This window comes from Cucurbita pepo, chromosome 19 (genome assembly GCF_057944985.1).
Source record: "Cucurbita pepo subsp. pepo isolate OVF chromosome 19, ASM5794498v1, whole genome shotgun sequence".
Lineage (NCBI taxonomy): Eukaryota > Viridiplantae > Streptophyta > Magnoliopsida > Cucurbitales > Cucurbitaceae > Cucurbita > Cucurbita pepo.
The window spans coordinates 1,921,269-1,990,476 of NC_141816.1; the positions used below are offsets into that span (position 1 = coordinate 1,921,269).

The 69,208-nt window shown below is 37.9% G+C and overlaps 8 protein-coding genes across 15 annotated transcripts in view; 7 read left to right on the forward strand and 1 right to left on the reverse strand.

The window, feature by feature from the left end:
• LOC111782167 (uncharacterized) overlaps window positions 1-656 on the forward strand; it is a 12,753-nt gene extending 12,097 nt beyond the window's left edge. The window contains exons 19-20 of the mRNA XM_023662975.2: window positions 1-185; window positions 266-656. The exon at window positions 1-185 is cut by the window's left edge and continues 118 nt beyond it. Of these exons, the coding sequence (XP_023518743.2) occupies window positions 1-185; window positions 266-391 (311 nt within the window). The 3' untranslated portion in view covers window positions 392-656. The remainder of the gene's footprint in view (window positions 186-265) is intronic.
• A 3,734-nt stretch (window positions 657-4,390) lies between these two features.
• LOC111782169 (plant cysteine oxidase 2) lies at window positions 4,391-7,948 on the forward strand. The gene is made up of 5 exons (XM_023662980.2): window positions 4,391-5,644; window positions 6,443-6,567; window positions 7,166-7,322; window positions 7,410-7,613; window positions 7,707-7,948. Exons 1-5 carry the CDS (start codon window positions 5,413-5,415, stop codon window positions 7,829-7,831), a joined length of 843 nt encoding a protein of 280 aa, XP_023518748.2. The 5' UTR covers window positions 4,391-5,412; the 3' UTR covers window positions 7,832-7,948.
• A 3,142-nt stretch (window positions 7,949-11,090) lies between these two features.
• On the forward strand, window positions 11,091-17,670 carry LOC111782168 (Leucine-rich repeat protein kinase family protein). Of its 3 annotated transcripts, none has more exons than XM_023662977.2 (8): window positions 11,091-11,614; window positions 12,234-13,686; window positions 13,889-14,022; window positions 15,283-15,523; window positions 15,606-15,805; window positions 15,903-15,955; window positions 16,082-16,193; window positions 17,141-17,670. In XM_023662977.2, the coding sequence occupies exons 2-8, from the start codon at window positions 12,357-12,359 to the stop codon at window positions 17,399-17,401; spliced, it is 2,331 nt and encodes a 776-aa protein (XP_023518745.2). In that variant the 5' UTR covers window positions 11,091-11,614; window positions 12,234-12,356; the 3' UTR covers window positions 17,402-17,670. The 3 variants fall into 3 exon arrangements, with proteins under 3 accessions (XP_023518745.2, XP_023518744.2, XP_086976382.1); XM_023662976.2 differs by having other exon boundaries at window positions 11,091-11,504; XM_087120256.1 differs by lacking the exon at window positions 11,091-11,614 and adding an exon at window positions 11,666-12,014.
• Window positions 17,671-19,282: 1,612 nt separating this feature from the next.
• LOC111782170 (putative copper-transporting ATPase HMA5) lies at window positions 19,283-25,189 on the forward strand. Of its 2 annotated transcripts, XM_023662981.2 has the most exons (6): window positions 19,283-19,692; window positions 20,090-21,469; window positions 21,642-21,896; window positions 22,719-22,841; window positions 22,936-23,415; window positions 24,471-25,189. In XM_023662981.2, the coding sequence occupies exons 1-6, from the start codon at window positions 19,402-19,404 to the stop codon at window positions 24,885-24,887; spliced, it is 2,946 nt and encodes a 981-aa protein (XP_023518749.2). In that variant the 5' UTR covers window positions 19,283-19,401; the 3' UTR covers window positions 24,888-25,189. The 2 variants fall into 2 exon arrangements, with proteins under 2 accessions (XP_023518749.2, XP_023518750.2); XM_023662982.2 differs by lacking the exon at window positions 22,719-22,841.
• Window positions 25,190-26,821: 1,632 nt separating this feature from the next.
• Window positions 26,822-33,734, forward strand: LOC111782171 (uncharacterized). Of its 4 annotated transcripts, XM_023662987.2 has the most exons (11): window positions 26,822-27,130; window positions 27,881-28,082; window positions 28,325-28,488; window positions 28,571-28,716; window positions 29,401-29,463; window positions 29,541-29,633; window positions 31,182-31,343; window positions 31,643-31,734; window positions 32,555-32,718; window positions 32,828-33,125; window positions 33,272-33,734. In XM_023662987.2, coding segments are annotated over exons 1-11 (1,485 nt in total). In that variant the 5' UTR covers window positions 26,822-27,030; the 3' UTR covers window positions 33,273-33,734. The 4 variants fall into 4 exon arrangements, with proteins under 4 accessions (XP_023518755.2, XP_086976467.1, XP_023518753.2 ...); XM_087120341.1 differs by having other exon boundaries at window positions 32,828-33,734; XM_023662985.2 differs by having other exon boundaries at window positions 32,831-33,734.
• Window positions 33,735-34,721: 987 nt separating this feature from the next.
• On the forward strand, window positions 34,722-41,472 carry BPM4 (BTB-POZ and MATH domain 4). Of its 2 annotated transcripts, none has more exons than XM_023662047.2 (4): window positions 34,722-35,378; window positions 39,124-39,469; window positions 39,585-39,864; window positions 40,941-41,472. In XM_023662047.2, the coding sequence occupies exons 1-4, from the start codon at window positions 34,993-34,995 to the stop codon at window positions 41,213-41,215; spliced, it is 1,287 nt and encodes a 428-aa protein (XP_023517815.1). In that variant the 5' UTR covers window positions 34,722-34,992; the 3' UTR covers window positions 41,216-41,472. The 2 variants fall into 2 exon arrangements, with proteins under 2 accessions (XP_023517815.1, XP_023517816.1); XM_023662048.2 differs by lacking the exon at window positions 40,941-41,472 and adding an exon at window positions 40,095-40,302.
• Window positions 41,473-45,781: 4,309 nt separating this feature from the next.
• LOC111781509 (cationic amino acid transporter 2, vacuolar) lies at window positions 45,782-53,612 on the forward strand. Its single transcript, XM_023662149.2, has 14 exons — window positions 45,782-46,312; window positions 46,890-47,091; window positions 47,464-47,548; window positions 48,303-48,443; window positions 48,532-48,650; window positions 48,744-48,840; window positions 49,696-49,868; window positions 49,996-50,062; window positions 50,979-51,137; window positions 51,675-51,942; window positions 52,024-52,132; window positions 52,581-52,693; window positions 53,074-53,149; window positions 53,300-53,612. Exons 1-14 carry the CDS (start codon window positions 46,141-46,143, stop codon window positions 53,454-53,456), a joined length of 1,938 nt encoding a protein of 645 aa, XP_023517917.2. The 5' UTR covers window positions 45,782-46,140; the 3' UTR covers window positions 53,457-53,612.
• A 561-nt stretch (window positions 53,613-54,173) lies between these two features.
• Window positions 54,174-60,113, reverse strand: LOC147786595 (uncharacterized). Its single transcript, XM_087120212.1, has 5 exons — window positions 59,183-60,113; window positions 58,893-59,026; window positions 57,266-57,886; window positions 56,277-56,907; window positions 54,174-54,307 (listed from the first exon to the last, which is right to left on the reverse strand). The coding sequence occupies exons 1-5, from the start codon at window positions 60,111-60,113 to the stop codon at window positions 54,174-54,176; spliced, it is 2,451 nt and encodes an 816-aa protein (XP_086976338.1).
• Window positions 60,114-69,208: the final 9,095 nt, after the last annotated feature.

The following is a 69,208-nucleotide window of genomic DNA, read 5'->3' on the forward strand; positions in this document are numbered from 1 at the left end:
CAGGGAGTCCAACCTCAAAGCAGCAAAAAGAAGAGCCTAATGTAGCCACAGCTTGTAATCCTTCAACAGAGGAAATTCCCATATCATTAAAGCGTCAAAAAGTCTGCGAATCGGACGAAGAAAATCGGGTTCCAGTAAAAGCAACCGAGAGCTCGCTAGTAGAGTGGCTGAAGAACAATGACGGGGTACGTGAAACGAAGCAAACCTCTATGAACTTTACATTAACATGGTTTAAATGAAGAAGGCAATATGGTTGAAAATGCAGGTTACACTTGACAATATGATGCAGCACTTCAAAGGCTCTGAAGAAGAATCTCTGGTTGCTATGCTAAATGCTCTTGAAGGTGATTTTTTGATATATAGAAAGAACAATATCTACAAGCTCATGTAAGTAAGCCCCAAACCTTTGCTCTAAATGCTCTTAAGAATGGCTATCATTTTTGTTCTTGATTCATGCGCTTGATAACCCCTAGGGGTGTACGTCCAACCTGACAATCCCGACCAATTCAACCTGAATTATAAGGGTTGAGTTGGGTTGGATTGGGTTATTTTTTCTGAACCCGAATTGACTCGGTTCGATTTTGGATTCATAGGACAACTGAAATGGGCAGCTTTTGGTACTTGCAAATATATGTATAAATCTTGTCCTTAATATTTTTGTAATCTTTTAGTTTAACCTCGCTTTCTTTTTCGGGGTTCTTCTCAAGGTCTTAAAACGTGTTTGTTAGGGAGAGATTTCCACCATCTTATAAGGAATGCTTCGTTCGTGTCTCCAACCAATGTGGGATCTCACAATAATCGTCAATCGAGCATAGTTTAATAGATAAGACACTAATTATCATCTCAAAATGTTAATATTGAAAAATAGAATTGGAATCTAAGGTGTGTATTCTCGTTGATATTCATATCCTTTAAATAGAATACAAGTTGGCAACTAATACCTACCCATAAGAAAAATATAAACTAATTAAATATTGAAAATAAAATAAAATATACTAAAATTGAAATTGATTTTAAATAAATGGCCACAAATAACAACCATTTTTAAAAATTTAAAATTTAAAATCAAATTTTAGAAAACTTTTTAAACCTAAAATCCTCGATATTGAAAATTTAAGTCTATTTTCTATAATGACAATAATGCCCCTAATATTTTTTTAAGTTAGAGATGTCGGCATGCATGTCTTTAATAACATATGCGAAAATAAAAAATAATAAAAAAAAAACATCTCAAACGATGACATGCACTTATACATTTAGTTTAAAACAAGAAATAGAAATAATATTCTTTTTCTTTTTCTTCTTACGGTAAGTATTGATTGGTGATGTCCCACGTTGGTTGGTTGGTTGGGGAGGAGAACAAACTACCATTTACCAGGGTGTGGAAACCTTCCCCTAGTAAACATGTTTTAAAGCCTTGAGGGGAAGCCCGAAAGTGAAAGCCCAAAGATGACAATATTTGCTAACGGTGGATCTGAGCCGTTACAAATGGTATCAGAGCTAAACATTGGACAATGTGTCAACCTTCTCGCTATTCCCCGAAGGGGGTAGACATTGTTGGATGATGAAAGTCCCACATCGGCTAATTTAGGGAATGATCATGGGTTTATAAGTGAGGAATACTAACTCCATTGGCATGAGGCCTTTTGGGGGAAGCCCAAAGCAAATCCACGAGAGCTTATGCTCAAAGTGGACAATATCATACCATTGTGGAGAGTCGTGTTCGTCTATCATCCATGCCCTAAACTTAGTCGTGCCAATAGATTTGTAAATCTTCAAATATCGAATAAAGAACTCCATCAGAAAAGGAGTCGAGCCTCGATTAAGGGGAGGTGTTGCATGATAGAAGCCCAAATGAAAGATTAGTGGAGAGGAAATTTCCTTTTTCTTTTTAGTTTAAATTAATTGATTAATTAACTTAGTTTTTTTTAGGTACATTTCATCAAATTATTCAAACACATTAAATGTGTTTTTGACAACAAAACCATTTTTTTTTAATAAAATTATAATATCTTTTTGATGATCAAAAGAGAATGAAAGTACAACGAATGAACCCAAAAGGAAGGAAAATATGATTGTAGTTTTGTTTTGAAGCTGAAATTGAAAGCCAAAACCATCAAAATGCAAACAAAACTATCTTTTCATGCACAAAATTCTATGAACTTTATTCCGCTCTACTTCTGCTCGGTACGAATACGTAGCAGTCAGACCTGAAACAAGGAAGGAATTGATTCATCTGTGGGCGTTGTATGGGTTTTACTTACGGAATTTCTGCTATTAAGAAACTAGGGAGTGTTCATATGACCTGATAACCTAATCAATCCCACCGTCCAACCCAAATCATAAAAATTTGTGTTGGGTTGGGTTGAATTTTTTAACAATCGAGAATTTGGTTCGGTTTATGGGTTGACATTTTTTTTGGTCTGGTCAACCTGAACGATCTAAAAATAGGGTTACAATCCAATCTAACTCAATCCTACCCTAGTTTTAAAAATAATAAGAATATTTAAAGTTTATAGCCTATATAAATGTTTGATATTTGAATTTTATAAGATTTTAGTTATTAATATAACATCTAGACAGATAATTATGACTTTTTTAAATATATAACAATAAAAAGAACTCAATAACTCAACCCAACTTAACACAACACGAAAATAGAGAGTTGGGTTGGAAATTCTATTCAGATTGCTCGGGTCATCAACTTAACAAACCCGAAACTTCGAATTAGCCCAAAAGATTTTTTCAATTCAACCCAACCTGTATAGACTCCTACACGAAAATGTTCTCCTACTCAACCCAACTTAACACAACACGAAAATAGAGAGTTGGGTTGGAAATTCTATTCAGATTGCTCGGGTCATCAACTTAACAAACCCGAAACTTCAAATTAGCCCAAAAGATTTTTTCAATTCAACCCAACCTGTATAGACTCCTACACGAAAATGTTCTCCTAATGATTTCTGATTTAGTATGTAACAATTTAGTCCGTCATATATAATTTGTATGGATTTTGACTTATTTTATATTATAACATATTTGAAATTTTGAGTGATTTGTTTTGGGTAAAAAAAATTATTTAAATTCATCCTATTTTAATTTTGTATTAATAAATAAATATTAAAACCCTTATTAGTAAACTTTTTATTTTCTTTATTTTCTAGCCATATAAAATTTTAAATACAATGTACTTTTCCATAATGGTTTCAATTAAAAATAATCCCATAATGGGTTTAATTTAAATATATATTTTTTTAATTTTAGAGATATTAATAAAATTTAAAAATTATATGATGCAATTAAAAATAATCCCATAATGGGTTTAATTTAAATATATATATTTTTTTAATTTTAGGGATATTAATAAAATTTAAAAATTATATGATGCAATTATTCAACTCCTACTTTGTAGGATCGTTTGTACCATTTTTGGAAAAAAAAAAATGGAAAAAGTTGAGAATATTATTTTTAAATAAATAAAATAATAAAAGAAAAAAAAAAAAAACATTTCTGCAATATAAATTATTGATGTCTGAAATTAACCATTTTTTCCGACAGTGTTGTCTTTTCACATATTTTTGGAGACCATAAAGTTTAATTAATTAAAAAAGTATCGAAAATATATAAAAAAAAAATTATATATTTGTTTAAAACTAATTAGATTGATTAACAATTATTTAAATTTGGGTTAAAGAAAAATAATTAAATCCAATAATTCTAAAAATTCGACTAACTTAACTCAACTCAACCCAATCGGTACGTTTTGATTGAGTCATGAACTGATTTGAACTAAATTAGATCCAAACAAATTAACACAAATTTATTGTTATTTTTAAAATATACGTTTTTAAAATATATATTTATTTTACTTTTATTAATTCTATAAATATTTTTTTTTATATTTATTCTCGGGTCACTTTAAAATAATAATTTTTTTCTAATTTATTAAAATATTTATTGAAATTGAATTATAAATTTTAATTAAATATTTAAAAAATTAATAAAATATACTTTTCTTAAAAACAAAAATTTAAATAAATATTTCGAACCACTTAAACCATCTCCAATTGGGTTAATTTCAGTATTTTATAAGGATGGTTAGCTTAAAAAAACTTTACAACCTGTAAAAAAAAATGTCTCAACTCAGTTAAACCCTACTTAGGAACAAAAGTATTTTATCCCTATTTAAAATTTACCATTGATTTTTTTTTTTTATGCCATTTAGTGGGAATTTTTGTTTGAAGTATCAAATAATTGTAAATAATTTTTTTTTTTTTAATTCGCATAATTATTTTATTATAATTAGAATATTTATGACCGTAAATATCATTTTCCATTACTAGACCCAAAAAACAAAACCACTATGATAACGAATTTGTCAAATACCCCAATATTCCAAAAGGAAATTGCTTCAATTCCCTGCGTTTGAAGGTGTTCGTAGCTCATTTCTTGCTTCTTATTGGTCGTTAATGGCGTTTACTTCTTCTCTACCCTCAAAAGAGGGAAGAAAATTCCTTAGATCCTTTTGCAAAAATCCGCCATTGTTAGGGCTACAACAGTCAAATCCCACCGCTTGTTTCCCAATCCCCAAAACCAGGTTCCGCTTACCGCCAGTTTCCTCTTAATCTTAGGGGCGGCCACCCAACCCCTCCAAGCACATTTCTCTCCCTTTCTTCGCTTTTCTCTTTATTTTATCCACTTTTTTAGTCTCCCCCAGAATGAACAGTCATTCTACCGAAGCAATTCCCCTGTTCTTCATGGCCCCTGGTTTTCCCCCTTTTAATCCTCTGTTCTTGTTTCTATTTATTATTAATATCTTATCCCACTTCCTCTTACTGTTCTTACATCCTCATTTTCTTGCTTTTCTTACCCGGATTTTCTGTTTTTCTACTTGTTCGTCTCTGGTTTCTTTGTTTTGGACGAACCCATTTTCGTTTTTTGATTCTTCTGCCTTATACACGACGACCCAGATCGCGTTTCTGTATCGTTCGACATTTTTTGTATCTGGGTTTCTGATTTGGGATTGAATCGTTCTGTTTTTGTACTTGTTCGTCTCTGGTTTCTTGTTTTGGACGAACCCCATTTTCGTTTCTCTTAATTTTTTGATTCTTCTGCCTTATACACGACGACCCAGATCGTGTTTCTGCATCGTTCGGCGTTTTTCGTGTCTGGGTTTCTGATTTGTTCGTCTCTGGTTTCTTGTTTTGGACGAACCCATTTTCGTTTCTCTTAATTTTTTTTGATTCTTCTGCCTATTACACGACGACCCAGATCGTGTTTCTGCATCGTTCATCGTTTTTCGTATCTGGGTTTCTGATTTGGGATTGAATCGTTCTGTTTTGTGGCTAATTCTTTGTCGTTGGGGAAGGTTTTTGAGGGGAAACAGAGGAGGGTCTTTGCTGTTGTGTTCTAATGACGACGGAAACGAGAGCGGTGGATCGAGGGAGTATTAGAATTGGGCATGTGAATAAGGTTCAGTATGTGAAAAGGGATATTAAGAAGAGGAAATGTAGAAGGATGAAGCGGTCTGTTCCAGTGGTTCCTATGGCGCTTCAGGAACTCTTTGTTTCTTGCAGGGATGTGTTCAAAGGCCCTGGAACCGTTCCATTGCCTTGTGATGTTGATAAGCTCTGTCGCATTCTTGGTATGTTTCAGATTCAATATATTTCCATTTGATTCTTTTGTTGTTCTTGAATCTCTATGAACTTAGCTTAGTTGGGCCCAGTTGATTCTTTGATTTCCTTGTCTTTACATTCTTGTCTAAGTGTCATGGCGTGGAAAGTTCTCTAGTTTTAGCGTCGAAGCGGTTCTTATAAGGGTGTGGAAACCTCTCCTTAGCAGACGAGTTTTAAAACCGTGAGGTTGATGGCAATATATAACAGGCCAAAACAGCGGATATAGTCGGTTACAAATGGTATTAGAGCTAGACATTAGGCAATGTGCGAGCAAGGACACTGGGTCCCAATGAGGGTGGATTGTAAGGTCCCACGTTGGTTGGAGAGGAGAACGAAACATTTCTTATAAGGGTGTGGAAACCTCTCTCCAGCCATACGCATTTAGAATTGTGAGGCTAACAACGATACGTAATAGAAACGACTTCCCTTTAGTGATTTGTCATATCAAATCATGCTTTTTATGTTCATGTCAGCCCTATGCTCTTAGGATTATTTATATCTTGACTTAGACCCACCAAGAGAGGAAGATATAAACGACTTCTTCTGTGAGATTCTACATCGATCGGAGAGGAGAACGAAGCCTTTTTTTAAGGGTATAGAAACCTATCCTTAATAGACGTGTTTTAAAACCGTGAGGCTGACGACAATATGTAATGGGTCAAAGTGGACAATATCTGCTAGCGGTGGGCTTGTATAGTAGTGTTTTTTTACGTTGCGAACATGAACATCTTTGATAATTATAATTTCTTTGTTTTTGGATGCTGCAGATAATATGAAGGCAGAAGACGTTGGACTTAGTAGTAATTTGCAGTTTTTCAATCCCAATGTTCAAGTCAAAGGATCATCCCCTAGAGTAACATGCACTACCATATACAAGTGTGACAATTTCTCGGTAAGCTTAATGTAGTGCCTTCACTAGTTTCGGGCCGCTTTTCGTTTAAAGCACGTGTTGTTATATACGCCTAGCTCTCACGAACAACCGAACCCTTGTTAGGACCATTTCCGCTTTGTTTTCAACGAAGTTACCTTTAGCTCCACCTTAGTCTCGGAAAAGACTAGCCATTTGTTAGCAGCGCCACCACTCGGTCACGTAAGGGAATGTCAAACAACCGACCCTTTGTTAAGACCATTTCCACTTTGTTCTCAATAGTTAGTTCTCGCCTCTTGGGGGAGACAAGCTACCTTTAGCTCACCTTATTCTCGAAAATGACTAGCAATTTGTTAGCAGCGCCACCACTCGGTCACGTAAGGGAATGGTGAACAACCGAACCCTTTTTGAGACCGTTTCCACTTTGTTCTCATCCCTAGGGAGAGACAAGCTACCTTTAGCTTTACCTTATAGGGTTGGCCGAGGGGCTAATGTAGGGTTGTTCGTCATTCCTCTTGTCCGCTCACGTTAACAACCGATTCCTTACTTATTAGTCGAGATCATACTGTTTCGGGTTTGCTTTGTTCAAATTTCTGATGGCATTTCCCCCACTTTTATGCAGTTATGCATCTTCTTCCTCCCAGCAACTGGTGTAATCCCTTTACACAACCATCCAGGAATGACTGTTTTCAGTAAACTTCTGTTGGGGAAAATGCACATCAAATCATATGATTGGGTCGATCCAACGAACACCGACGATCCTGCCCAACCTCATCAAAGTGAGCGCCTCGAAACTTTCTTATTATAAACATGAATCTCTCGTGAAAATCAACCCGAAAGTGCTGATGGACTGTTTTGCTTTGCAGAAAGATTAGCAAAGCTGAAGACCGACTCCGTCTTCACCTCGCCCTGCAGGACCTCTGTTTTGTACCCAACAACAGGAGGCAACATCCACTCGTTCACTGCTGTAACGCCATGTGCGGTGCTCGATGTGATCGGACCTCCTTATTCCATGGAGGACGGTCGAGATTGTTCATATTATAAGGAACATCCCTATGCCTCGTTCCCAAGTAAGCATCCGCTTCAATAGCTTTGTTTTCAAATGGATTCACAAGCTTTGTTCTTATGTTGCATTGTTCTTATGGTAATGTTCTGACATGCAGATAGTGACGTGGCACTGACAGAAGAAGAGGGTGAAGGACATGGATGGTTAGAAGAGATTGAGGTACCAGAAAACTCCCACATGGATGGAATAGAATACTTAGGACCTCAGATTATTGACACTTAATTAAGCCTCCTTTTTGACTGTAGTGTGTCTCCAAAAGCTAAACTTGTATATAAAAATGGTTACAAAGTTGTGATATGTTTTTTTTATTGTGTTCATTTGAGATGTTCATTCTCTTGTGTTCCTTAATTTTCACAAAAGTTCTTACCTTCCATCCTATATTTTGTTGTGTTCTTTTTGGATTTGTTGAGCTTGTCTTATTGTTTATTGTGTTCCTTCAAAATCCATTGATTTGTGTTCTACCATCTTCCCTTAAAAGAGTCGAGCATAGTAGAAAATGGTCGAGTGTAGACTCAAGTTGAATTAGATGAGAAGTTGAGTTAGAGCCGTCATAAAATGTATTTTTCAATTCGTCCAAATGGAATGAAACGTAACAATTATCAAGTCTGAGTAAAGCGAACTGTTCCAATGTCTGAGTCATTTACAACACTAGGGCCATAATCGTAGGCTCGGCTTGTGTGGCAGGCGGTATCATTGGTTAGTATACTTGAACTACCAAATGATCCTAAGGGGGTTCGTGCACTCTCATATTTCCCGATCCCTATAGTTGGCCTCATCATGCTGGTAAAACCAACTGTTTCAATGTTTGAAACATTTAATGTCACTGGTTAGTGTACTTGAACTACCAAATGATTCTCATATTTCCCCATCCCTATAGTTGGCCTCATCCTGCCACCGCTCTTCAACGTGAGTAAAACCAACTGTTCCAATGTCTGAAACACTTACAACATTAGGGCCTAGGCTCGGCTTGTGTTGCAGACGGTATCACTGGTTAGTGTACCTGAACTACCAAATGATCCTAAGGGAGTTCATGCACTCTCATATTTCATCATCCCTATGGTTGGGCTCATCTTGCTACATCTCTTCAACACGAGTAAAATCAACTATTCCAATGTCTGAAACATTTACAATATTAGGGCCATAATCGTAGGCTCTACTTGTGTTGTAGACGGTGTCACTCGTTAGTGTACTTGAACTACCAAATGATTCTAAGAGGTTCATGCACTCTCATATTTCCACCCTATAGTTGACCTCATCGTGCCACAGCTCTTCAACGTGGTGACATAGTCTAGTATTCATACAAACATGACTAAGTCTATTGATTTTTAACATAGCATATAATCAACTGTAACAAGACATTAGACAAACATTTAATATTACGTATTATTTCTTTACGACAGTGACAAAGTGTTTGTTGATTGATGGACGATTGTAATTTGCATGAAAGTGAGCAAGCATAGTCTTTTAGGTCAATTTTGATTCATCTTAAATTGGTGGACGCTTGCAACGAGCCGAACGAAGTTACATACATGAAAGGCAAACTTGACTGTGTCACTTGGTTCGCATGTGAGCTTTGGGCTACTACTTAGTGTGTAGGAGGGCTTGAACTTTGAATTGGGTTATTAACCTATGGGTTTGGACCAAAGTCGAGGCTGGACTTGACTTGATTTCTTTTGGTCGTCATCTTCCTCGCTCGTCATCCTATGTTGTTGTCTCTCCTCCTTCAACGAATGTATAGATCGACAACAATAGAGCTCCAGTGATGGATTTGCGACGATGAAGCCCCTTCTGACGGCAAGCAACAATGTCAAACACCTTGAATCACACGACTATCGAGAAAAATAATAGGAAACTATTTGATTGGATCCAACCCAAAAATCGAGAGAGAAAAGATCCTTACTAACGACTACACCTTTCTTATGTCATCTATAGTAGTCGACAATCGAAACCCAACACCGACTAAAGCGAAACCACATGAAATGTTCTCCTAACTGATACCGATCATGGTGGACAATGCTCGAGCTAACAATGATCGACAATCTTAATATATTCTAATAAATTTAAATAACGTAATCATCCCGATATTATTTCAAATTTGAATTAATTATAATACTCCTAAAAAGGATTAAAAAATAATTAAGCCAAAGATTTTGATGCTTCATTAAAGTAAATTACCACTTTAGGTCTAAAGCTATGATATCAATACTTTTAGGTCTAAATTCAAAGCCAACTCTCCTCCACAAAACAAAGAGATTTGGACAACTTGGAAGTGGGTTGCATGGAGGGACATTTTGAGCTTTGGCACATGACCTAGCTCCATTAGTTGCCAAAAGTACCCCTAGGTATCAACCATGTGCCATGCTCAACAAAGGGGCATTTTTGTCTTTTCATACCTTCAACTAGGTCTAAAGGTCCCTCTCATTACACATGTAGGGCATAGGTCTTTTCTTTACTCGGGTCCTCCTAAAACAACATTAATATTCCAACGAGCTCTTCTATGACACTTTTTTTTTTTCGTAGATGTCATTAATATCTCTCTCGAGAATTTTGACATTTGAGCGTAAAAGTCAGGAAAAAATCAACCCTATGGATTAAATCTGTATCATAAACTTAATGTACCGTGTGAGGCTGATTATCAAGAACATTAAATACCGTTATCTATTTAAGAATACAAAAAGGTGAAGTCGTTCTTACAAACTTAAAAAAGATGCCTAAAACCACTAATATGAATGTTACAAAAGACGAAAACTCAGCATTTGACATCTTTACCTTAAAGTAAATTGTGAGGTCCCACATCAGCCGGAGATAGGAACGAGTGTCAGGGGTGGATTGTGAGATCCCACATTGGTTGGAGAGTGGAGCTAAGCATTCTTTATAAGGGTGTGAAAACCTCTCCCTAACATACACGTTTTTAAAACTTTGAGGGGTATCCCGAAAGGGAAAGTCAAAGAGGACAATCTCAGTTAGTAGTGTGCTAGCGAGACACTGGGCAGTGATTCGGCGAGGACTTTTGGTCCTGAAGGGCGATGGATTGTGAAACCCCACAACAATTGGAGAGATGAACGAATGCTAGCAAAGGCGCTAAGCCTTGAAAGGAGGTGAATTGTGAGATCCCACATCGACGGGAGAGAAGAACGAGTGCCAACGAGGACGTTGGGCCCTGAAGAGGATGGATTACGAGATCCCGTCCAATTGTTTAAAATGAATGAGATAAAAGCTGGTGGAATGTCTCATTTCATTAGGCATGTTCATCCAACTTTTCTTCCACTAATTATATATAAAAAAATTATAAAAATAAAAACTTTATACTATTTTGAAACAGCTTTGGTCGAACAATATATGTAATTTGATCTGTCACCGACATATTTAAATCTATAATTATGAGAAATTTGGGCATACTTTATTGTAAGAACATTGAAGCTTGGATTCGATTGTAAATATAGACGTTTTGTAAAAATGGGTAGCAACAGTGCAATGAAAATGGCAATGGGAGCAGAAGAAAGGCGGCAAAAGCAACAGATTTGGAAGCAAAGGGACCACCCACATTCCTCCATTCCAAAATCTGACAAAAACCACAGAATTCTAAAGTATCATCGCACCCATCAACGAAAGCGAGGCCTCACATTGCACTCTGTGCCAAAAATCATCGACCCACCTCCAGTTCTAATACCATTCCGATCCTATTTCTTCTGAATTTAATATCTCTCCAAGTTCGATTATGTCGCATACAGGGAATAAAGACGACGTACTCTTTCTTTTTCTCTGCAGGAATCTTTCGCCTCCTTTTGCTTTTTCATCCCAGTCAGAGCTCGCCTTTTGTCTTTATGACTATCTCATGGATGATTATCATAAAGTTCATTCGTTATCATCTTGATTAACCGGAAATTTGAAGTGGGTAAGATGAAATTTGTCGTGAAATTTCTTGAATGTGGAAGAACATCAGTGGTGTGTCTGTTTCTGTGATTTCACTGTCTGTTTTGTTGTTTTTGGCATCTGGGTTTTGAGGTATTTTGCTGAAACTATGTCACTGATTTGTCCTGGCATGTATTATGATAGAAACCGACTTATTTGAACGGGTTCTTCTGTAAATTGTGTCATAGGAGCTTCTTCTTGAGTGTTTTATGAATGTATGGCTCAAATTTCTTTTGTTTTGCCCAAATGGGTTATCTGCAAGACCTGTGGTGTTTTGGATTCAAATGAGCTTTCTGGGTTTTTTTTAATCATCGTCTCAGCCCAGCCCACCGCTTGCAGATATTGTCCTCTTTGGCTTTCCAACGCGTAAACACCCTTATAAAGAGTGTTTCGTTCTCCTCCCCAACCGACGTGGGATCAAATTTCTGCTGGGTTTGAACATTGTTGGTTATAGAACTGTGGCTTTGTTTGTTGAGGATCTTGGAGTTTTGTGGTGAATAACTTCATATAGTTGTTTGTTCTTCATTTTCTATGAAGTTCTTGAGTGTAGATGAACTTACAACTCCTGGCTGTGCTTGATCTTTCTTTTTTCAGTTCAAAAGATTGTTTGTTGTCACGAGGAGTCTCTGATATTCACATTTGGCTTGTCAAGTTAAGGAGTTCTTGTTTCTAATTGAATGTTAACTCTGCTTGTTATCATATTCTGCTTCAGGGTAGTTCTAAGCAACGTCGTTTCCGTTCGGAGCAGTGTCGATACGGTACAAGCTGCTCGAATTTACTGGCTTCTGAGATCTAGTTCACTGTCATTCATCACCTGGTTCTGTTCATAGGAACAATGGCTCAAGTAGTTCATAATTCTGTGCTTCTAGTTATCGTCGTCCTTTTAGTTAGAATCGGTTTTTCACAGCAATCGTCGCAGACTCGGACGCTTCTAAGAATACAGCAACTCCTGAACTTCCCAGCTGTGTTAAGTACCTGGAATAACAACACAGATTTTTGCAACTTGGAACCAGATTCTTCTGTGACTGTTGTATGCTATGGAGGAAACATGACCCAGTTGCATATAATCGGCAAGAAAGGAGCTGTTCTATTACCTCGTAACTTTTCGATGAACGCGTTCGTTAATACCCTTGTTAAGCTTCCAGATTTGAAAGTCCTTACATTAGTTTCTCTTGGTTTATGGGGTTCAATTCCTGGTAGAATAGCTCATTTATCATCTCTGGAAATACTAAACATGAGCTCGAACTTCCTATATGGTGGCATCCCTCAAGAGATATCGTTGCTATCAGGCCTTCGGACGCTTATACTCGATGGTAACATGCTTGCAGGCCAGCTTCCTGAATGGTTCCGTGCGCTTCCGCTGCTTACTGTTTTGAGCTTGAAACACAATGTTCTAAATGGATCTTTGCCCAATTCACTGAGTGAGCTGGAAAATCTTAGAGTTCTTTCACTTTCACATAACCATTTTTATGGGGAGTTGCCTGATCTTAGCACTTTGACGAACCTTCAAGTGCTCGAATTGGAAGATAATGGCTTTGGACCTCAATTCCCTCAGCTTGGAAATAAGCTAGTTACCCTTAAACTGAGTAGAAACAAGTTCAGGTCGAGTATCCCTGCTGAAGTTAACTCGTTTTACCAGCTTCAATATCTCGACGTCTCTTTGAATTCGTTGGTTGGGCCGTTGCCACCGGTATTGTTTTCGCTACAGTCTCTTTCGTATCTCAATATATCAAGGAACAAGCTCACAGGAATGGTTTTTGATAATATTTCTTGCAATGATGAACTTAAATTTGTGGATTTATCGTCAAATCTTTTGACTGGAAGCTTGCCAAAGTGTCTGCTATCAGATAATAAGAACAGGGTTGTCTTGTATGCTAGGAATTGTCTCGTCACTGAAGAACAACAGCAGCATCCTGTTTCATTTTGTCTAAACGAAGCGTTAGCTGTGGGCATTGTAGCTGAGGGAAAGAAGAAAGACCGATCTCGTAAGGCTGTTCTTGCCCTGAGTATCGTTGGCGGTGTCGTTGGAGTGATTGTGTTACTTGGCATTGGTTTCTTTGTAGTAAGAAGGAAAAATGAGAAGAATACGACGAAAAAACCTCGAACGACTTTAATAATAGAGAATCCTTCTGCTGAATACACATCAAAGCTGTTCTCTGATGCAAGTAAGATCATTTTTTCTTATCTACCTTTAGTTTAGCTGCGTTCGGATTTCAAGAACAGGGTGTACTAGTTCTTGAGAGCGACGTTCTCTCTACCTGCACGTGCCTCCACACGTTCGTGTGTGGAAAGAAACTATCTGATTTGAGTTTTTTAATGCTTACAAAAGTTTGACTCCAAATTTGCTCTTTCTTGCCTCACTTTCAGGGTATATATCTCAGACAATGAAGTTTGCTCCACTTGGCCTTTCAACTTATAGAGTGCTCTCTTATGAAGAGATTGAGGAAGCTACTAATAACTTTGACTCTTCTGCTTTCATGGGTGAAGGTTCTCAAGGACAGGTATAACCAAATCTTGTTTATGATACCCAACTCTTTCATTTTGAATAAGAGCATGATGTGTGCGTCCTCGTTGACACTCGTTCCCTTCTCCAATCGGTGTGGGATCACCCAAGCCACCCCTTCGGGGCCAAGCGTCCTTGTTGACACACCACCTCGTGTCCACCCTCATTGGAGGTTTAGCCTCCTCGCTGGCACATCGCCTGGTGTCTAGCTTTGATACCATTTGTAATGACCCAAGCCCACCGTTACAGATATTGTCCTCTTTGGGTTTTCCCTTTTGAGCTTCCCCTTAAGGTTTTTAAAACACGTCTTCTAGGGAGAGGTTTCTACACTCTTATAAAGAATGCTTCGTTCTCCTCTCCATCTGATGTAGGATCTCACAATCCACCTCTAGGTCCAGCATCCTCGTTGACACTTGTTCCCTTCTCCAATCGATGTGGGACTCCCCAATCCACCCCCCTTCAGGGCCCAGCATCCTTGCTGGCACATCGCCTTGTGTCCACCCCCCTTCGGGGTTTAGCCTCCTCGTTGGCACATTACCCGATGTCTGGCTCTGATACCATTTGTAACATCCTAAGCTCACTGCTAGTAGATATTGTCCTCTTTGGGCTCTCTCTTTCGAGCTTCTTCTCAAGGTTTTTAAAACGCATCTTCTAGGGAGAGGTTTCCACACCGTTATAAAGAATGCGTCGTTCTCCTCCCAAACCAATGTGAGATCTCACAATCTACCCCCCTTTGAGGCTCAGCGCCCTCATTATCATTCGTTCTCTTCTCCAGTCGATGTGAGACCCACAATCCACTCCCCTTCGGGGCCCAGCGTCCTTGTTGGCACACCGCCTTGTGTCCACCCCTTAGGGGTTCAAACTCCTCGTTGGCACATCGCCCAATGTTTGGCTCTGGTACCATTTGTAACAGCCCAAGCCCTCCGCTAGCAGATATTGTTCTCTTTGGAATTTCCCTTTCGGGCTTCCCCTCAAGGTTTTTAGAACGCATCTTCTAGAGAGAGGTTTCCACACCCTTATAAAGAATGTTTCGTTCTCCTCCCAAACCAACGTGAGATCTCACACAGAAACTTCTCTTGCTTCGGTTTCCATAGTTTCAATTTCAAACAAACAGTTCTATCATATATTCCTTTATGTTGGTATGAAAACTTTGTTGTGGATGAAGTGCTTTTTGTACACTTGATATCTTGCATTATCACTCTGATTAGTAAAGAAAAACTGTTCATCAAAGACTTAGTCCTTCCTTTTTTGTTATCAGATATACCGAGGTCGGCTGAAGGATGGTTCTTTTGTTGCCATTAGATGCCTTAAAATGAAAAGAAGATATAGCACCCAAAACTTCACGCATCATATCGACCTTATCTCGAAACTCAGACACCGTCATTTGGTTAGCGCTCTCGGACACTGCTTTGAGTTGTATCTGGACGATTCAAGTGTCAGCAGAATATTTCTCGTCTTCGAATACGTGCCTAATGGCACTCTGAAAAGCTGGATATCTGGTACTTTATGAACATTAATAGTTTGCTTCTCATTATTTCTGCATTTTCACTATTCAAACTTAGTGCTATGTATGCATTGCAGAAAGACATTCGCGACGATCGCTTACTTGGACACAACGTATAGCAGCAGCGGTCGGAATAGCGAAAGGCCTCCAGTTTTTGCATACAGTTGCTGGTGTATATTCAAATAAAATTAAAATAACTGATGTATTACTGGATCAAAACCTTGTTGCAAAAATTAGCAGCTACAACCTTCCTCTAATGGCTGAGAGCATGGCCGAGGTACAACGAAGACGTTTTTTTTTCTGTTGGGCAGTCTATTCACCTCCTTGGCTTGTTTTGTTCGTTCTGGTTCGTAACGACCCGGTTAACTTCTCAGGTTAGTCGGGGAAAATCTTCTGGTGGATCGAAAGATTGCTGTGACAATGAAAGGTTGATGGCACTCTAGCATAGTACAGCGGGACATGACATGAATTATCCAACAAAAACAGCTCTTCTATCCTCTTGTCTACCCCATACTGCTCTATGAAGTTGACTCTCTCTTTTGTTACTTCACAGGATCAATCAAGAAGCTCAAGCTGACATCTATGACTTTGGAGTAATATTATTAGAAATCATCCGTGGACGAGCCTTCAAATCGAAAGGCGAAATTAACGTGTTAAGAGAGAAGGTAATAGAGAATACGTTGCTTTTTGTGTACGTGCATGTGCGTGTGTGTCACTCTATGAATGTGAGATTCTACATTGGTTGGAGAGGGGAACGAAGAATTCCTTGTAAGGGTGTGGAAACCTCTCCCTAGTAGATGCGTTTTAAAACCGTGAGGCTGACGGCGATACGTAACGAGCCAAAGCGGACAATATCTGTTAGTGGTGGGCTTAGGCTGTTACAAATGGTATCAGAGCTAGGCACAGAACAGTGTGCTAGCAAGGATGCTTGGCCTCCAAGGGGGTGGATTGTGAGATCTCACATTGGTTGGAGAGGGGAACGAAGCATTCCTTATAAGGGTATAGAAACCTCTCCCAACAGACGCGTTTTAAAATCGTGAGGTTGACGGCGATACGTAACGGACCAAAATGGACAATATCGCTAGCAGTATGCTTGGACTGTTACTTATGGTATCAGAGTCAAGCACCGAATGGTGTGCTAGCGAGGACGCTGGGCCCCCAAGGGGGTGGATTGTGAGATCCCATATTGGCTGGAGAGTAGAACGAAGCATTCTTTCTAAGGGTGTGGAAACCTCTCCCTAGTAGACGCGTTTTAAAACCGTGAGGCTGACGACGATACGTAACGGGCCAAAGCGGACAATATCTACTAGCGGTGGGTTTGGGCTGTTTTAAATGGTATCAGAGTCAAGTACTGAACGGTGTGCCAGTGAGGACGCTGGCCCCCAAGGGGGTGGATTGTGAGATCCCGCATTGGTTGGAGAGAGGAACGAAGCATTCCTTATAAGGGTGTGGAAACCTCTCCCTAGCAGACACGTTTTAAAACCATGAGGCTAACGACAATACGTAACGGGCCAAAACGGACAATATCTGCTAGTAGTCGACTTGGGCTGTTACAATGAAGTTTCGAGGTTCATATGTTCTCGTTATGATGTTCTTTGATGCATACATACAGATACAAGAAGCCATTTCATCAGACAGTGTCGCTCGAAAGAGCATAGTCGATCCCGGCGTTCAAAACGAATGCATAGACCAATCGTTGAAGACAATGATGGAAGTTTGTGTCAGGTGTCTGCTCAAGGATCCATTCACAAGACCTTCCATTGAAGATGTTCTCTGGAATTTGCAGTTTGCAGCTCAGGTTCAGGACGCTTGGTGTGGTGAATACCGAAGCAGCGAGGGGTCTCCCGTCTCACCGAAACTCTCCATCTGTTAACGATCGCAAAGAGGTTCTTTCACTTTATCATCTCAATTCTTGGATCTTAACAGTTTGGTTCATAGTCTTGCCATTGTTGTTTATTCTTCAAAATTAACAAAGTTTAGGTGTGCATATAGATGTTTTTTTGTTTTAAATTTGTTGTTTTTAAGATTGTTTTGTTGTAAAAAAACAGTATAGGTCCAAATTCTGTGTTTTTTTTTTTTTTTTTTTGTGTAAATTGTGATTCCGTGGATCGAAAATCTAAGGGAAACGAATTTGTTATCGAACGAGCCTTCCCACTGTTACCGTTTGAAAGGGACGAATAGTTTCACACTGCTCGTAGCGACTTGGTTATCTAGAATCACATCTTCTCATATCGAACTTGTTTATAAGTTAGTATTGTTAAACATGAACGGTGAGATCCCACATTGGTTGGAGAGGAGAAAGAAGCATTACAGGTGTGGAAACCTCTCTCTAGTAGACGAGTTTAAAAAACTTTGAGAGGAAGCCCGGAAAGGAAAGTCCAAAAAGAGGACAATATCTGCTAGTGGTGGGTTTGGGCTGTTACAAATGGTATCAGAGGTAGATACGAGGCGATGTGGCAGCGAGGAGGCTGAGCCCCAAAGGGGGGTGGACACGAGGCGGTGTGTCAGCAAGAATGTTGGGTCCCGAAGGGTTGTGAGATCTCACACGATTGGAGAGGAGAACGAAGCATTCTTTATAAGGGTGTGGAAACGTCTCCCTAACAAACTCGTTGTAAAAATCTTGAGGAGAAGCTTAGAAGGAAAAGCCCAAAGAGAACAATATATGCTAGTGGTTGATTTGGGCCGTTACACGAACTTCGGAATGATTATTTGACCCTTGACCCCTTCTTTGTGTTCGTAATTTGGAATATGTAGTCAGTTTTGTGTATAAATATGATCTTTGATCTCTAAAACGATTGTTTTTTTTGTCGGTTTTTTCATTTTTATGGTCTGGTGCGGTCATTGTAATGTTATTGGACCAACCCAAAATTTTAGGTTGGTTGGACCGGTAATCCAAGTAATCACAATATACTTCAAAACGACTCAAATCAATGCATAAACTTATTCTTTCTTATTATTTTACAATTTATTATTCAATTTATGATCATAAGGAATATTTATATATATTTTTTAATTGCATTAAAATCATTTATTTAAAAATAATTGTTGATATTAATAACAAATAAACTTAATGTACTTATTTATTTATAAATGTTAATAAATTAAAATTAAATTAAAATTTAAGGCATAATATTGCTTTATTAATAAATTATTATCAAATTTTGTCTTAAAAATATCCTCAAATTAAAAATAAATAAATAAATAAACCACTAATATTTTCTTTTAATTTTTAAAAAGTTATTTTAAAAAAATTCAAAATTATATTTCGGTACCCTTCAAAACGGACTCTCCACAATGGTATGATTCCCTAAATTAGTCGATGTGGGACTTCCATCATCCAACACCTCCCCTCGAACAAAGTTTCTTTTAATTTTTAAAAACTTATTTAAAAAAAATTCAAAATTATATTTCGGTACCCTTCACAATGGTATGATTCCCTCGACTCTGATACTATGTTATACGAACACGACTCTCCACAATGGTATGATATTATCCACTTTGAGCATAAGCGCTCATGGCTTTGCTGCTCATGGCTTTGCTTTGGGCTTCCCAAAAAGCCTCATACCAATGGAGTTTGTATTTCTCACAAATGCATGATCATTCCCTAAATTAGTAGTTGTGGGACTTCCATCATCCAACAAAATATATATATATATATATATATATATATATATTTATTTATTTATTTATTACGTCTTCTATGGAGCTCAACTATAAATACTCGCACGGTTTAAAGTAGAAAGGGTGGGGACTTTCCCGCTTACTTTTATAAAGCATTCTTGCACCCTGCTGTTCTGCAATTCTTTTGCTTTCCTCGTTCAAACAGATCATAAACCCTTCTCTTTCTCTCTCTAAACCTCGGTTTGTTCATCCATGGCGACCAATTTCTGGTCGTTAGCATGCACTCAGTTTCCGAACAGCAGTAATCTGTTGCCGCGGCCTCATTATCCGTCCATGCCCAAATACCCGGCGGGGATTTCTCTACCGGAGAATAGGTTGCCGACGAATGAGTCGACGGCGTTCTTCTCCGTCACTGGAATGACCTGCTCTGCTTGTGCCGGCTCCGTCGAGAAGGCGATCAAACGACTCCCTGGGATTCGTGAAGCCGTCGTTGATGTTTTGAATGCTAAAGCTCGAGTCCAGTTTTACCCTAGCTTCGTTAATGTATGCATCTTCTCTGTCTCTCTGCTTTTCTCTCGCTTGGTTAAATTTGTTTTCGTTTTCGTCTCGTTTTGGATTCGCTTTCATGTGATTTTGAAATCAATAGTTTGAATGATGGACTAGTATTCGCTGGCTTACGTTGCGTGTTTTTTGAATCGAGATTGCGCCAAAAATTGTTAGGGATTATATTGTTTGTTTAATGCAAAAGGCTCGACCATTCAACTCTAGAGAATTTAGTGGGATCCAAATAAATAGACGAAGCCTAAAACTCTTTCAACTCAACTTGATTTCATTTGTACGAACTTTATGGTTCTGCCAAAGTGAAGATCATTGAGACTGACTGCAAGTTCTTGATCGCACAGAATTTAAGTTCTTTATTTTCTCTTGGCTATGCATACAGTTGGATCAAATATGTGAGGCAATTAACGATGTAGGCTTTGAAGCAAGTATAGTCAATGACGATATGATTGAAAGATGTCGAATTCATATAATTGGAATGACTTGCACTTCTTGCTCCAAAACTTTGGAATCTACAATACAAGCAATTCGTGGAGTTCAAAACGCCCAAGTTGCATTAGCCACGGAAGAAGCAGAAGTTTGTTTCGATCCAAGAATTTTGAACTACAATCAACTTCTCCAAGCCATTGAAGAATCTGGATTCGAAGCTTTACTTATTAGCACAGAAGAAGATGTAAGCAAGATACAGCTCCAAGTTGATGGAGTGAGATCTCAGAATTCAATGAGAGTGATTGGGAGCTCTCTGGAAGCACTTCCTGGAGTTCTAGGTATTAATATTGACCCTGCACTCAGCAAACTTTCATTGTCTTACAAGCCAAATGTCACCGGACCTCGGAATATAATCCAAGTGATTGAATCAACTGGATCTGGTCGTTTTAAGGCAACAATATTCCCTGAAGAACAGGGCAGAGAAGCCTATAAAAAGGAGGAAATTAAGCAATATTACCGATCATTCTTATGGAGTCTGATATTCACAATTCCAGTGTTTTTAAGCTCTATGGTCTTCACTTATATACCTGGTATTAAGGATGTGCTAGATGCCAAAATTGTCAATATGATGACTGTTGGGGAGCTGCTGAGGTGGGTGTTATCATCTCCCGTACAGTTCATTATTGGACGGCGGTTCTATACAGGGTCTTACAAAGCATTGCGTCATGGTTCTGCTAATATGGATGTTTTGATTGGTTTGGGGACTAATGCAGCATACTTTTATTCAGTCTACATGGTATTAAGATCTGCAACCTCAAGTGATTTTAAGGCCACAGACTTCTTTGAGACCAGTTCAATGCTTATATCATTCATCCTTCTCGGGAAATATCTTGAGGTCTTCGCTAAGGGAAAAACATCAGAGGCTATTGTGAAGCTTATGAAGTTGGTGCCTGAAACAGCAACCTTGCTTACTTTTGATAATGATGGAAACGTCGTTAGGGAAGTAGAAATTGATAGTCGGTTGATACAAAAGAATGATGTAATTAAAGTCATTCCAGGGGCAAAGGTTGCTTCCGATGGAGTTGTTGTTTGGGGACAAAGTCATGTCAATGAAAGCATGATTACTGGGGAAGCCAAGCCAGTGGCAAAGAGAACGGATGATACGGTGATTGGAGGCACCTTGAATGAGAATGGTGTACTACATGTGAGGGCAACACACGTTGGATCTGAAAGCGCCCTTTCACAGATCGTGCGACTTGTTGAATCGGCTCAAATGGCCAAAGCTCCAGTTCAGAAAATTGCAGATCGCATCTCTAAGTTTTTTGTGCCAATGGTATTTAAGTCTTGCTCTAACTTTTCTTAATGATTTAATCCATTTTCATAGTTTCAATTAGGAAAACCTGCAAAATCTGATCATTGTCTGCGGTTATAGCTGTAGATTTTGTAGTTTTCCTTTGAAACCATATATGTAAAACAGCGAGTTCAATGCTGATTTCTCTGTGTAGGTTATAGTCCTTTCATTGACAACATGGCTCGTCTGGTTTCTTACTGGGAAGTATGGTGGCTACCCAAAGTCCTGGATACCTTCTTCCATGGATAGCTTTGAGCTTGCTCTCCAGTTTGGCATTTCAGTTATGGTCATAGCATGCCCTTGTGCTTTGGGCCTGGCAACTCCAACTGCAGTCATGGTTGCAACAGGAGTTGGAGCCTCAAAAGGTGTTTTAATTAAAGGTGGCCAAGCATTAGAGAGTGCTCACAAGGTTATTAAATATTCCAGTCCTGCTTTAACTCTCTTTTGATATATTTTTTCCTTTTCATTACTGCTTTGAAAATTCTGATTCATTTTGGCTTAATAAAATTGTGCCAAAGATGAGAGGACATGATTCACCATACAAATTTTGTAATGGCCATGCCCACCGCTAGCATTGTTCTCTTTGGGCTTCCATTTTGGGCTTCCCTCAAGGCTTTTAAAACGCGTCTCTCAAGGCTTTTAAAACGCGTCTGCTAGGGAGAGGTTTCTATACCTTATAAAGAATGTTTCGTTCTCTTCCCCAACTGATATGGGATCTCACAATCCATTCTCGTTCAAGGCCCAGTGTTCTTGCTGGCACTCATTCCCTTCTCTATCGAAGTGGGACCCCCCAATCCATAGCACACTGTCTTGTGTCCACTCGCCTTTGGGGCTCAGCCTCCTCGCTGACACATCGTTCGGTGTCTGGCTTTGATACCATTTTTAACGACCCAAGCCCACCGCTAGCAAATATTGTCCTTTTTTTGGTTTTCCCTTTCGGGCTTCCTCTCAAGGTTTTTAAAATGCGTCGGCTACGAAGAGGTTTCTACACCCTTATAAAGAATGTTTCGTTCTCCTCCTCAATCGACATGAGATCTCCCAAATTGTGAATAAGTATGTCCTCTTCCTAGTTTCCATCTTTTCCCAGTAACACAATATAGGCTTAACAGAATGATTCAGTTAGCTTATTTACGTTCTACAAACTCATGAACGTTGATAGTCTTGAGGCCATTTTTCTTCTTTGTTCTCTCGAGTATTTTAATATAATGCTGTGAATAATAATAACTTGTAGGTGAATTGTATTGTGTTCGACAAAACTGGAACTCTTACAGTCGGGAAGCCAGTTGTGGTGAAAACAAAGCTACTAAAAAATATGGTTCTGAAAGAATTCTATGAACTAGTTGCCGCAACTGAGGTCGACTTGGTTACTTAAAATCTTCCTTCTACCAACGGAAACTATGTCAGAGATTTCATAACTCCACAACTTCTTTATTCTCCATTTGAATCAGGTAAACAGCGAGCATCCATTGGCCAAAGCCATTGTTGAATATGCTAAAAAGTTCAAGGAAGAGGACAATAACCAAACATGGCCTGAAGCACTAGATTTTATTTCCATTACTGGACATGGAGTAAAGGCCATCGTTCAAAACAAAGAAGTAGTTGCAGGCAACAAGAGTCTTATGTTAGATCAGAACATTTTCATACCCGTTGAAGCTGAAGAAATATTAAAAGAAATCGAAGAAATGGCTCAAACTGGAATTTTGGTATCCATTGATCGGAAACTGACCGGGGTTCTTGCCATATCTGATGCACTGAAACCAAGTGCTCGCGATGTCATTTCCATACTCGAAGCCATGAAAGTTAAATCCATCATGGTGACAGGTGATAATTGGGGGACGGCGAAGTCCATAGCCAATGAGGTTGGGATTGATGACATAATTGCAGTAGCTAAACCCGACATGAAAGCTGAGGAAGTGAAGAGACTACAGGTACCTACGTTTTCTCCAATAGAAACTTAGTATAAATTATAACCACTTTATATTTGGGTACAACCAGATTCCCTTTTTGCCTCGAAAGTTCAAACTTAGGTGACAGAACTTTGTTTACCCACCGCTAACATATATTGTCTGCTTTGACCCGTTACATATCGCCGTCAGTCTCACAGTTTTAAAATGCATTTACTAGGGAGAGGTTTCCACACCTTTATAAGGAATGTTTCATTCCCCTCTCCAACCGATGTGGGATCTCACAATCCGCCACCCCCCCTTGGGAAGCCTAGCGTCCTCGCTGGCACTCCGCTCAGTGCCTGACTTTGATACTATTTGTGACAATCCAAGCCCACCGCTAACAAATATTGTCCGTTGTAGTCCGTTACGTATCGTCATCACCCTCATGGTTTAAAACGAGTCTATTAAGGAGAGGTTTCTACATCCTTATAAGGGATGTTTTGTTTCCCTCTCCAATCGACGTGAGATCTCACAGTTTAGATAGATATTTGTTTGGAATATAAGAAATAAGATGCCTATAGTGTTAAGGATAGTTGACCGTTCATTATAAGGTAAATATATTGTATTCATTTATTATTCTTTCTTTTTACTGTTATTTCCATATTATTTGTAATTTACCATGTTTCTGTATTCGGTAAATGATTATAAATAAGAGAACTCATGTAAATAATCTTGGTCAAGATGCCACCTACCTCGATTGGAGAGGGGAACGAGTGCCAACGAGTATGCTAGGCCCTAAAGGAGTGGATTGTGAGATTCCACATCGATTGGAGAGGAGAACGAAACATTCTTTATATGGGTTTGGAAAGCTCTCCCTGGTAGACGCGTTTTAAAAACCTTGAGGGAAAACTCGAAAGGGAGAGCCTAAATACGATAATATATTTCGTATTGCTGATTATAGAGGATTCTCGCCCATATTTGAGTTTCAATTATAAACTAGCACCAAAGTTTTGCACAAATTTAATAGTATTAATGCTGTTTTTCCCCCTTTCTAACACCTTTACTAAGCATCGTTTTGAATTTTGACATCTATCTAGTCTTTGGGTCATACGGTGGCAATGGTAGGAGACGGGATCAACGACTCGCCAGCGCTTGTGGCTGCAGATGTCGGAATGGCCATTGGTGCAGGCACAGACATTGCAATTGAGGCAGCTGACATAGTCTTGATGAAAAGCAACTTGGAGGATGTCATAACCGCCATCGACCTTTCAAGAAAAACATTCGCCAGGATCCGTCTTAACTACATTTGGGCACTTGGTTACAATCTCCTCAGCATCCCTATCGCAGCCGGAGTCCTTTTCCCGTCGACTCGGTTTCGGCTACCACCATGGATTGCAGGAGCAGCAATGGCAGCCTCTTCTGTTAGTGTTGTTTGTAGTTCTCTCCAGCTCAAGTATTACAAAAGGCCCAAGAAGCTTGATACCCTTGAGATACAAGGCATTAGAGTTGTGTGATTGAGGTTAAAGGTGAGTAAATCTTCCTCTTTTCCCCCCTTTTCCATGGCTTGCAAGAATTGGTGCATGAATTTGTGGTATTAGCATTGGTTTGTGAGATATAATGGATGCTGCCTTTGTAGATACCATTGTGAATAGTATGATCAATTGCAAAATAATTGTAGCATTGTAGAATTGTCAATGCCATTCAATGGATAATTTTGGGTTTTCCTAGGTCTTGCTTCATCTCTCGATTCTTGGTTGTTGATTTACGAGATATATAACTCGTGCATAATCTTGAATTTTTCAATTTTATATCCGAATACTTCTCTATTAAAGATGTCTGAGAATAAGATACTTGAGAATAAGATGTCACACGTTGAATTTTTCAATTTTATTTATTTAAATATTTTATTTAAGATATCTGAGAATAAAATACTTATAAAAAATAATTATAAATAATTATAAAAATGAGTGTTTTGTATAAGTTGAGAATAAGATATCAAAAATAATTATAAATAATATTTATGTTGAATTTATTAATTTTATTTGTTTTTAAGTGTTTTGTTTAAGATACCTGAAAATAATATTTATGTTTGAGAGTATATTTAATCCACTAAAATAATAAAAGTTTAATTTTAATTGAATAATTGATTATGGTTTTAGTAAATAAGTTCGTTAATTGATATATTTTCTATGGATAAAAATGAATTAAATAAATATATTATTATTCAATTAATTATAATTGATTATAAATTTAATTTGAATCTAAGTAACTCAGTTTTAAAATTATGATATATAAATAACAAATGAACTCATCCAAATCAGTCCCATTAAATAATTAATTAGTTAAATGGTAATAAGTAAATAGTTGAAAATAATTTTTTAAACGTAATTTAACTCATCCTAATAAAGTAATTAAATATATTTAAGATATTTGTAGCTAATTAATTAATCATTTTAGTTCATAATTAATTTCACTCATTCAATAAACTTCTATGGTAAAAATGAATTAAATATACAATTATATAAATTATTGTTGATTTATTCTAATTAATTAAGTATATTATAAAAATACATTAATATATACTACGGCTTCATCTTACTAAGCTTTCGAAAGAGATAAATTTATTGTTTCTATTGAAATGTCCAAAGTAAAGCATGAGCGTTTATATTTAAAGTGAACAGTATTATACAATTGTTGAACCATGTTGTTTCTATTAAGTGGTAAAAAAGTATCGAGTCTAGAATGTGTAATTATAGTATGACGTTTTTGAACGTATGCACCACAAGATAGCTTCCTTTTTTAACGTACCCGCCCCAAATTTTTCTAGCTCCATGTACGTTCTCTCTTTTCAAACTCTATGTATGTCATATTCTTATTGGTTGAGCTGCCTCAACCTTCCGTTTTAATAAAGTGTAAATATAGAAGTGAAAAAGTAATAATAGAGGCATATACAGGTTGTGTTAGGTTGGGTTAGTGACCCGAACAACCTAAATAGAGTTTACAACTCAACCCTTTATTTTCAGGTTAGGTCGGATCGAGTTGTTGGTTATTTTTCTTTTTACTAAAAAAATACTATTTATTTACCATATATGTTACATTAATAACTAAAATCTCGTAAAAACCAAATATCAAACATACACGAGTTAGAACTAATTACTAACGTCGAATATAAAAGTCAAATATTCTTAATTTTCAACTCTATTTTTGAGTTGACAAGGTTGACCCAACAAAAAAATGTCAACCTACCAATGGACTCGAAATTTTCGATTATTTAAAAATTTAATCTAACCCAAATTAAAATATAATCTAACATGAATTGGGTTGAATGGTTTGAATGATCAGGTTCTCAAATCATATGAACGCTCGTAAATAATAAACGGGAAAATAAAAAATAAATAAAAAGGGAAATAAATAGGTTGGCGGGAATGTACAAGGAGGAAAGGAAAATGCGCACAGAATTCAAAAGCGTACGGAGGCCCAGGCCCAAACACGCACGAACTCCCTCCGCTTGGGCGAAGCGCGGCTGCTTGGCGCGGACGCCATCGGAGCTCTCGAAGACGCCCACATGACAAACCACGGAAGATGAAATTTCAAAGAAATTCAAATCCATAGACTGCCACAGTCTATTCGCAAGTTCAGCCAATTCCCCTAGCGATTATGGCCGCTTCTTCCTCCGTTTCCATGACCCTTCTTCTTCTTTTTGTCTACTTCTCGTTTCTCCTTCTCGGCCATGCCGCTCATGACTCCGCCTTCAAGAGTATCTCTCTTATCCCTCTTAGTTTCAATGTTCGTTTTATTATTTTTCAACTTCCTTACGAGATTTTGATGTTTATGGCTGGTTTTCTAGTTGTGGGGGAGGGTATTTCGCTTGTGCTTGTTGGTAATGCTTGATTTTGCGATTGGTTTGCTTTTTTATCCTTCTGGTGGCTTTCTCTTTGAGTTGGGATTTTGAATTGATGCCGGATTTGGGTTTGGTGTTTTTAGTGATTTGAATGTGGATTAGGGTTTGTATTTGCAGTTCGATTCCTTAATTTTTTTTTTTTTTCTTGTTTTGATTGAGTCGATTCGATTGTTGGTTGTAACTTGTTGGCAGTTCTTTTAGAGACTAAAGATCGAGGGAAAACAAAGAATTAGTTGTTAGGGTCTATAAGTATGTCAATTGTACGTTATTTTCATCAATGTGCCGTGGTTTAATCATCGAGACGTCTCTTTCTATGGTAATTTTTCAAAGTGCAGCGAGTGTATTATGTAATTTCACTTAAAAAATGACATGTATGCGAAGTGGGGATTGTCCATATAATGACAATATTTCCTCTAATTGTTATTTCGTGCAAATCGTATCTATTATGTGTTTGCTGATTTAAGGTTCTGATTTGTTATGAAATGGTTTGTGTAGTACAGTTTGATTAATGAAAATCTTGTGCGATAAACATATTGGGTTTATGGCCTTTTGTTGCACTTCTTTAGTTAACGTCAATGGATGTAATGTCCATGTTTCACTGGATAGGTATTGACCTCGGGCACCCAGCTGAAGATGTCTTTCCATCTTCACTTTCTGGAGCCAGTGATATGCAATGTGATCGTGTTCGGATTTCTGGTCTTTCGAGATTAAAACTTGGAAGTTTTGCCAGTGCTTTTCGAGTCACTGTAGTTCCATCTGTTGTTATTCCTGAAAGACAACATTCAAAAATTCAGGTTTGTTTTCACTGGTAAGTGGAGCATAGTCTGATATTCACTACTCACTAGCTTCTTCTGAACCAAAGAATACATGAGTTTGGATGCTTCTTACAGTTTTCACTGTCCATGAGCGAGTCTCACGGGATATGTTTCAAAGTCTTTTTAAAACATTGAGTACTAATGCAACTACTAGTGAAAAAGTGAAATCTTTTTCTTGTATGCAAACGCTGCTCCAAGACAACACTTCTAATACTTTTCTTGCTAAACCATGCAGGAACAATTCACTTGGATTGTGTCAGTGTGGAGATGATGAGTGGAAAACGTTTCAAAAGGGAGTATGGAGCTCTACCATGTCTCCATATGAAATCAGATATGTTGACGTTAAAGTTCTTAATGTCTCGCCTCTAAGTGGTCCTGTCACAATTGCGATTGAAGAAGGTGTTTGTCACATTGGCTTTTGATCCTCCTCAGTCTTAAGTTAGTCTAGTTTTGTGTTAATTTGTTTTCCAACTTCTTGCAGAGTTTCAACAGTGGCGTCTTCTGTGTCTAGCATTCGGATTTATGTTGCTTCTTCTTGCTCCTGTTATCAGCAGCTGGGTTCCTTTTTACTACAGTAGTTCGATGGCCATTGGAATCTTCCTTGTTGTCTTGATTATTCTTTTTCAGGTACTAAAGATTAACAATCATTTTTAAACTCCTAGTATATGCAGGTGGTTTGTTTTAGTGTTTTGTTGTATATTAATTTTTTTAATGGGAATTTTAGGTAGGGGTAGTGCAAAAAGTAATTGTTTGGCTTTAGAGAAAGATACATTTTTAGTCCCTGAGGTTTGGATTTGGTTGTATTTGAGTCCATGAGTTTTCAAACTCAACAAGTATACCTGTGAGTTTTAGGTTTGGTCGTATGTGCATGTGTGTGCTTGTTTTCTAAATGAATTCTTAATTCTGCCTCTGCAGTTAGTTTCCTCTTTATGTGAATTTACAAATTGAATGCACTTATACTTGATTAACCATTCAAATTTAATTTATTCATTTCTATATACTCCTTACCTTATGTAATATAATTACGAAGTTTAATATTTGGTTGAGGAATTTTAAGACATGGTTGAGATTTATTTTTCAAAGCTAACTGCACACAAGTAGTAAATACATTAGGAAGAGAGTGGACAATTTCACCCTACAAGATTTGGATAATGCAAAGTTCACAAGCAAGTATTCATAGATTATAATGATGAAAAGTCTGGGGTCATTCCATATGTTTGTCGATTTGATGGTTGATGAACCCTTCATGCTTGTATCTTATTTAGAAGCTTATATTACTTTCTTCCACTCGCTGGTTTGTTAATTTTGTAGGGAATGAAGTTGTTGCCAACTGGAAGGAAGAATGTCTTTTATCTAGCTGTATATGGATCGGTGGTGAGTATGGCATTAAAATTTTGTCCCCTTACTTCAATTAAAGCATTTCTTAAAAGTTGTCTCGTTGTTTTTTCCAGCTTGGAGCAGGATCCTATCTTGCTCACCACTTTGCAATGTTTGTAAATTCGATTCTTCTCAGTTTTGGACTGAAAGAAGAGATGCATAATCCTGTAAGTCTAAGCTCCTCTTGCTTTTACTTTTTATTACATTTCAAGTGAGATTCTTAACTTTACCTTGTAGAGAGTATGCTTGGAGTTCCGTTCATCATATCTATATGCTTTTTGTTTTCTTTTCTTTTAAGCTATCATACTTACTATTATTTCTCTATTATGATCTTGTAGTGTTTGAAACCTTGAATGTATTATATAGCAAAAAAGGCATGTGGGACTTGTCTTGGTTCTCATTTTTAGAGGGATCATATATTCATTTCAATAGAGGAAAAAGAATTGACAGACATTATTTCTATCCAATCATATGCATGAACTAGAAAAAAAATGGATCTGGGGTTAAAACGAATGAGCTCCCTTTTGGTCAAAGCATTATTTCACTGAGATAAAATTTCCTGGATCTTGTATGTATGGCCTCACTGGTTGCAGTGAAAGGAAGCTTCTTGGGGAAGACTTCTGTTCATTCTTATTGGAAGGAGCCTTTGCATCTAGGGATAGATGAATTTCCTTTCCAAGGTTATTTTGTATGATTTTGATGCTTCTGTTTCTCCTTTGGGGAATTTCTCCCGTCAAGAGTAGGATGTTAGATATAAGATTGGTCGTGAATGCCGTCTCCAATGACATGGATGTCCTGGCCGTTGCAAGGAGTTTGGCCCCTGGCGCGTCCTCAGTGACACAATCGCGCTTTCGAAGGCAGCGGACTAGCGATTGTGCGGCACTCACTTTCCAGCGACAAGTGAGCTTAAGCCAATTTGTTCTTGCGTCGCCTACGGCCAAGCGACGTATGATCGAGCCTCTAGCCTCGGTTTTAAAAGAAGGTTTTAGAAAACGAGGAGAGAGAGAGATTTTAGAAGGAGAGATTTTGGAAAGAGACGTTATATAAGCAAGCAAGAGAAAGATAACAACGGCTTAGCATATATAATCTTGGGTAGGGAGAAATTGACAACTAGTCATATCCTCCTATAGTACATTCTGAGCCATTTTAAGTCTGGCAGGCCTAGACATGATATTTTTGAGGCGTCATACGCCCTAGAATTACAAAAGGAAAAACACTAGAATGAAAAGACATGACAAGGGTTGGCTTGTCATGGGCATGCGGCCATGGGCAACATGCCCTGGACGAGCATGACTGTGACACTCAGCATCATTTTAGAAGTTGAGGGTGATATCATTTATTTCTAGTTTTTCCTCAGTTTTACTCTCCTTGTGTTTGAATGTGATTCAAATGGCAATTTCTCAAGCATCTTGTTTTATTTTGTTCAGTTTTTCAGATCCTTGGTTGGGTTGCTTTATTTATCCTTTGTCCTTTAGTGTTCTTGTGTGTAGTATGTATCCTTTGAGCATTAGTCTCTTTTCATTTTATTAATAAAAAGTTTTGTTTCTGGTTTAAAAAAATGAAAAGAAAAAAGGAATGAGATGCGGCAACACACAAAAGAATGAAAACGTTTCATTAAATCCATGATCAGCGACCATGATTCCAATCACAGTTTTTTTTTTTCTTTCTATAGATGTATGCGCTAATTCTTGATCCTTCTTTCTCATATTCTTAAGGTTGCCATCTTTTTACTTCTGGGGATCGTTCTTTCTGGAGCTGCATTGGGGTACTGGATCGTCAGGAAGTTTGTGATCTCAGAGGATGGAGATGTTGATGGTGGTGTGGCTCAGTTTGTAAAATGGGCGATGCGTATTATCGGAGCCACATCTATCTTTCAGGTGTGTCACGCTTTTCTTTTTCCCCCCCCTTTTTTGATAAGATGCTTTTGTGTCTTTGGATGTGTGCCATTTTAAACTTTGAATTAAGTAGTTTGCTTTCATTAAATTATTGAGAAGTTGAGTTTTGGTGTACACTTTCCAAATATTTTGTTATGATTGTAGTTCTTTTTATCAGTTCCAGTTGGTGTAACTTCTACGATTCTCGAGTCACTTATCTGCAGTTTAAGTAATTAAATATTATGTATCTTGAATCTTGAAATTAATAGTCGAAGTGCTTCTGTGGTTCATTTATTTTACAGAGTTCTCCTGATGCTCCCTTAGCACTTGGTGCCTTTGTTTGTTGTTGGGCGGCCTGCTATCTTATCTCATCTCTGAAGCAGAGTTATACAATGTAAGTCATTTCCTGAAGTGCTGTAGTCTGGTGTGAGTTCAATATAACTTGCCTTTCTACTTCCTTAACATGTTTGAAGCAAATATTTTTCAATCAAAAGCTGTATTATTTTTCTGCAACAATAGTAGTAAGTTTTGAACTCTTCTGCATCTATAACAATTAAAAGCTTTCAGCGGCGTTATTCGTAAGTCATTTTCTGAATTGATGTGATTCGGTGCGAGTTCAATATTACTTGCCTTCTGTACTTCCTCGACTTGTTTAAAGCAAATATTTTTCAATTAAAGAAGTATTCTTTTTCACCAACAATATTAGTATTTTTCTACTCTGCTGCATCTATGACGATTAAACGCGTTCACTTGTTTAAATGTTGGAAATGGATATTTGATAAGGGGATTTTCACCTTCATCTTGGAAAATGCATATAAGACCCGTTTTAAGTAGTCTGGGAATCTTTTTTCAACCTAAATGTCATGCAAAACAAGTATGTTTGATGGATCTTGGGAACATTTCATCTCCTTTTGTGCCTTTTATCTTTTCAATAACAGTGGCTTCTTATTACTTCCCTAAAGAACAGGCTAAGTGAGTTCTGCTTTAGTCTAGTAGCTATTGGCAAAGGCTTCGGTAACTCATCTATTTGTACCAATGGTACTGTTTTCCTTATTTATTCATACTCTTGTATTAGTTGCCCTTGTCTGGTTCCCTTCTACCCAGCCTCTAGGTTGTTCTTTCTTTTGTGTGTGTTATGAAATATGGTGTCTGATATTATATAAAATCTACCGATCAGGCCATCAGACCACCTAAATTTCTTTCATGTTTGGTAGGAATCGATCATATTCTGAATCTGGCGGCCCTTGGCAAAGGCAGAATAATCAAATTATTGGAAACCGGACTCGTCCTGAATTCCTCAGCCGATCAAGCCCTCAAGACAGGAGATGGAGAGTTTCTGATAGCCACAGACCAGGATGGTCGAATTCGCCTGTTCAGGGTGCTGTTTGCTTTCATCGCCTTGTCTGTTTTCGTACATACAAGTCTTTCATACTCCCAATTGAGGTTCTGCCTCTTACCATTTTCATTGTTTGACGTGTTAATTGCAGCAGGTTTAATTTCACCATCCTCTGGAATGCAAAATCAGGACTACTACTCAACGTTCCACAAGACCCGCAACCGAAAGAAGTTCACGAAGAAAGCGTGGGACGATTTCACTAGAGATTCAACCCGACACGCGTTGGCAGAGTGGGCATCGACCCCTGAATTCACGGATTGGATCATGGAGCATGCGGATAGAATCCAACTGCTCCCAAGTGAGAGTTCAGATGAAACTGTTGACAGTGAATCTCATTCAACCAACGAGAATGTTGTTGGTAGTGGCAGTAGGTTAAGCTTCTTAAACTGGTATGACTAGGTATCTGTATCTGTATCTGTATCTGCTAACATAGATAAAGGATAGGATCTAGATTAGGTTCTTTCGAAATTTGATTCGTTTGTTGAGATGGGCGAATTTTCCGAACCCAAGACTAACAGCTAGAGGTGTCTCATAGATGAGAAGTCGACTTGACCCAACGCGCCATCAGTGTATGTGACTTGTAGCGTGTCTTGTCGAACAATTTATTTGTCTCAAGTTCTTTGAATTGGACATGACATGCAATTGCGTCGATCCAAGATGCAACCACAGCTGAACGTGTTCGGGATGATCCATGATTCCACGCAGTCTACAACTCTGGCTCGACGAGGGAAGGAGAAGCTCATTCGACGCCTCGACATAACTGATGATATTACATTTTTTTAGGCATGGAGGTTGAAGTTACATACATTCCAAGCTGAGTTTCGTTAGTGTCTGAATATATGGCGACGGATGATGCGTCTCCTCTAATGCCTTTAGGATAGTTGTCATTTCCAAGATATTCAAATTGTTATCTTTGTCTTTGTTCTCTTTTAATATCTTATTTTGTTGAGACATTTGAAATTTTTATGGGAATGTAAATTTATGAAACTTGGAATATATATGGTTGAAAAGAAAGAAATATGAAACCGATGACATAAACTTCAAAATGTTATCTCGTAAATTATGGGTAATACTATATATATACTCGTCTCTTTTTTTCAATTTTTTAATTTCATCGTCTCTTTTTTTCAATTTTTTAATTTCAATATTACTCAAAAGTGTTAGGTATAACACAAGAACTAAATTAATCTGGACTATCTAACTCAAACCATAAATGTTGAGTCTAACAGGGTTTATCAGGGTTTATATTCACTCGAAAACTTGAACTACCTAACCTGGGTACAAATGTTGAGTCTAACAGGGATTATATTCACTCGAAAACCTGAACTACCTAACTTGGGTTGGATTTTTTTTGGTTAATTAAAAAAAAAACAGGGTTTATATGCACGAAAACCTGAACTACCCAACCTGGGTTAGATTTTTTTTTGTTAATTAAAAAAAAAAACAAAAAATTTAGGTTACCCAACAAATTTAAATGGTGATGGTTTGATATTTTAGTTTTTATGAAATTTTAGTTATTAATGTAACATGTACGGCATCAACTAGACAACCTTATAAAAAATTCAAAAAATATAGAATTAATACTTTATTTAAAAAATATCTTTTAAATTTTCCAAAGGTTTCAAAAATACCCTAAAGTTTTCAAAAGTTTAAATTTTAAAAAATTCTTTTAAACTTTATTAAAAACTTCAAAAGCTGGTACATGTTTCAAAAATATTCATGAATTTTTTAAAATAATATTAAAAAGTTTGGAGATAATCAATGAAACATCGATAGACAGTTTTCATCTATATATTAACGAAAATAAATTTTAAATTTTTTTTTTCGAAGGTAAATAATATTAATACTATTGCATGACCATTTTTTAAAATTTAAAGTATTAGTAAAAGTATTTATAATACCTTTTATAAAAATTTAGAATTTTTTTTATTAATTTCTGAAAAGAAATTAAAATGATATATTTATATAGCAAGGGATTGATTGAAATTGCTTTTCCGTTTCCCAGAAAGAGAGAGATAGTGAAGATTGAAAGCGAAGCGATCAGTCATTTTCGACGGAATCAAAATCCTTCTCTCCCAAATCTCCCATTTCAGTTTGTTCTTCAAAATCTCCGGCGGAAGCTTCACAACTCCATTCCCTTTTGCCCCATGCAGCCTTCAGATTTTCCCCTTTTCAGGTTCGTCCTCTGATTCTTCACCTAGGGTTTTAATTCCACCTTGAATCCCATGAGCATCTCTTTTCCGCTGCCATAACAAGATGCACTCGCCCAACAAGAGCCCTTTAGCTTCTCCGACCAGCTCCCGTTCTGTTACTGAGACTGTTAATGGCTCCCATAACTTTGTGATCAAGGGTTATTCTCTCGCCAAGGGGATCGGCGTGGGAAAGCATATTGCCAGCGAGAATTTTACCGTCGGAGGTTATCAGTGGGCCATATACTTCTATCCTGACGGCAAGAATCCTGAGGATAATTCGGCTTATGTGTCAGTGTTTATTGCCTTGGCGAGCGAGGGCACTGATGTGCGTGCCTTGTTTGAACTGACTTTGGTGGACCAGAGTGGTGATGGTAAGCACAAGGTGCATAGTCATTTCGATCGCTCCCTCGAGAGTGGGCCTTATACGCTCAAGTACAGAGGTAGCATGTGGTAAGACTTCTCTTTGTCAATGCTTGAATTGTTTTCCTTTTTGTTTCCTGCGAATGAATTTAGAACCATGGCTGCCGGTTAGTCGCACGATGTTAGTGCAGTTTTCATTCTTTTTTATATCTTTAGGGGATGATTAACAAGTAGGAAATGGGTGTTTTAGATTTTCAGATTGGGAGTATATGGGTAATGATTTTCCCCCTCTTTTATCTCAATATTGATAGCTAAGTGAAGCAATGAGGCTTTTCAACAATTATGATTATTATGTCACATACAGATGTTGTCAAATCTCAATGATGAACTGGATAATTGATGGACCCATGGGATGTGCCTTGTTGCATACCCTGCAGTCTATGTGGTAAAGTACCTATCAAATCACAAAACTATGTTTTTCTTACAAGAAAGAAAGAATTCATTTAACTGATGAAAAGAAACAAATGCTCAAAGATACAATCTCAGTGAGAAAAATAACAAGCAAACTACGGAGGAGATATAAGGAGTTACCAATTCATACAAATGTCTAATAAAGAAAAGTAAAAAAAAATGGTATAGGAAGAGAACACCATTGTGATCCTTTTCATTTAGCTGCCACAAGCCGATTAAATCAATAATTTTACTTGTTTTAAAAACTCATTCGATTGCATTCCATCCAAGTTTCATAATTAATGGCTTTAACTGCATTTACTCGTAACAAATTATCTCTTGGAGGTAAGGAAGATCCAAGAACGGGAAGAATATTGCTCTTAGAGCTATTTGAGAATACCTATCCAAAATAAAAAATCCTTATCTATTGCTTTGGATGAAGGTCGGAATAAACCCTGTGCTGTCTTGTCAGTCTTAACTTTAATTCAGGGCTTGATCAAGTTGCTGTTACTCAAGTTCTTTTTGTGATTTCTTCAATACCTCCACATCAATTATGAATGAATTGAAGTATTTCTTTTGACCAAAGGTTTCTGTCATTTAGTTGTTATCATGATTGGCTAGATTAGTGTGGTGGAGCTGATTCATTCTAAAGGTTCTTTGGAAGTGGTTTGGTAAGTAGTATTAGTTGCAGCAATTGATCCTTTCGGGAGGGTTGGTGGCTCTTTGGTGAAGGGTGGGGGTTGGTCGATCTTTGTATGCTTCACAGGGGTATTCAGAGATGAGGGAGACAAAAGTAAAACCAGCCAATATTGCCCCCTCCTGACAGGATAAGAAGTCTACTTCTTCCTCCTTTATTGCCTAGTTCTGATGGCCTCATGCCACGAAACGTTAGGTTTCTGTGCCTCAATTATTTAGCTAACGAAGCCACATTCTGATGTCTCATGTTCCAATCCCCAAACCCTGAACTCCAATGGCCATGAGACCACTGCCTACTTAACTTATTGAGACCCTTCCCCCCATCACCTTTCCCAAAAGAAATCCCATCAGGAAGCCTGATTCTTATGTCGTAGGTTGTGAGTAGGGGGATTATTGCCTTTTTACTTCACCTGATCGATGTGTGGCTTCATTATTCAAAGTTACATGTAGGACCGAAAGCCCAACAATTTTAGGGTTTCATCTAGGGCTAGTCAAATGCTTTTAAAAGACTTCTTATTCTTTGTATTTTTTAAAACTTAATTTTAATAAGAAAAATCATTTTGCTGTGAGCATCACATCCCCATTTCAAATTCTTGCTTTAAGAATTACATACTCAGAACATTCGAGTTTGGTTGATCCATCGACTTGTGGTGTGCTCTAATCCTAGGCAAGGAACTAGTTTTTCAATCTTGGATAGTTGGTTCTCATGATAATTCACAACTATTCTTCCCCCTGGGGTTAAAACCAAAATGATTTGTAGTTTTTGGTGGTAAGTTAACAGTCCTAGTCACTCTTGGGTGTTTGCTTCTATTCATCAATGGATTCACATCAGTTTTTCCAAAGATCTTCCTCGTGCATTTTAAGGCCCTAATGATGTGTTCTTTTCAAGTAATTGTCGCATCTTCAAGGACAAGGCTATAGATTTTGACTCATTTTTAGATCATTTAACTTACATTGCTCTATCTTGGTGTAAATTCTCCCCTTATTTTGGCGATTATAGTCTTACATCTCTTATAGCCCAATGGAAATTTCTTTTGTAATTCCTTTCGCATGGTTTGCCTTGTTTTTTTAATTTCATCTCATCAATGCGAAATCCATGTTTTTTTTTAAAGTAAACATTTGCGCATTTTGACCACATCCTTCGGAAATATTCTTTCTCCCAAAAAATTGGAAGCTGGCACTTGGGGTTGCCTTGGCTCTTAAGTTCACAGGCTACAATGGATAAGGCCCTTGTCCCCCGTTGTGATTGAGGTAGATTTTTTCGGTGACTCAGATTCTTATCAATGTGGTGTATTTGGTCAAAGAGAGGAAAATTTTTACAGGTGTAGAGGGGTCTTGGGATGTGGAGTTTGCCTTATTTCAATGCCTCTTTGTGGGCGTTTCTGACTTGTTATTTTTGTAATATTTCTTTTTCTAGTTAACAACTTGAGTTCCCTACTACTAGCTTGTTGTCGTCTTATTCATTTGGTGGCTTGTTTATTTGTCTAGCTTAGTTTTTGTTGGTGTTCTTTCAAACTCAAAATAAAAATGGGCTTCCTATTAGCTATTTTAAAGAATTGGAAGCATTTGATATATATGTGTGCAGGTTAGATATTGGTGGTTTGTTGGAAGAAAGTAATTCTGTGGTTTCTCCATATTGGATTCCGCCAGAATTGATTAACCACCCTTTTATCTGGTTATTTTCTTTTCTAAAGTTGTGGACCAAGTTTTCCCCCCTTCCTATTTAAAGAGTATTGGCTTTTCTAAAGGATTTTTATTATTTGTTGACTGGGGTGTAAGGGCGTTGGGATGGGTCTGTTTTTGGTCATAATCAATGCCAGAATGACCTATTATTTTAAAAAAAAAAAAAACTGGAAAAAAGATGTTGAAATTAATTCTTATGAAAATCAAGATGTTGAAATTAATTTTTATGAAAATCAAAAAACTGGAAGTACTCTGGAAGTGAGATGGCTGACTGGATTCTATTATGCTTGACAAGTCTTTGACATTTGTTCAAATATGCATCCAAATTGTTCAACAACAATATGATAAGCTTTTATTGTGCTTAATAAGTATCCCATCCATGTCCAACAAGTGTCGTAGTGCTTGATTAGTGTTTGGACTTTATACACGTTTGGTCTGTGCTTCATAGTTTTATTGGTTATTCACGAACTCTGACATCTTTAACCTATGAGGCTACCAAATGACTAAGTGATTCTTGGACATTTTTGCTCTCATTGCCGCCTAATATTATGGTGACTGGTGACAAGTTGATTGTATGGGTGGTGAATTCTAGCATATGAATTGCAACTAGCTTTTTTGTTTTCATATTCCAGCCCTTGAGCATCTTAAAAGAAAGTGGCTTGACTAGTATTTTAATTTTCTCCATGTACAACTTGACTTGAATAGGATCTGTTTTATGGGTCTTACACTGTTTCCTGAGTTGTAAAGTCTTTAATCTTCTACATAAGCTTCTTCTTCACTTGTCTCTTGGTAACCCTCTTCTTGCTATTGATTTGTGATAACATGCATGACCTTTATAGCCTGAAGTCTGAAATCAAATTTTGAGGTGGCATAAATACATTAAAGATTTTGTGTTTGTGTCAGGCTTTTCACTTTTTCCTTTCATTCAGTGGAATTGTATGCAAGCTTGTTCTATGGTTTATGTAGTATTAATTATAAATTAATGTATTTTTTGCTTTGGTTTTAGGGGCTACAAGCGCTTCTTCAGAAGGACTTCACTTGAAACATCGGTTTTCCTGAAGGATGATTGCTTGAAAATAAATTGCACTGTTGGTGTTGTTGTGTCTGGAATAGACAGCTCAAGACTACACTCCATTCATGTCCCTGAATCTGATATTGGAGATCATTTTGGCACATTGCTGGAAAATGAGGAGGGTTCAGATGTCACCTTCAATGTCTCTGGGGAAAAGTTTTGTGCTCACAAGCTAGTATTGGCTGCTCGTTCTCCTGTTTTCGAGAATGATTTTGTCAACATGATGGAAGAGGACAATGATGAAATTCTTATAACAGAAATGGAACCTAGGGTCTTTAAGGTGGATTCTCTAAAGAACTAGTACTTCATAACTTCCAATATTTAATCTGCTTGACTTGTAGTACGTCCAATGTGCTTCCCATCTGCTGACAGTTTCTTGCATTTCGTCTAAGCAGGCTTTGCTGCATTTCATTTATAGGGATACTCTCCCAGAAGATGACGAATTCTTGGAAGCAAGCTCATCTTCAGTTCCGTCCCTATCTGATTCATTGCCTGCAAAATTGTTGGCTGCTGCTGATAAATATGATTTGCCGAGACTTAGATTGATGTGTGAATCTGTACTCTGCAAGGACATATCCGTGAACTCTGTATCCCATATTCTGGCCCTTGCTGACCTCTATCATGCTGCTGATTTGAAGTCTGTTTGCCTAAAATTTACTGCAGAAAATCTAGTCGGTATGTTTTTTTTAGTTGGTTTTCATTGTAGAATTACCATTCTCTGGATAGAAATTTCAGCAGCTATTCATATTCTATATCATGGAGTAGAATTATAACATTGTTCTTTCCGGTAATCTTCCTTACATTTGACATGCCTAATATACATGTATGTTCAGGTGATATGGTTGAAATTTCTGTATGTCAGCATTTGTCTCTATGAACTAGTGTGCTGAATATTTGTCTTTTAGGTGACATGGGCGACATTTTACGTCTCTAATTCCAGGATTGTGCCAGTGTGCTCAGCTGTTTTATCTTTGTCACATCTTACAATCAGTTGAAGACACTTGTGATTGTTGGTGTGCATCTTCTTGAATAAAATACTACAGATGGTTGCTTGATGAATGAAACCACAGTTGTTTTTGTTTGTGTTTTTCTACTTTCTAGAACTCGCTAATATTATAGGATTTGAACTGATGATTGGATTTTATAATGCAGTGTTGTCCGCCTAAATTTTTGCCTTTTATGTAAGGAAATCACTGGTTACTACTGGATTTTTGCTTTATAATTGGACTAAGAATCTCAAGAAATTAGGATCTTTTTTCTTTTTCCTTGCTAAGACTTAGATTTGTGGATAAACTATTTTCCAATAGCAAATATTATAGGCTCCCAGTCCATTATACATACTCCCGGAGGAAAAATTGCAAACATAATCAATGGGGTAGTCACATGGCTATCATATAATTAGTGACTTTATGTAGATAGGGCCATCAGGCTGGTGCGCAATGTGTGGTCTGGGATGCTTACTATGAACTCTGTTAGACTGTTATCATAATTAGGGAACATCCAAAGACATGGCAGTTTTTGGCAAAGGCGGGTGCGCAATGTGTGGTCGGGGAGAGTTCTTGGGCTTCTCGAACGCGGGATAGGGCTGTAATCTGTTCTTCTTTCAATTAAGATAGTAGATACCGTTATGGCTGTGCTCTTTTCATACTACATGCCCATGATATGCATTGTTTGGAGATATTTTTTTTTTCTTTCTTGTATGTCTACAACTTCTCTTTTTCCATTTCTCATTGTCCAAAGGTTTAATGCAGCCGTAATGCAATCTGATGGGTTTGAGTTTCTCAAAGAAAACTGCCCGCTGCTGCAGTCAGAGCTTTTGAAGACTGTTGCCGGGTGCGAGGATGAGGAGCTTAGCGGAGGAGGAAAGAGTCGAAGCGTGTGGGCGCAATTCTCCGACGGCGGGGATACAAATGACAGGAGCGTGAGGCAACAGACATGGGAAAATGGAGAAAGGAGTCGAAGCCTGTGGGTGCAGCATTCTGACGGTGGCGACGCCTGCATCCGGAGTCCAAGGCGAGAAGGCTAACGCATAATCGGTAACTTACTATCGTGGTCTGTATAATAACATTTTATGAAATGATCTCCAGAACTACTGAGTAAAAGAGAAGATGTGTAGCCATAGAGAATGTAAAGGGAAATCATCATTGCTCTTGTTGACCTGTTGTATGTTGAATCAGAAGATTGGCATTTGTGCTTTTGACTACATTGGTTTAGCAAGATGTCATAATCTTTGTAATGGAATGTTTGCCTTGACTGAATAAAGCTTTCTTATTCAGAACAAAATTCTTGTTGTTGTGAAATCTACACCTTTTTTGTTTTATTGTCATGTTGTGAAGTTGTAGATATGACGTTTACGCTATGACGTTGTGAGAACGATGTTAATCGATGTTAATTTATTTTAGAAGGCTTTTTCGAGAAACTTTAGCTTAAATGTGTCGATTCATAAAATGCATGTCTGTATTATATCTTGAATTTGCAGGACTAAGCAAGAGAGAGACAATATTTCGCATGAAGATGTTGTTGATGATATGACGATGAGTAAAGAAAGTGTGCAAGTATATGTTGCTTCTTGTCTACGAGAGAAGATGTTAAGAAAGTGAAAGAGAGGGTGAAAGAAACGTTATTGACCACTAACTACTCGCTCTTTGGTTGCTCGGGCTCCATGTTTTAAGTTCGTTATTCGAACAATCTCATCTGCTCCGCTAGGAGCCTTTCCTCTTCTTCAATCTTATTTACAGCGTTGCTGTTGAACTCTTTATAGATCAAGCTGCTTGTTGTAATGGCATGCTTCTTGGGTGACTCGCACCCTGGATGATGGGGCTTAGCCAGAAAGACATGATTAGTTTCACAAATCTCACTACGCTAACCATAGTAAACTCTTCGTTGTACCAAAAGGGAGATTTGATTTAAATGATGAGGTACATCACAAGAATAACGAGAGCACAGGATTCAATGATTGATTCAAATAAAAGTCAAGGTTGAACAACTGGGGCGCAACCCCACTTTTTTGTTCGTGCTCTGACCAATTGAACTACAATCCCGAGGAGATAAAGTGTACAACATATGTTATTGAATTAATTTTCGATCGCCCTACCGATGAAAGAAATATAGTGATTTGTTGATGTTAATGACATAAAATCTTGGTTTCACTCTCATGACATGGAGTTGAACCATGATCGACCGTGATCGTGAGAATTGCCTATAGCTTCTTGGCCCAAAAGGTTTCTCGATCCCAGGGGGTGGAGATCCATAACAGACAGAGACAAAATCAATGTTTGAGCCTGTAGGAGAGGCATCTGACTTTCCTACAATCTCATCCCCTATCAAGTTCAGTGCTTACGTCCCTTTAGAGATAGGGAGAGGGGCGAGCAAAAGAGCTCTTTCTACTCATTGAAGATTCTATCCAGAGCTCTTTCTACCACAAAAGTAGGAATCCATCGCTATTCCTTTTCTTCCACCGAAAAAGGTTATACACGAAGCAATGCCCCTATTTCACTTCTACATCCATCCATGACCTAAAGACAAAAGTGAGGAGCTCGAGAAGATCAAGACTACGATGTACAAATAATTTCAAGTTCGCATTACACAGAGATCCTTTAGATTCAAGAACGGATTCTCTTGAAGAAAGGAAGAACGATACAAACTAAGACGTCTTAATCATGCCACAAGAACTTCACTAAGATGACAACAAAATAGAGTTGCATTTAATGAATTCAATTGCAATTCATGTTCAGTCAATTTTTATTTGTGGAATTAGTATCCCAAGCCTACCGCTAGTAGATATTGTTCATTTTGACTCGTTACGTATAGTCGTCCGCCTTACGATTTTTAAAACGCATGTATAAAGAATGATTCATTATCCTCTCCAACCAATGTAAGATCTCACGTGAAAAAAATTGTTTATTTTACACGAGTTGCAAGCATACTGCATATTGCAACGATCTGTCTCAATAGGATACATTGATCCATGTTGATGTTTCAAATAATTTTGAAACTAAAACCAACACTATCTTTCAAAAACAAAATCGAACAATCCCAGAAGAAAAGTAAAACAAAAACATCGAAAGTAAATAAATAAATTATGCATCAAAACCAACGTCTTGTGAACTTGAACATTCCTTAGTGAATACGTATCAAATTTACCGAATAAATAGGAAGATCAAACCCTTCAACTATATATCTCATTGGTGAATCGAGATAACGCACATGACATGCAACTCATGTTTCTGTACCCGTTCAACTCGTTCTCTATATCAAGAGCTATAATCTCCGATTTTACCGTAAAACGTGTTATACACATGTTTAGAAGCATTTTTTTAAAACTCTTAAAAGTGATACATTCATTCACTTACATATTCTCCCTTTTCATCAATGATTAGATATGTTTCAAACCCATTAGCCAATCCATTAAGCACAAATCTCAATAAGCCAAATAATATTATATTTCTTCCCAAATATAAATTATAATTAAAATATATTTTCCTACTTTTAAATATTTAAATTTAGTTTAGATTAATTTATTATTATTATTTAATCAATTTCGATAAATAATAAAACAACTTTAAAATATAACCGTTACCGTCTATACCACAAGTAAATATTCTCTATTTTAGTTCGCTATTTATCCTCGTTAATAAAGAATGTTTCGTTCGATCTTACAGTCCACTCCTTGAGATTCTACTGTCCTTGTTAACATATTGCTTGGTTTTTAGCTCTGATACCATTTGGAACCGTCTAAAATTGAACAGATATTTTTTTATAAATTAAATTAATAATTTATAATATTATTTAGATAATAATTTGAAGCTGAATAAAAAAATAAAATAGAAAAGATAAGGTGTAATTTTCAAGGGAGGTATGCATATTTTGAGACTCCCAAAGCATAAAGTCTCCATTTTTTTATAATTATTTTTCATATAATCATAACTCATAAAGTGTTATATTTAATGGTTTTGATTTCCCATTGGACCAAATTTCCCACTACTTTTTCTACATAAAGTATTACCCGTTCGTTCGTATCTCATTCCAACCAAACTACAATGATCTAATAATCTCGAACTACCTGAATCTGACAAAAAATTTAGATACGTACTTTCGACTTAACTTAGCGCTTGAGGGTTGTCGAGATTGATATTCGAAACTACGACCCTAAGAAAAAGTAGATCTTTTAGCAGTTGAGTTATGCTCATATTGGTTCTTAAAGTTAACAAGTTCTAAAAGTTTTTTACCGTACAATAATGTTAAAGTTGATGAACGAGTTCATGAAAATTGAATATACGGTAAAAACTACAACGCTTATGTAAGTTCGAGGTTAAAAATTTGAAGTGTGCGTTAAAAAATTGAGTTATGGTCAATATTTTTTAATATATTTAATTTTTAAGTTGTTTTTTTTTTTTTTTTTTTTTTTTTTATCAAATAAATAAATATTTTAAGAAAAACATCTCCTTAATCTCGGGAATGGGTCCCATGTTCTTTCTCTCTCTCTCTCAAATTATTATTATTATTATTATTATTTGTAATTTAGTTGAGAGGGACTAGAAGCTAGATGATGCCATGTGGACTCCACAACATCCACATCTTTCAATCACAACCGTCCATCTTGATTACATCTTCCAATCAGATGGTAGACTGGTGCCTGGGTCCCACCAATAATTAAATTTTATCTGTATATGCATGGGCAATTAAAAAATATGATTTCCAAAATAATGTAAAATCTAATTTTTTTTATTAGCCTAATAATAATTATAAATTTCAAATTTACTCATAAATTTGAAAATGATTCAAAGAAATCGAACACGACTCCACTTTTAGTAGCACAAGCTCTCGTGGCTTTACTTTGGGCTTCCCCGAAAGACCTCATCCCAATGGAGAGAGTATTATTTAATTATAAACCCATGATCAATTAGCCGAGGTGGGACTTTCATCCAACACCTCCCCTTAATCAAGGCTCGACTCCTTTTTCTTTTGGAGTCATTTGTTCTACATTTAAGGATTCTATTGATATGACTAAGTTTAGTGCATGACTCTGATACCATGTTAGATGAACACGACTCTCCACCATGGTATGATATTGTCCACTTTGAACATAAGCTCTCATGATTTTAGTTTTGGCTTCCCGAAAAGATCTCATCCCAATAGGGAGAATATTCTTTGATTATAAATCCATGATCATTTCCTAAATTAGACTTTCATCTAACGGAGTTGAGTTCATAATTTGATACAAGTTTGAACGGAAATTTTTTTTTCATAACTTAATCTAACCCAACATATAAATCCGCTAATATAAATTAAATAATTTGATATATAAAAAAATTTAAAAATTAAAATTAATCCTTAGGGTTAATTTAATGAGAAATTTCATTTTCTCAACTAAATAAAGAAAAAAAAGAAAAAGAAAAAGAAAAAAGGCTGACACAGCGACCCGCCATCCTTGGAAGGCGGCAAGTTGGATTCCCGTTCCACACTGTTGACAATCTCTGCCCCATCTACCCGCGGGCAGCAGATCAACCAATGGGCCGTCAGCATCCGAGTGGGGGCCTCCTCCACACGCAACATTAATTTTTCATGATTCAAATTCAGTACAATTGAATCGATTTCCTTGAATCCGCAGCCACACAAGGAAAGGGTCACCCTTCTTCTTATATTCTCAAATTTTGTTCAATTTGGGAGACCAACGCAGAATTAGAGAAGAGAAGAGAAGAGAAGAGGGGTGTTTTTCTGTATCGGAATCTGCCCGCTCCCCGCTTTAATCCAAGAAAAACCAGTGGAAATTTCTTCTGGGGTTTCTTTTTTCCCAATTTGGGAATGCGGGTAGGTTTGGGTTTAGCTTATTTCAAGAGATATATATTGAGTTATTGCCTCTAGCGCCCTCACTTCGTGGATAATTATTGTAATCTTAAGCTTGGGTTGAAGAACAACAGCGAAAAAAGAGAAGATAAACGGATTTTCTGGATGGGTTTCTTGGGTGATTCTATTGAGGAAAGTGGAAGGGGTGGAAGGAGTTCAAGGGTTGGTTTCAAAGCATTGATAAGGAGGAAACAGGTTGATTCTGCCCATTCTTCATCCTCATCAGGGCATCATCAGTTAGCCAGAGAGTTATCTATTCCTCATCTTATTTCAATTGGTACCCATGTTGTTCTTTGTTCTTTTAATTTTGTTTTGATTTTGATAGCCATATCCTTTAACTCCTAGAAACCTTTATTCTTTCTGTGTTTGATGTTGCTCTTGTTGGTATTAGTTCTTGGGATTAAGTTTTTATACTGTTAGTTGTCTCTCTGAAGTTGAAGGTGAAGATTGTTTGGTTTTTTCTACTATTGACCACTCCCCAAAATCTGATGAATAATTGATCTTCTGGTAGTTCAGCTGTTTTTGTGCGGATCTCAAGTATATCTGCCTCTTAACTGACCCACGATCGAAATATGTCAAAATAGATAAAAGAAGCAAAGAGAACGACGGGAGAGAGATTTTGAATAGAGGAACCTTTAGCACTTAACTTTTCAATTCTCTTTGATGTCGTAAAAAGAGCATACATCTTATGAGTATTTACCGTGGAGAAAGCACGACTAGTTTTCCTAAACTTTCTCTCCGAGTTAAAACTCCTAACAATTCTCCTAGATAAATCGTTAACTATTTCCTAAACTTATTCAAGTTAATAACTATTTTTACCGAGTCAAGTTTAATGACTCATAATTTCTGTGCAGGGGTTGGTGCTACTATTGGAGCTGGAGTGTATATTCTTGTTGGAACTGTTGCCAGAGAGCATTCCGGACCAACCCTTGCTATCTCCTTCCTTATTGCTGGAATAGCTGCAGCGCTTTCTGCATTTTGCTATGCGGAGCTCGCAAGTCGTTGCCCGTCTGCTGGAAGTGCGTATCACTACTCGTACATATGTGTTGGAGAAGGGTAATTTTCTGTGACTTTACTTTGCAGATTCTGATTGTTAATGTTAAGCCATCTTTCTTGTTTGTGAGTCGAGTGCTTGATTGAGGTTTCAAAGCAGAGAAGTATGTCGTATCACAATGGAAATGGCTATCAATTTGTTTGTCCTCTTTTTGGGGACCTGGATGTGTATATTGTATGACGACCTTTCTTGAAACTGATGGGAAATAGCTGATTTTGAATTTCATTGTCCCATCCAGAAAACTTATTTGCAAGGAGGCTGATAACTATCGATGTAGTTTATGATTTTTTTTTATTAATTATACGACGATGTAGTTCATCTTCACATCACGTTTCGCCTACCGGTTGGTGATTTTCCATTGCTATTGCTTTCAGTGTTGCTTGGTTGATTGGGTGGGCTTTGATACTGGAATATACGCTTGGTGGCTCGACTGTTGCACGTGGCATATCCCCAAATTTGGTACTTTCACCTCCCAACTTTTCACTTAAATTCAATAATAAAATTGAAACAAACTCTTCTTTTAGTCAAGTCATGTGAGATCCCACATTGGTTGGAGAGGAGAACAAAGCACTCCTTATAAGGGTGTGGAAACCTCTCCCTAGTAGACGCGTTTTAAAACTGTGAGGCTATTACGTAACGGGCCAAAGTGAACAATATTTGCTAGTGATGAGTTTGGGCTGTTACAAATGGTATCAGAGCCACGAGGATGCTGGGCTCCAAGGGGGGTGGATCGTGAAATCTCACATCCGTTGGAGAGGGGAACGAAGGAGAGGGTAACGAAGCATTTCTTATAAGGGTGTGGAAACCTCTCCCTAGTAGACGCGTTTTAAAACCGTGAGGCTGTTACGTAACGGGCCAAAGTGAACAATATTTGCTAGCGGTGGGTTTGGACCATTACAAATGATATCAGAGCTAGACACCCAGCGGTGTGCCAGCGAGGACGTTGGGCCTTAAGGGGGGTGGATTGTGAGATCCCATATCAGTTGGAGGGGGGAACGAAACATTCCTTATAAGGATGTGGAAACCCCTCTCTAGTACACGCGTTTTAAAATCGTGAGGCTGTTATGTAACGAGCCAAAGCAAACAATATTTGCTAGCGTTGGGTTTGGGCTGTTACAAGTTATGTTATAGTGCCATGATTTTAGATACAACTTTGGAACTCTGACGCCTTGGTAGTTCTCACTTCATCTGTTTTATCCTTTCCCTCCGACAGGCCATGTTGTTCGGTGGAAATGATCGTTTGCCTTCCTTTCTAGCTCGGCAAACACTACCTGGACTCAATATTGTTGTTGATCCATGTGCAGCTATCTTAGTTTTGATTGTCACTGCACTTTTATGTATGGGAATCAAGGAGGTATACTAGTGTTTTTTTTTCAGAATAATTTCTATCTCATGCATGATAAATAGATATTGTTGTTATTAATTTGTTAGTTGTCCTACAGAGTATTGCGGCACAAGCTGTTGTGACAGGTGTAAATATATGTGCATTGATGTTCGTCATTGTTGCTGGCTCGTATATCGGTTTCAAGACGGGATGGATTGGATATGAACTTCCTACAGGGTACTTCAAATTTTTTACTCTGTACTTTGTTCCTCTATAATTTAGTGTCATCTATGATGTGTATTTATGAATGTCAACTCTGCAATATAACAGGTATTTTCCCTATGGAGTTGATGGGATGCTTGCCGGGTCTGCTACCGTCTTCTTCGCCTATATTGGTTTTGATTCCGTGGCGAGTACTGCTGAAGAGGTAACATATTGTGCCAGCATCTGTTATCTCAGGAACTTCCTGAAAAGTAAATTAAAGATCTCCTAATGAAGACCAAGTTCTTCCCTGTTCTTTCTTCTTAATTAACTTCTTTAATCCATACAAAAATAACAAATCAATTTGATGAATCTAAACCAATAGCACATTTGTAATTGACACGTGGTTAAGATTTATGTGAGATCCCACATCGGTTGGGGAGGAGAACGAAGCATTCTTTATAAGGGTGTGGAAACCTCTACCTAGCAGACGTGTTTTAAAAACCTTGAGGGTAAGCCCAAAAAGGAAAGCACAAAGAGGACAATATCTGCTAGCGGTGGGCTTGGACTGTTACAAATGGTATCAGAGTAAGACACCGAGCAATGTGCCAGCGAGGAGGCTGAACCCCGAAGAGGGTGGACACGAGGCGGTGTGCTAGTGAGGAGGCTGAACTCCGAAGGGGGTGGACACGAGGCGGTGTGCTAGCAAGGATGCTGGGTCCCAAAGGGGGTGGATTGAGGGGTCCCACATCGATTGGAGAAGGGAATGAGTGCCAGCGAGGATGCTAGGCCCTGAAGGGGGGTGGATTGTGAGATACCACATCGGTTGGGGAGGAGAACGAAACATTTTTTATGAGGGTGTGGAAACCTCTCCTTAGAAAACGTGTTTTAAAGACCTTGAGGGTAAGCCCGAAAGGGAAAGCCCAAAGAAGACAATATCTACTAGCGGTGGGCTTGAGCTTGGGCTTGGGCTATTCAGTCAAGTAATTTCATTTAAGCATACATGAATGTTTTATGGACAAATATGCAACAAAGATACTAATTTGTGGCAGCATTGACTTACTATGATTATTTTCAATAGGTGAAAAATCCTCAACGAGATTTGCCACTGGGGATCGCATCTTCATTATCGCTATGCTGTGCCCTGTATATGATGGTCTCGATCGTCATTGTTGGTCTCGTGCCTTATTATGAGATGGATCCTGATACCCCCATTTCCTCTGCATTCGCTCAGCATGGAATGCATTGGGCAGCGTAAGTGTGTACTCGTATGCTTTCATTTTCGAGTTACACGGGGCGTGCCACAAGTTGTGTTGTCGGTAGTCTCCGGGGTAAATTGGGTAGATTGTCTCAGCTGATGATGTTATCTTTATGCTTCCAGGTATGTGGTGAGTGCTGGAGCTGTTACTGCACTCTGCTCAACATTGCTGGGTTCTATTCTCCCTCAGGTACCTATATGAGCTCTTTGAGGTGTCTCTTAACCAGCTCAAAGTTTCTAGACTTGCTTGCAGTTTGTTCTATCACCAAATAATCTTGATTGTTCGTGTAGATTACATTTTACGCTTTGCGTCGATGATACAAGGAATAAGACCCCTTGGATGTTATGAATGTTGGAACTCTTATTTGCCTTTCAATTTCTTGGCTCATTGCTCAGTGTAGAATATGTATTTTTGTTTATTAATTAGCTTGGATGTTGCGTTGCTTTTTTGGTATATATGAATCCTAAACAAGAAAAAACGTTCTTCTTCTCTCTCATTTTCTGTGAGATCCCACATTGGTTGGGGAGGAGAACAAAACATTCTTTATAAGGGTGTGGAAACCTCTCCCTAGTAGACGCATTTTAAAAACTTTGAGGGAAAGCCCGAAAGGGAAAGCCTAAAGAAGACATTATCTGCTAGCGGTGGGCTTGGGCTGTTACAAATGGTATCAGAGCCAGACACCGAGCGATATGCCAGCGAAGAGGCTAAGCTCCGGAGGGGGGTGGACACGAGGCGGTGTGCTAGCAAGGATGCTGGGCTCTGAAGGGAGGTGGATTGTGGGATTCCACATCGATTGGAGAAGGGAATGAGTGCCAGCGAGGATGCTGGGCCCTGAAGGGGGTGGATTGTGGGATCCCACATTGGTTGGGGAGGAGAACGAAGTTCTTTATAAGGGTGTGGAAACCTCTTCCTAGCATCTTCCTAGCAGACAGATTAAAAACCTTGAGGGAAAACCCGAAAGAAGATAATATCTGCTAGGCTTGGGCTTGGGCTTGGGCTTGGGCTTGGGCTTGGGCTTGGGCTTGGGCGGTTACATTTTCTTTCTAACATTTTCCATCTTCTTATACATGAATTCTGTTCTTGACATATCTGCTTGGCTTTCCAGCCCCGAATCTTGATGGCAATGGCGAGAGATGGGTTGCTGCCCTCTTTCTTCTCGGATGTTAATAAACATACTCAAGTTCCTGTCAAGAGCACCATAGCAAGTGGTGTTGGTGCTGCAAGCCTGGCCTTTTTCATGGATGTTTCAGAGTTAGCAGGGATGGTAAGTTGACTCTATCTAATTTTTCTCTAGTTTTATAGAATTGATGTTAAACGTGAAAACGTTCGGTCAAGATGTTCGTAGCCAAAAGAAACCTTCCAATTCAATCTGAAATTTTTTGCTATCTTAAGTCGTCTCACCGAGTTCGACGATGTTCCAATTCGCTGCATCTATCTTTTCGTATTGGCATTGTATATTACGTTTATACCTTGTTGTGTCTCGTGAGTAATGTACATTTTGACGTTCGTATTCTCATAAACGTCTTCTCTATTTCATAGAGTTTAGTTATTAAGACGATGACCATGTGATACACAATTGAATTTGACATCTTGATTGGATTGTGAGATCCCACATCGATTGGAGAGGGGAACGAAACATTCTCTATAAGGATTCTGGAAACCTCTCCCTAGCAGACACGTTTTAAAAACCTTGAGGGGAAGCCCGAAAGGAAAAGCCTAAAGAGGACAATATCTGCTAGCGGTGGAGCTAACAATACATTATGCGGGAGAATTGGTTGAACATGTTTTTCTCTTTGTCCAGGTGAGTGTTGGTACCCTTCTTGCATTTACCACAGTGGCTGTATCAGTGTTGATTCTCAGATACATTCCACCCAATGAGGTGCCATTGCCACCATCTCTTCAGGACTCGGTCGATCCACTGTCCATATCGTACCGTAAGAGTGCCGAAGATGTTGATGGAAAAGATCCCGAGATTGGTTCTGCTAAGGACAGTTCTAGACCCTTGCTCGAGAAAGTGGATTCATCAGTTGACATCCCCATGATTGGGAGCTATCTCGCTCGACGTGGCTGTAAGTTTCATAGTCACTCTTACGCATTTCGCTTGTTACAATGAGGTTGATCCACTGTGTTCTTATGTTTAATCGTTGCAGACGTTCTAAACGAGAAGAATCGACGAAAAGTTGCGGGGTGGATCATCTTGTTAACATGTGTAGGGGCTCTACTTCTTACATATGCAGCTACAAACTTGAGGCTTCCAAGGTTCGTTGTTATTACGACTTCTATTTTCTTCGAGTAAGACGTAGAGATTTCTGTTTGTTAACATCTTGCAAATGTCTGCTGAATGATTTTGAAACCTATGGAGCGAAAGGGGTGGACACGAGGCGGTGTGCTAGCAAGGATGCTAGGCCCCAAAGGAGGTGGATTGTGAAATCCCACATCGGTTGGGGAGGAGAACGAAACATTCTCTATAAGGGAGTGGAAACCTCTTCCTAGCAGACACATATTAAAAACCTTGAGGGGTAGCCCGAGAGGGAAAGCCCAAAGAGGACAATATCTGCTAGCGGTGGGCTTGAGCCGTTACAAAGGAGACTGCTAAGATTCAAGTTCTTGACATGTTTTTTTAGCGGTGGAACTCGTATAATTACGTTTTAACGTTTCTGTTCGTCTTTTAATTGTTTTTGCTCGATGTGTTTGATGTTTCCACCAGCTATATTCGATACTCAGTTAGCGGAATCGGTATTATGCTTTTGTTATCTGCTTTGGTCGTGCTCTCGTGTATCGACCAAGATGATGCAAGGCACAGCTTTGGGCACTCAGGAGGTGAGACATTACTCTTTCTCTCTCTCGCTCGACTCCCATTTTTGTATTTACCATTTACTTATTCTTGACGCTCAAATATCTCGATAACCGAGTTTAGGATCGAACTACCTATCCTTAATATAATTGTAGAGACTGCTGCTGCTAACCGAACTCGCCTGCTACCAGGTTAACTAGTTTCTAGCATCATTGATTCCAAGGAAAGATAGAACAACCCCTGCATATCCTTCTGTTCGAGTCCTGTGTTAATGAACTTACGGTTGCCTTGTACTGATTTCCGAGTCGTATCGTCTCGAGATTCGAGTTTAGTGATGAACAATGTATATTGTTGGTTAATGTATGAACACACTGATCCATTGCATTTTCTCCTGTTGTTTTCTCAGGTTTCACCTGTCCATTTGTTCCTCTGATACCAATTGTGTGTATTATCATCAACACCTATTTGCTCATCAATCTCAGGCAACGACCCTTTCATCTTCGCTCGTTCGTTTACTAGTGTTACTTTCCTTTCTCGATATCGAATCGTATATATAACTTAACATTCACCCAAATGCCCTCATGTTCGTTTCTTACCCCCGAAATAATGATCCCTTTCTCTTATCCTTTCAGTGCTGGTACATGGGCTCGTGTGTCGATATGGCTACTTATCGGAGTGATCGTTTACGCAGTCTACGGTCGAACCCACAGCTCTCTACGAGATGTAATCTATGTGCCAGTCACCCGTGCCGAGAAGAGAAACAAGTACTCGAGGGAGGTGGTAGCATGAATCAGTTGGTACAAAGAGTAGAAGGCAAAAAACTTTGGGACATTGCTTAGGACTATATTTTTATCCATGGAGATTAATCTATCTCCTTGTAATATAGGGTTGGTTATTGAATTTCCTTCGAACCAAATAATGTAAATATAAAGCACATTTCATTTTCATTTTTATTTGTTGGTTATTATTCAGTCATCAAGAGGTTTCAAAAGGAATACCTCAGTTTACGAGGTTTAAAAATTAATTCTATATAGCCTTTGAGTTCAGTTGATCGTCATTGACCAATAAAACCTCGACGATATTAATGAGGTAGATAATATATGAATTTTTTTAATAGATGTGACCTTTCAAGAACGTGATTAGAGATGTCCACTGGGTAGGAATAGGAAGCCTTCCCTTGCCCCATCCCGCCACCTATCTCATTTCTGCCCTCATGATACACGCTACAAGAATTGAAACTACAAGAATTGGTGTGTTCAATGGAGATCTGAAGCTTGTTGGCTTTGAGAAAGGATCGCAGGTCAACTTCGGGATGCGAGTACCTATTCCTCCCTCTCAGCAAAATCCCACGACAACGTTCCCAATTCCGCCGCTACCACCCTTGTTCACCATTTCAGAAAAGGAATCAAAGCTCGAGTTTGGGATGTATCCTAATGTACCTTTTCCTCCATCATCGTATTTCCTATCTCCTCCTTTTCCACTTCCATTCACTAAATCGAAGCTCAACTATGGAGCTAAAGGAGTAACTATTCCTCCTTCAGGCCCGAATCCGACCACATCGGACCCTCCTCCATCACCTCCTTCTGAATCGAGTAAAAGAGCATCGAATTCACGTACTCCTCCTTTACCCTCTTCGTTGACTATTATAATATAAGTGTAAAGGTATAAATACACTTAATATAATAAACATAATTTCTACCTTTCATGTATTTAAATATAATTATTATATTTGGAAAATTTTATTGAGATACTTACTAATATATTTAAGATAATTAAGAAATATTCGAAAAACTATAATTTAAATGTTATACTTTTAAAGAACTTTCGTCCTTGAAAGTTTCAAACTCTTATACTAATTCGGGGTATTTTTCTCTTATTTCGTTCTCACGCTCCCATGTGACTTCCTCAATGTGATGGTTTCGCCCCAACACCTTAATGAACCCATGAGATGAAAACATGACTTCCTCATTATGAATCGATGCGATACTTGCATGAGATGTCATTCCTTGCGCCGCACGTGTCATGTTATTGTTGTGTCGTTTTTAAACGTGTTTTCAAAACACGTAAGTCCATGACTTTGTTTTAAGATGAAGGTGACGTTTTATGAAAGTTTAAATGAAATCTTTTTGCATTCAATGTTCTTTGTATTCCGTGACAAACTTAAATTAAGTAGAAAATTTTGGGTCGTTACATTTATTGCATGTTCTATGTTATTCATAATTGTTTATTGTTTAGAAGTGAATTATTTTGTTGTATTAATTATATCTCCCAGTTATTTCTAAAAAAGTTTAATAATTAGAAAAATAAAGCATACTTAAATAATTTAATGGTTGAAACTCTATTCACCTTGTCATATGGATCTAAAAATAAAGCATTGTATTGTTAGACATGTTTATATTTCCGGAAACATTAAATCGAAATTTAAAGATTAAGAATTTGTTAAATACTTAACAAAATTTAAGAATTAGAATTACAGAAGGAAATTGGTGAACATCTTTAATATAGTGAAACTCTTTGACATAAGTGGGAACAAATTTGAGGGAGAAAGTAAACTAATTTGGAGTTAGATAGAAATTTGGCTAAGGTCATCCAAGTTAGTGGCTTAACTAACTACCATTGTTAAATCTGATGTTGACATGTGCCCCGTGGTTCCATACATGTCACATCTATTGATATGTGTGAATTGTTTATGAACCGATATGGTTATGATATGTTGTGTATATGTTATGATATGTGAATTGTATGATAATACTTATGGTACGATGTGTTCAATGATATGTTTGAGATAGGATACGAGAAGGATGCGATAAACGTGATGTAACGATAGGACTAAGATATGTTCATAAAACGATACAATAAAGTTATGTATAAAAAACGTTATGGTTGTGACCGTTTGATAAAACGATACGATAAAGTTATATATCGAAAATGCTATAGTTATGATAGATTGATAAAACGATACAATAAGGTTATGCATAGAAAACGCTACGATAAGGTTATGTATCGAAAACACTATAGTTATAATAGATTGATAAAACAATACGATAAAATTTTGTATAGAAAACGTTATAATTATGATAGTTTGATACAGCGATACGATAAGGTTATGTATAGAAAACGCTATAGTTATGATAGATTTATAACATGATACGATATAAGGTTATGTATAGAAAACGATATGATTATGGTAGGCTGGGGGGACGATATGCTTAGAATACGTTTGGGAAGCGATATTGTGAATGTTTGCTGAATCCACCACACCTAAATGGGGTTGAGAGTTCTCTTATTTATAATCATTTACAGAATACAGAAATATGTTAAATTACAAATAATATGGAAATAGCAATAAAAGAAAAGAATAATAAATGAATACAATATATTTGTCTTTAATAAAAGGGCAAATATGGTAACCCGTAATGTAAGACAAATATAGATATTTGTCTTGTAATGAACGGTCAACTATCCTTAACGCCCCCCGCAAGCTGCGCGTCGGATTTGAACGAACGTGAAGTTTGGATCTGAAAAATTCAAAGAGAGATCGAGAAATACTCTTTGTGAAGATGTCAGCAACTTGGAGATGAGAGGGTACATATTGTGTGCGAAGTTTGCCAGCGATAACAAGTTCTTGAAGGAAATGATAATCTAGTTCAACATGTTTGGCCCGCTTGTGAGAAACGGGATTAGAGCTCAAAAAAATAGCTCTTTTGTTGTCACATAAGAGTAAGGGCTGCTGTGAAATAGGGACCTTGAGGTCATGCAAAAGATGCGTAACCCAAAGAAGTTCAGCAGCAGTTGTGGCAAGAGCACGATACTCAGATTCACAGCTGGAGCGTGAGACAGTAGGTTGCTTTTTGGCACTCCAAGAAATGAGATTGTTACCAAGATAAATAGAATAGCCGGATGTAGAATAACGAGTATCGGGACAACCAGCCCAGTCAGCATCCGAATAAGCGACTAGCATACTAGGAACAGTGGATGGACGAAAGGTAAGACCAAAGTGGAGTGTTCCTTTGACATAGCGAAGAATACGTTTGACAGCAAGAAAGTGATCTACAGTAGGGGCATGCAAGAATTGACTGACAGAATTGACAGCATAGGCAATATATGAACGCATAAGAGTCAAGTACTGAAGGGCGCCAACAAGAGATCTGTAGAGAGTAGGATCAGAGAAAGAAGGACCATCAGCAGTCAGGTTTTGAGAAACAACCATGTGAGTGTGAACTGGTTTGCTATCGAGCAACTGAGCATGAGTAAGAATATCTCGAGCATATTTTAACTGACTAATAAAGAGACCATCAGGAATGGGTGAAGCTTCAAGACCAAGAAAGTAACTGAGAGAACCCAAATCTTTGGTAGCAAACTCAGAATGAAGCTTGCGAGTAAAGCTGTCAATAAGAGATGAGTTGTTGCCGGTAACAATAATGTCATCAACATAAATAAGCAAATAGATAAGGTTAGATTGCTGATGAAAGACAAAAAAGAGACGTGTCAGCGCGACTGCAAGAAAACCCAAGTGTGAGAAGAAATGAGCTAAAACGCTGAAACCAAGCACGAAGAGCTTGCTTTAAGCCATAGAGGGCTTTCTTTAATAGACAAACATGAGTGGAAAATTGATGATCAATATACCCAGGAGGTTGTTCCATATGAACACGTTTAATAAGAGTTCCATTGAGAAAAGCATTCTTAAAATCAAGTTGTCGAAGAGGCCATTTATTTGTGACTGCAATAGAAAGCACAACACGGACAGTGGTAGCTTTGACAACCGGACTAAAAGTGTCAGTGTAGTCAAGACTAGGAACCTGAGTATAACCTTTGGCAACAAGACGAGTCTTGAAACGCTCGACGGATCCATCAGGCAAATATTTAATACGAAACACCCATTTAGAGCCCACGATGTTGGCGTTGGCAGGACGAGGAACCAAAGTCCAAGTATCATTTTGTTGTAACGCTCGAATTTCTTCATCCATGGCAGACACCCAAGCAGGATTCTTAGCCGCAGATTTGAATCCTTTTGGCTCAGTAGATGCAAGAAGAGCAGAAAGAAGTCCAGATGAGCCCAAAATACCAAGATTTGCTGGATGACGAGTCTTGAATATACCAGCTTTGGCTCGTGTGATCATAGGATGAGTGCCCAAAGAAGAGAAATCAACAGGAGGTTCAATAGAGGTCGAATTAGAAGTCGAGGGTGGCAAAGTGGAACCTGCAAGAGAAGTATCAACCTGCACAGACTCATCTACAAGGTCAGAACAAATATCACACGGGGATGAATTGGATCGAGGAATGTGCGGTGATGAAGTGGTAAGGGGAGATGAATCAAAGATGTGGTTCCATGAAATTTGAAATAGGAATAGAGGAAAGAGGTTGGGCCTGGGAACTAGGGATAGCAGGAAAGTGAGTTTCATCAAATTGAGCATGACAGGTGATATATAGCTTAGTAGTGGCGGGATCAAGACAGCGGAACCCTTTATGAGCAGGACTATAACCCAAAAAAATACAAGGAATGCTGCGGGGAGAAAGCTTGTTAGGCATATAATCACACAAATAAGGATAAACACGACAACCAAAGGGATGAAAATTATCATAATGTGGAGTGTAGCCATAAAGGAGTTCAAAGGGTGACTTACCTCCAAGAAGTGGAGTAGGCAACCAGTTGATAATATAAGCTGCAGTGCTGAAGGCGTCAACCCAAAAACGAGGAGAAAGATGAGAGTGAAAGAGAAGGGTCAAGCCAGTCTCAGTCACATGACGATGTTTTCTCTCAGCACGACCATTTTGAGCAGGTGTACATGGACAAGAGAGTTGATGGTGGATGCCAGAATTATGTAAATGAGTTTTGAAACAAGTACTAGTAAATTCGGTACCACCATCGCTTTGAAATACCTTGATACGAGAAGAATATTGATTTTCCACAAATTTTTGAAATTGAAGAAAAATATCAAAAAAATCAGATTTAAATTTTAAAGGGTAAAACCAAGTGAATCGAGAATAATCATCAATAAAAATAACATAATAAAGAAAACCCGAATTTGATTTGACGAGAGAAGGACCCCAAAGATCACAATGAATAAGATCGAACACATGAGACGACCTACGTTCATTGCGGGAATAAGGCAATCGATGACTTTTCGCAAGCTGACAAGTATTACATAATGATGGAGAAGGCAATAAAGACGTAAGAGAAAGATGACCTTTTCTATTTAAAAAAGAAATAACAGAATGATTCACATGATCTAGACGAGCATGCCATAAATCATATGAAACACTTGAAGATTTGTTTCTAAGGGCTGAAATAAAAGCAGAGTTGCTGCGCTCCAGCACATATAACCCTCCATCTCTTTTACCGGTTGCCACCACCCTTCCTGTTTGACGATTCTGGATAGTAATAAGATTATTAGTAAATGTAACGGAGAGAGAAAAATCAGACGTTAATTTACTTATGGAAAGAAGATTTTTAGTGAGGTGAGGGACAACCAAGACATCTAATAAGTGAATATTTGGAACAGGAGAAAGAGTACCGGTGTGGGTAATGGGTAGGGATGCACCATTTTCTACGATCACAGAGTCCTTACCCGTGTAATTTTTAGACTGATCCAGAATAGATGGGTCGGCAGTCATATGGGCCGAAGCTCCAGTGTCCAGAAACCAATAAGCAGCATCGGGTCCAGCAATAGAACATGACGTGTTAAAGGCTTCAGCAAGGTGAGCATGAGAAGAATCAGGTCGAACATACCATTGGTTGCAGCGGTCAGCATAATGGCCCTCTTTGCGGCATATTTGGCAGTGAGGTGGTCGACGACCCTGACTTGAGTGGGTTCTTCCTCGACTAGAAGAGTTGTTTTTGTGAGAATAAGAACGACCTCGCTGGTTGGTAAAGGAAGTAGGATTGCTTCCATGGGTGCGACCACGATTAGTGGCTGTGAATGCTGTAGGAGTGGAGTCAGAGGATTCAAGGGAGCGCTGGAACAACTCAAAACTTTCAGCTTTAGAGACTAAATATGCAAAACAGGGGATAGGGGTGAGAGCCATTTGAGTAGTAGAAAAAGCTGAAAATTTGGTGCCAAGTCCACAAAGGAACCAGTGCACTTTATCAATGTCCTCGATGGGTCTGCCAATGACATGAAGTTGGTCACAAATTTTTTTGAAGGCACGGGCATACTCAGCAACAGGTTTGGTGCCACGTTTCATCAACTGCAAGTCATCCTTGAGTCTCAGTTCACGAGCTTTCGACTGATGGCTGAACGTAGTTTCCAACGCAAGCCAAACATCACGTGCAGTAGAGAGACCAACGACAACAGCCATAGCTTCCTCAGTGAGAGAGGAGAGTAGGAGACAGAGAAGTCGTTGATCGGCTGCTCTCCATGCCAAATATTTGGGGTTGAGTGTTGAGGAGGTTTCTGGTTCAAAGCGAGGTGGTGGAATCATAGTTCCATCGACATAGCCCAGCATGTCTTGACTCTCAAGGAGAGGGAGAAGTTGGCTTTTCCAAAGAAGATAATTGGAGGAAGAAAGTTTGATGGTGATCATATGGATTAGAGTATTGAAAGGAAGAAGATATAAGAAGATTCGGAAGCCATAGAGAAGAAAGGATCAGGGTTGTTAAACCGAAAGGGCTCTGATACCATGTGAATGTTTGCTGAATCCACCACACCTAAATGAGGGGTGAGAGTTCTCTTATTTATAATCATTTACATAATACAGAAATATGGTAAATTACAAATAATATGGAAATAGCAATAAAAGAAAAGAATAATAAATGAATACAATATATTTGCCACTAATAAAAGGGCAAATATGGTAACCGGTAATGTAAGGCAAATATAGATATTTGCCTTCTGATGAAAGGTCAACTATCCTTAACAGATATGACTATGTTGTGCTCAAGAAATTATACGCTTATAATATGTATAAGATGTTATGACGATGATAAGTTAACAAACGATATAACTACGAAATGTTACGAAATGATATGATTATGATAACTTGGAATTTAGGGTCGTTACAAAATATATATACGTACACAAATATATGTATCTACATACATGAATGTATGTATCTACATATATGTATATATTACATATGTATCTACATATATGTATGTAGATACATTCATGTATGTGTAGATACATTTATGAATGTACGTGTATATATATATATATATAAATTTCTACATACTCAGAGTCGCTACTAACGTCTTATAGTAATCTCTTATGTGTAAATATAACTCTTAAAAGAAAATATCATCTATAGTATAAATATCGAAAACATTTAAAACATCCTCTTCTCTCATAATACCGCTACTATACATTTAACTTGAAATTTAATGTGGGATTACTTTAATGAACCCTTATCATAAATGCAACATTAATTCATAACTCATTTATTACTCGGGAATAAACAAATACAAAGAAGAAAAAAATTAAATGACTTAGACTAACCTATATTTTATTAAGTGCAATTACACACCAACCTACACTAAACTATGGTATTAAATACAATTCAACCTATACTAATCTATACTATTAAATGCAAATACAATTCAACCTGTACCAACCTATACTATTAAATTCAAATACAATTCAACCTATACTAATTTATACTATTAAATTTGAAATGCAAATCTATCTTATGGATGTGCCATGATCCCGGAGTTTTGCGATACCTCCGTCAGCTTTACAGGGGCGCCTTGTCTTTATCTAAAAAAATGCAGTAGCATGAGGCTTGAGTATTTTAAGAATACTAAGTGACCCCCTATCCGGGTTATGCAACAAGAACTTGTGAATGTAATGATGGGACCTATCATATCAGTTTATTTTCCTATGGTACTATCCTAACGGGCCAGCATGGACTCACCAGTCGGTTCGCACCACCTGAGAAGGGATCGCAACTCAATTCCGGGATGTACCTGGAATGAGTACCTAATCCTCTGTCTGAGCGGAATTCCAGCTCATCGTACTCACATCCACCGCCACCACCCTCGTCTACCATTTTAGAAAATGAATAAAAAATCAACTTTGAGATGTATCCGAAAGGAGTACCTATTCTTCCATTTGGGCCGAATCCCTCCGAGAAGGGATCGCAACTCAACTTCAGGATGCCCTGGAACGAGTACCTATTCCTCCGTTTGAGTGGAATCCTAGATCATCATACTTGCCTCCGTCGCCACCACCCTCGTCCACTATTTTAGAAAATGAATCAAAACTCAATCTTATGATGTATTCGAAAGAGTACCTATTCCTCAATCTTAGCTGAATTCTTCTAAGAAGGGATCGCAACTCAACTCTGGGATGCTTTTGGAACGAAGTACCTATTCTTCCGTCTGAGCGGAATCCTAGTTCATTGTGCTCACCTCTGCCGCCACCACCCTCGTCCACCATTTTAAAAACTGAATCAAAACTCAACTGATATGAACCAAAAGACATCAATCATACAATATACTTCAATGAAGATGTGAAGAAAATGTATTTTTTAAATATAATACTAGGGACAAACGTATTTTTAAATTTTTTAAAATAGAAACTTCTTAAATTTCGAAAGTATTTTTTAAAGAAAATATTGATTGAAAAGGAACATTAGAATTAAAAAAAATGCTATATAAAAGAAAGCCATGAAAAAATGAAACACAGCAACAATGGTGAGAATGAGTTCTAAAACACTTTCGAAAGCTTGTGTTCTTATTCTCTTAGCGTTTTATTTTATTGTCCTCATGATACACGCTACAAGACACCAGAACTGGTGTGTCGACGGAGATTTGAAACTTGTCAGTTCTGAGAAAGGACTGTAGGTCAACTTCGAGATACGAGTACCTATTTCTCCGTCTCAGTGAAATTCCATGACAACGTTCTCAATTCCGCCGCTGTCACCCTCGTCCACTATTTCAAAAAATGAATCAAAGCCCAACTTTGGGATGTATCCGAAAGTACCTATTCCACCATCTTGGCCGAGTCCAAGGACATCGGATTCCCCATCTCCTCCTCCTTCACCACCTTCATTCCATTGGCGACGACCACAATCTTTTTTAAAATAACAGAACGTTACATTATATACCTCTAAAAAGAACTTTCGTCCTCGAAAGTTTCAAACTCTTGTACTAATTCGGGGTATTTTTCTCTTATTTCGTCCTCACGCTCTCATGAGACTTCCTCAATGTGATGGTTTCACCACAACACCTTAATGAACGTAAAGTCTCTGCTTCATAAGTTTTCACGAACTTGAATAACCCACCGGCTTTGATAAGATTAAATTTGGTAGAGGGTCATGTCAATCTTTGCGTTCTAATCCAACCAAAATAAGCTTGTCTTCCTGTTTTAGTTACTTCAGTGTGCCCACTTGGTTTCCTTTATAAAAATAACGCCTATGCCAATAAACCGCAGGCACGATGTCACGGTCATGCTCATCCAAGGTATGTTGTCCATAGCCGCATGCCCATGACAAGCCCAACCCTTTATGTCTTTTCATATTCTAGTGTTTTACTTTTTTATTTTTAGGAAGTATGACGTTTAAGAAATATCATGTCTAGGCCTGTCATACATGAAATGCCTCAGAAGGTACTATAGGGGTATACGACTAGTTGTCAACTTCTCCCTACCCAAAGTTATATAGTGTGAGCCGTTGTTATTTCTCTCTTGCTTGCTTATATAACGTCTCTTTCAAAACTCTCTCTTTCGAAAATCTCTATTTGCCCTCGTTTTCTAAAACCTTCTATTAAAACTAAGGCCAGAGGCTCGAGCATACGTCGCTTGGCCGTAGGCGACGCAAGAACGAATTGGCTTAGCTCACTTGTCGTTGGAAAGTGAGTGTAACGATTCAGATTTTCCATTTTTGCCTTATTTGGTTAAGATTTTATTTTTATTTGGACAAGATATTATGTTATGCATTTATTCCGATCGGAAAATGTGCAATTTTAAACGAGGAAGTTATTAGAAATTGTAACGGTTTGAGTTTTTGGAATAAAATCCAATCAAATAAAAATAGAATAAATAATTAAATGTAATCTCCCCGGGAAATCGAGGGATTTCCTGACAGACTTTTATTACCTAATAGAAACATTCCCATTTATCTGATTCCTTATCCTAAAACCCTAGAATGCAATTGTCTTCGCATTATTTTTATATTCCTATGCCCAACCTTTTACCTCCCTTGAAAACGATTTTCTCTCCAAACTTTCCTCCGGAACTTTGGGTTGCTCTTCGGAGGAAGAATCGGGTAAGGAAGGCAAGGTTTTTGGAATAGGGTTGAGCCGCAGACGCACACCCAACAGCTCCGACAGCTTCGCATGCGTACACAATGCGGGTCAGCTTGCACGTGTACAAAATCGGCTCGGTTCTGTCAATTCCCGCAGCTCGACTTGGCGGCTTAGTTGGCCGGTTCGGCAATTAGGCTTAGCGGAAAGGTATCACTATAATATATCGATTCCAAGGTTTTTGACCCTTCCGAAGCCGTTTCTGCTCTTAGTTTTACAATCCGATGTCAGTATGGCTCCTAAATGTTAAAGACAGCTTAGGTCGGGTGTTTATTTTGATAAATAGCATGAGGTTTAGCTAGGGTACCTTATGAAAGGTTCTAAATTCTTATGTGGTTATCATAGGGCGTATTTAACCGCTGGGACTAGCTCGTTGAGAGTGACTTCAACCAAGACTATCGAGGTAAGTGACCTTACTGTTGGAGTTAGCTTACTACGTGTTGTATGATGGTGCGTGCCCTGTGGCCCCTGCATGCACCATATTTATGTGATATGATTATGTGATGTATAGATTGTGTTGACTGTCAATTGTGTATGTTATGTGATGTATGAATTATGTTGACGGTTGACTGTTTATGTTATGTGAAGTCATGAATGAGATGTTAGTATTATATGTCATGAATATGTTGATCGATGCCATAGATACACGTAGAATAATCGAGTCATGTCATGAGATGTTTATGCAACTGGAATGTTTATGTAATATGCCATGTAATGTAAGTCATGTGAGATGCCATGTGATGTAAGAAACGTAAATGCGATGTTAGCACTGCTTATGTAATGCCATGTTAGATATGTTAAGGGACCTCATGCATATATGTATGTCACGTGCATCGGGATTCTTCCCCTTTATGTTACGAAAGAATGAAATACGATATTTATGTTCGCCATGATATCATGCGGGCCCTTTTCTGTTCTGTGGTATCCGGCTACGTGTAACACGTTGTGCCCGACCAAGTCAGGCCTAGGGATATGTTTACGAGCCCGCCTGGTGGGTCCATGTACACGTACATGGGCCATGTGTGAAGGAGTACCACATATCCAACCCTACCCGGAATAGAAAAACGCCCAAGGCTATGAAAAGTTTATGAAAAGTTAGGTCCCGCTCATATGTTGCATGTGTTTGCATTCCTAACCCCAACAGTGGGGTGACTTACTGAGTATTTCATAAAATACTCAAGCCACGTGCTACCTACATTTTTCAGGTAAAGCCAAGGCGCCAATGTACGATTGACGGCGGAGCTGAGGCCACCATGGAAGTTGGAGACATGATGTTTTAGGAGTTTACTTTTATTAGACTGTTTTAAGTTATAGCATTGAGTATGGTTTTATTTGAATTTATTTTGAATTCACTTGTTGAAGGTTTATTTTCGAAGTTTAGGTTTTGTTTGGATTTACGAATCTTTATGAAAGAATTTGTTTTGTTTCCAAGGTTATTTATGATGAGCTTCCGCGTAATGAATTATGAATGCATGGGTGACGTCACTAATTAGGTTAAAGAAAATTAGGGGCGTTACAGTGAGTGTCGCACAATCGCAAGTCCGCTGCCATCAAAAGTGCAATTGTGACACACAGCACGCAAGCCCCCTACACGCGACCCGCGTGCCCAATATAAGGATCCGAAGTCTGCGACACGTCACTTCCGGAGGGTGAAATGTGTCACATATGCAGACGCCAACCAACTCCTTCGGCTCGGCTCTAGCGGCGGCTCAAAAATGGGTTATTCGGTTCGGATTACACTATTTGATACTCATTCCTACATTTTTTACCCATATTAAAGATAATTAAGGAAACAATTATCGACTATACTTGAAGCGACTTCGAGAAACAAAATTCCAACGTACTCGAGTTTTGGGAGAATGCTGGCTAAAGTCAACCAAGTAAGTGACCTTACTATCAGCATGATTATATTTGATGTTGCTCGTGGTTCTGCACGTGTCATGTATATTGATATGTGTGAATTGATTATGAATCGATACGATCCTTGCATGAGATGTCATTCCTTGCGCCGCACGTGTCATAAATTGATTATGAATCACACGTGCCATTCCTTGCACCGCACCCGTCATGTTATTGTTGTGTTGTTTTTTAACGTGTTTTCAAAATACGTAAGTCCATGACTGTGTTTTAAGATGAAGGTGATGTTTTATGAAACTTTAAAATATTTTCGCATTCAATGTTCTTTGTATATAGTGACAAACTTAAATTAAGTAGAAAATTTCAGGTCGTTACATTTATTGCATGTTTATGTTATTCATAATTGTTTATTGTTTAGAAGTGAATTATTTTGTTGTATTAATTATATCTCCCAGCTATTTCTAAAAAGTTTAATAATTAGAAAAATAAAGCATACTTAAATAATTTAATTGTTGAAACTCTATTCACCCCTCCATTGTCATACGAATCCAACAATTGGTAGAGCGAGAGCAGGTTGCTTCCATTGATTTTTTATATACACTTTATTGTCATACTATATATATGTAGATACATTTATGTATGCGTGTAGATACATTTATGTATGCGTGTAGATACATTCATGTATGTGTGTATATATATATAGATTTCTATGTGTAAATATAACTCTTAAAAAAAATATCATCTATAGTATAAATGTCGAAAACATTTAAAACACCATCTTCTCTCGTACTATACATTTAACTTGATATTTAATGCAGAATTAATTTAATGAACCCTTATCATAAATGCAACCTTAATTCATAACTCATTTATTAACTCGGGAATAAACAATTACAAAGAAGGAAAAAATTAAATGTCTATGCCTAATCTATATTTTATTAAATGCAATTACACACTAACATATACTAAACTATGGTATTAAATACAATTCAACCTATACTAATCTATACTATTAAATTTGAAATGCAAATCTATCATATGCATGTGTTATGATCCCGGAGTTTTGCGAAACCTCCGTCAGCCTTACAGGGGCGCCTTGCCTTTATCTAAAAAATGCAGTAGCATGAGGCTTGATTATTTTAAGAATACTCAGTAAGTGACCCTGTATCGCAGTTATGCAACAAGAACATGTGAATGCAATGACGGGACCTATCATATCAGTTTATTTTCCTACGATACTATCCTAACGGGCCAGCATGGATTCACCAGTCAGTTCGCACCACCTGAGAAGGGATCGCAGCTCAACTCCGGGATGTACCTGGAACGAGTACCTAATCCTCTGTCTGAGCGAAATTCCAGCTCATCGTACTCACATCCGCCGCCACCACCCTCGTCTACCATTTTAGAAAATGAATAAAAAATCAACTTTGAGATGTATCCGAAAGGAGTAACTATTCCTCCATTTGGGCCGAATCCCTCCGAGAAGGGATAACAGCTCAACTTCAGGATGCCCTGGAACGAGTACCTATTCCTCCATTTGAGTGGAATCCTAGATCATCGTACTTGCCTCCGTCGCCACCACCCTCGTCCACTCTTTCAAAAAATGAATCAAAACTCAATTTTATGATGTATTCGAAAGAGTACTTATTTCTCAATCTTAGCTGAATCCCTCTAAGAAGGGATCGCAACTCAACTTTGGGATGCTCTTGGAACGAAGTACTTGTTCCTTCGTCTGAGCGGAATTTAGGTCATTGTACTCACCTCTGCCGCCACCACCCTCGTCCACCATTTTAAAAAATGAATCAAAACTCAACTTTGGGATGTATCCGAAAGGAGTACCTATTCCTCCATTTAGGTCGATTCCCTCCTACAAAGGGTTGCAGCTCAACTTCGAGATGCACCTGGAACGTGTACATGTTCCTCCGTCTGAGAGAAATCTCAAGTCATCGTACTTACCTCCGTTGCCACCACCCTCGTCCACTATTTTAGAAAATGAAACAAAACTCAACTTTGGGATGTATCCGAAAGGAGTACCTATTCCTCCATTTAGGTCGATTCCCTCCTACAAAGTGTTGCAGCTCAACTTCGAGATGCACCTGGAACGTGTACATGTTCCTCCGTCTGAGCGAAATCTCAAGTCATCGTACTTACCTCCGTTGCCACCACCCTCGTCCACTATTTTAGAAAATGAAACAAAACTCAACTTTGGGATTTTCTGAAAGAGTACCTATTCCTCCATCTTGGCCAAATCCCTCCGAGAAAGGATCGTAGCTCAACTTCGAGATGCATCTAGAACAAGTACTTGTTCCTCTGTCTGAGCGGAATCCCAGGTCATCGTACTCACCTCCGCCCCCACCCTCGTCCACCATTTTAGAAAACTAATCGAAACTCAACTTTGGGATGTATCCAAAAGGAGTACCTATTCCTCCATCTAGGCCGAATCCCTTCGAGAAAAGATCGCAACTCAACTTCGAGATGCACCTAGATTGAGTACTTGTTCCTCCATCTAAGCAGAATACCAAATCATTGTACTTGTTTCTCGAGAAGGAATTGTATCTCAACTCCAGGATATACTTGGAACGAGTACTTGTTTCTCCGTCTGAGCAGAATCCTAGATCATCGTACTCACCTCCACCGTTGTAACGAACCTAAATTTCCACTTACCTAGAGTCGCTACCGTCATCATCATCTATACTCATATGCGAAATTAAACATTTCAAACTTCATCTTAAACCACCGTCATCATCATCGTACTCACCTCTGGGAAAGAATAATTAAATTATTAATCTATTTATGTTATTCTCATTAATGACTTGCTTGGAATTATTTTACAACATTTTTTTGCACTTAAAATATTTTTTAAGATCGAAAAATTATACAAAATATAAAGTAAGCTTAAAAAGAAGTCTAAAAATAAGTTTAAAAATATTCTTATCGTAGTTTTGGATGTAAACACTTAATACATTGTTTAAAAAATACATTCTATCTTTAAAAAATGTTTAAAAAATACTTAATTTTAAAAACTTCAAAACATTTTAAGCATTTTAAAAAAACTTAAAAAAAATACTTTTACCATTAATATCACCTTTACAAAATACTCATAAATTTTTAATAGTAATATTAAAAAATTTAGATATAATATATGAAATGTCAAAAACGGATTTTGTATTTATTGACAGTAATAATCTTTTGAATTTTTTTTTTTATACTAAAGATAAAGGAAGAAATCTACTTTTAAAATTTCACGAATATCTTTATAGTTATTTTATTTTAAGAATATTTTTTAACATTAAATGTATCGATGAACTCTCTGTAGTTGTATCTTTTAAATATTATTAAAATTTTAAAGATTTTTTTTGAAGGAAAGTACGACCATTTTCATGCAAATAAGTATTGAATTGAATAAGAAAATAAATCATTGAATTAAAAAAAAAAAAAAAAAAAC

Bases quoted from the DNA above. Each gene is read 5' to 3' on its own strand.
- LOC111782169 (XM_023662980.2), top strand. From the start codon at position 5,413: ATGACGACGGAAACGAGAGCGGTGGATCGAGGGAGTATTAGAATTGGG. The intron at 6,568-7,165 runs GTAAGCTTAATG...ACTTTTATGCAG, and splicing joins ACAAGTGTGACAATTTCTCG to TTATGCATCTTCTTCCTCCC. The intron at 7,323-7,409 runs GTGAGCGCCTCG...TTTGCTTTGCAG, and splicing joins TCCTGCCCAACCTCATCAAA to AAAGATTAGCAAAGCTGAAG.
- LOC111782168 (XM_023662977.2), top strand. From the start codon at position 12,357: ATGGCTCAAGTAGTTCATAATTCTGTGCTTCTAGTTATCGTCGTCCTT. The intron at 15,524-15,605 runs GTACTTTATGAA...TATGCATTGCAG, and splicing joins TCTGAAAAGCTGGATATCTG to AAAGACATTCGCGACGATCG. The intron at 15,806-15,902 runs GTACAACGAAGA...TTAACTTCTCAG, and splicing joins TGGCTGAGAGCATGGCCGAG to GTTAGTCGGGGAAAATCTTC.
- LOC111782170 (XM_023662981.2), top strand. From the start codon at position 19,402: ATGGCGACCAATTTCTGGTCGTTAGCATGCACTCAGTTTCCGAACAGC. The intron at 19,693-20,089 runs GTATGCATCTTC...CTATGCATACAG, and splicing joins TTTACCCTAGCTTCGTTAAT to TTGGATCAAATATGTGAGGC. The intron at 21,470-21,641 runs GTATTTAAGTCT...TTCTCTGTGTAG, and splicing joins CTAAGTTTTTTGTGCCAATG to GTTATAGTCCTTTCATTGAC.
- LOC111782171 (XM_087120341.1), top strand. From the start codon at position 27,031: ATGGCCGCTTCTTCCTCCGTTTCCATGACCCTTCTTCTTCTTTTTGTC. The intron at 28,489-28,570 runs GTGTTTGTCACA...AACTTCTTGCAG, and splicing joins CACAATTGCGATTGAAGAAG to AGTTTCAACAGTGGCGTCTT. The intron at 29,634-31,181 runs GTAAGTCTAAGC...CATATTCTTAAG, and splicing joins AAGAAGAGATGCATAATCCT to GTTGCCATCTTTTTACTTCT.
- BPM4 (XM_023662047.2), top strand. From the start codon at position 34,993: ATGCACTCGCCCAACAAGAGCCCTTTAGCTTCTCCGACCAGCTCCCGT. The intron at 35,379-39,123 runs GTAAGACTTCTC...CTTTGGTTTTAG, and splicing joins AAGTACAGAGGTAGCATGTG to GGGCTACAAGCGCTTCTTCA. The intron at 39,470-39,584 runs GTGGATTCTCTA...TCGTCTAAGCAG, and splicing joins TGGAACCTAGGGTCTTTAAG to GCTTTGCTGCATTTCATTTA.
- LOC111781509 (XM_023662149.2), top strand. From the start codon at position 46,141: ATGGGTTTCTTGGGTGATTCTATTGAGGAAAGTGGAAGGGGTGGAAGG. The intron at 47,092-47,463 runs GTAATTTTCTGT...TATTGCTTTCAG, and splicing joins TACATATGTGTTGGAGAAGG to TGTTGCTTGGTTGATTGGGT. The intron at 48,841-49,695 runs GTAACATATTGT...TATTTTCAATAG, and splicing joins TGGCGAGTACTGCTGAAGAG to GTGAAAAATCCTCAACGAGA.
- LOC147786595 (XM_087120212.1), bottom strand. From the start codon at position 60,113: ATGCTGGGCTATGTCGATGGAACTATGATTCCACCACCTCGCTTTGAA. The intron at 56,908-57,265 runs GTTTGTCTATTA...ACTCATGCTCAG, and splicing joins ATCATCAATTTTCCACTCAT to TTGCTCGATAGCAAACCAGT. The intron at 54,308-56,276 runs GCAAACTTCGCA...ATATTATAATAG, and splicing joins TCAAGAACTTGTTATCGCTG to TCAACGAAGAGGGTAAAGGA.